This window comes from Primulina tabacum, chromosome 6, assembly GCF_025594145.1.
Source record: "Primulina tabacum isolate GXHZ01 chromosome 6, ASM2559414v2, whole genome shotgun sequence".
In the NCBI taxonomy this organism is placed as follows: Eukaryota; Viridiplantae; Streptophyta; class Magnoliopsida; order Lamiales; family Gesneriaceae; genus Primulina; species Primulina tabacum.
The window spans coordinates 41,876,470-41,948,558 of NC_134555.1; the positions used below are offsets into that span (position 1 = coordinate 41,876,470).

The following is a 72,089-nucleotide window of genomic DNA, read 5'->3' on the forward strand; positions in this document are numbered from 1 at the left end:
CTGAAAATGAACAATATAGTGGTAGAATATAAATGTACAATAATTTATTTTTCATGTATTCATATAATAATGTCTTATTGTATAATTATGATATGTGTTATATTTAAATATGTATTGCCAGTAATTTTATTTCATTGCATATTTTTTTTGAAGTTCAAATATGGAAAATGCTATGAGCAAAGCTGAAGTTTGCATATCCGATAGTGGTACAACGCACACTATCTTCCGAGATAAAAGATATTTCTTGGAACTAAAACCAACAAAAACAACGGTGAATACAATATCAGGTCCTGTAGACTTGATTAAAGGATGTGGTAAAGCACAATTTTTGTTACCTAATGGTACAAAATTTTTTATCAATGATGCTTTATATTCACCACAATCGAAAAGAAATTTGTTGAGTTTTAATTATATATATTCCCATGGTTATGATACTCAAACAATGAATGAAGGAAATGAGAAGTATATGTGTCTTATCACATATAAATCAGGAAAGAAATATGTGATTGAAAAACTACCAATGCTCCCTACTGGATTGCATTATACACATATAAGTCCCATTGAATCAAACACGGTAGTTGATAATTCTTCAATATTAACCAATTAGTATGATCGATTAGGACATCCTGGTTCAACAATGATGCGAAGAATTATAGAAAATACACATGGTCATCCGCTGAAAGACCAGAAGATCTTTCAGAATAATAAGTTTCAATGTAAAGCATGTTCTCTTGGAAAACTTATTATAAGACCATCGCCAGCCAAAATCCAAACTGAATCACCAATGTTTCTTGAACGTATTCGGGGTGATATTTGTGGACCAATCCATCCACCATGTGGACCATTCAGATATTTTATGGTATTGATTGATGCCTCCAGCAGATGGTCACATGTATGTTTATTGTCAACTCGAAATGTTGCATTTGCAAGATTATTTGCTCAAATAATAAAATTGAGGAATCAATTTCCCGATTATACAATCAAAAAAATTAGACTTGATAATGCTGGTGAATTTACTTCCCAAACTTTCAATGATTATTGTATGTCTATGGGAATCATTGTTGAGCATCATGTTGCTCATGTACATACACAAAATGGATTGGCTGAATCATTGATTAAACGTCTGCAAATGATTGCTAGACCAATGATTATGAAAACAAAGCTCCCTATTTCTATATGGGGACATGCAATTTTACATGCTGCTTCATTAATTCGCATCAGACCAAGTGCATATCATAAATACTCCCCATTGCAGCTTGCATTTGGTAAAGAACCAGACATTTTTCATCTGAGAATTTTTGGATGTATGGTGTATGTGCCTATTGCACCACCGCAACGAAAGAAAATGGGACCTCAAAGAAAGGTTGGAATTTATATCGGTTATGATAGTCCATCAATCATTCGATATCTTGAACCTCAGACAGGCGACGAGTTCACAGCACGTTTTGCTGATTGTCATTTTAATGAGGAAATCTTACCAATGTTAGGGGGAGAACAGAAACATACCGAAAAAGAAATTACATGGTATGTATCATCATTGTTACATCTGAATCCAAGAACAAAACAATGTGAAAAAGATGTACAGCAAATTGTGCATTTGCAAAGAATAGCAAATCAAATACCAGATGCATTTGCAGACACAAAAGGGGTAACTAAATCATATATACATGCTGCAAATGCCCCTGCTCGAATTGAAATTCCGAAGAAACAAATTGAAGATACTCATGATGTCATTAAACGCCTGAAGCGTGGAAGGCCAGTTGGTTCCAAGGATAAAAATCCTCGAAAAAGAAAATTCATAGAGAAACACGATGATTACAAAAGAGAAAATGATGTTCCTGAAGAAACACATGATAATCACAAAATAGAGAATGATGTTCCTGAAGAAACACATGATGATGAAAATGTTCTGTCAGAAACACAGACTGACGAGAATCGTGAAATATCTATGGAAAAATATGGAACCGAAAAGATATAAAAGAAATTGATGATATATTTTCTTATAATGTGGCAATCGACATCATAAATGATAATGAAGATCATGAACCAAAATCTTTTGGTGAATGTAAAAATCGGCAGGATTGGATAAAATGGAAAGAAGTCATCCAGGTTGAATCGGATTCGCTAAATAAACATAATGTTTTTGGACCTATAGTCCTTACACCCGAAGGTGTAAAACCTGTTGGATACAAATGGGTTTTTATTCGAAAGCGAAATGAGAAAAATGAAATAGTAAGATATAAAGCTCGACTTGTTGCACAAGGTTTTTCTCAAAGGCCTGAAATTGATTATGAAGAAACGTATTCTCCCGTGATGGATGCAATTACGTTTCGGTATTTGATTAGCTTGGCGGTATCTGAAAATTTAGAAATGCGTCTTATGGATGTTGTTACAGCTTACTTATATGGATCACTTGATAGTAATATATATATGAAAATCCTTGAAGGATTGAAGATGTTTGAAGCACAAAGTTCAAAACCCAGAGAATGTTATTCTGTGAAATTACAAAGATCATTATATGGGTTAAAGCAATCCGGTCGAATATGGTATAATCGACTAAGTGATCACTTGATGAAAAAGGGATATGTAAATAATTCAATATGCCCTTGTGTTTTCATTAAGAAAACAATATCCGGATGCGTAATTATTGCTGTATATGTTGATGATTTAAACATCATTGGAACGAATAAGAAAATTCAAGAAGTTGTGTCATACTTGAAGGAAGAATTTGAAATGAAAGATCTTGGAAAAACCAAGTATTGTCTGGGTTTACAAATTAAACAAAAAGAATGTGGAATGTTTGTTCACCAGACAAATTATACAGAAAAGATCCTTAAACGTTTTAATATGGATAAATCAAATATTTTAAGTACTCCAATGGTTGTTAGATCATTAAACATAGAAAAGGATCCATTTCGTCCATGTGAAGATAATGAAGATATTCTTGGTCCAGAAGTACCATATCTAAGTGCTATCGGTGCCCTTATGTATCTTACAAATTGTACAAGGCCTGATATATCTTTTGCCGTAAATTTGTTGGCAAGATTTAGCACATATCCAACAAAGAGTCACTGGAACGGAATTAAATATATATTCCGTTATCTACGAGGAGCGACAGACTTGGGACTTTTGTATTCAAAAGATGCTAATCCAAGTATAATTGGTTATGCCGATGCTGGATACTTATCTGATCAACACAAGGCACGTTCCCAAATTGGATATGTATTTACTCGTGGAGGCACTGCAATTTCTTGGCGTTCACAGAAACAAACGCTCGTAACAACTTCATCAAATCATGCCGAGATTATTGCACTACATGAAGCAAGTCGTGAATGTGTGTGGTTAAAATCAATGACCCAACATATCCAAATCTCATGCGGATTAACATTCGACGAGAAGCCTGTGATACTATATGAAGATAATGCTGCATGTGTTGCTCAAACGAAAGAAGGATACATAGAAAGAGACAGAACTAAACATATTCCTCCTAAGTTCTTTGCATTCACCAAGGAGCTTGAGAAGAATAAATGTATTGATGTTCGTCACATTCAATCAAGTGAAAACTCATCAGATCTCTTCACAAAGGCACTTCCTACGACAATATTCAGAAAGCACATATATAATATTGGGATGCGCAATCTACGAAATTTGTGAAGAATTGTTCATGTCAACATGAGGGGGAGTTTACGTGACTGCACTCTTTTTCCCTTACTATGGTTTTTATCCCAATGGGTTTTTACTATTAAGCTTTTTAACGAGACAGTATAAAAACACGTAATGAATACAATCATTATGATCATCATCACAAGGGGGAGTGTTGAAAAATAATATTTAAAATGTGTGTATTGAATTTTGAATGTTGAATATTTGAATGTTGAAAATAAGAGTTGTAAATATTGAAAATTAGTGTGTGATGATGTAGGTAATGATGTATTTTATTTTTGGATTATTTGTAAAGAAATTCTATAAATAGCCTCACCATTTGTGAAGAAATTCACAATTGAGTAGAGAGAAAAATATTATAAAGTGTGTAGTTTGGTAAATTTTGAGAGTTTGAGATTTTTATTTTTTACCATAATTTTTTACTTTTCACAACATGTACAAAATTTTGTGCTTTTTCAAAATGTATAAATTTTTATTCTTTGTCACGCTGCACCGCTCCTGAAAGAGGCGGGACAACCAAAAATACATGTTTTAATAATTTTCCATATTTTAATAATTTGCACCCCCTCGCCTGTACAAGAGGCGGGGGAGTGGAAATTAAGAAATTATAACTCTCCCAGTCTCTTGTAAAGACGGGGGAGTGTAAACTATATATAATTTATATATGAATTAACATGTATATATATATTAAATAGGTAATTTAGAACAAAAAAATTTCAATAGTATATTAAAATAAAAAAAAATCAAACATCTCTTATATATGTAAATACACGTGTATTTATAAATAGGTAATTGAAAACAAAAAAATTTCAATAGTATATTAAAATAAAAGAAAAAAAAATCAAACATCTCTTGATACATGGATGAATTCAAATTTGAGCGGATGAAAATTATTAATTTTCAAATATTAATTCAAACTATAATTTATTCAAAAAAAATTAAATTCAAACTCAATCATTAAATCAAAATGAAATTTTAAGATATTAAATTTATTTAATCTATTAAATTTATTTGGCTCAAGTCCCGACAAATATCTTCATTTATATCACTATCCCAGAATAAAAAGATTGCTTTAGCATCCTACAAAGTCTGATGAAAGTAACAGTTACTACAAAATGATGCTCAGCGGTAACTACTCAACGAAGTGGGATTCAAAGTTGCACAAGCAAAAAGAACATTAATTGTCTGCTGAAGAACATTTAATGTTGTTGTAGCTGATAGTGACACATCACTCCAACGTTACATGTTTACGTTACACATCTTTTCCGACCGTTGGGATGAAAGCCTATAAAAGAAGAAGTGAAGATTACTGAAGATACATATCGATCAACTAAGCTTTTCAACCGCGCAATTGCTATATCATTAAGATTGTATATTTGAAGATTCTGAGTGCACCTAAAGTTCACATATTTCATCGCTTTTCATCGCTCATCAAGCACGCACTCAACAGAAATATATCTGATCATTCAAGGATTCTCTTCGTGCTACTAAAAGCATACTGTTTTTTTTTACATCAGTAACATTTAGTTATTTGATTGATTGTGTTGTCTGGTGAACCGATGGTTCTTAAAATCCAGAAGTATAAAGTGATCACTAAAAGTTCCAAAACATGCAGTGTGATGTGATAAATCCTGATGGGAGTGGGCTGTTACAATAAGTTTGTAAAGACAAAGCCTTTTAATGGAATCCTTTTTAAAGTGGAAGAAGCATCCATAAAAATTTTGTATCTTTACTTTCCGCGAGTATTTACATTTCAAACCGTTTCTTGTTAACAAGCCAGTCAACCGGCTGAAGATATCATTAGAAATTTTGAACTGTTTTTCGCACTATTCAAGTGGTTCATATTTTTAACCGTTCGAGAAACATTTTCAACCGCCTAAAAAATGTTTGAAAACAAATTTTAAAATCAAAGATTTTGAATGAGTTTGTTATATGTATATATGTGTGTGTATGTAAATTTTTTTTCCCTTCAATTAGGATCAAATCTCTTATTTCTAATCAAATATATCGAGGACAAAAAGAAATTAAGAATGATTTGTATGAAAAAGATATAGTTACTTGTAATTTAACAAAATTAATTCATAATATATGTTCCAAAAATATTTATAATCATTATTTAAATTTATATATATATATTTTGTTTGCTTAACGTTAGACTCCATTATAGAAAAAAAATCAAAATTTTATTTAATTATTTATCTATATGATATTTCTAAATTTTAATTAAAAATATTAAATTTATAAAGTCATCTTAATTAATAAAAAACTCACTGCTTGCTCATCTAATTTTTTTATGTTAAACATTTTATTCTCATGTTATATAGAATTTAAATAAATTTAATAGATTAAATTTTATTTAAATTCTATAGATTAAATCTAATAAAAAACCCGTGATTTGAGCATAAAAAAAAATAATTTACACACACATATATATTTGGATAGACTTATCTATATGTATAACTATTAGATTAGATATCCAAGTTTTTTTTTTTAAAAAAAGATTTATATAAATGCAAAATGAAATATCCATAAATACGATTGATTACCAAATTTATGAATACACATATTTATGATAATGTTGTATATCTTATTAAGATTTTGATGTTTTTAATCAATATGAATATTTTGTATCTTTGCATGAACGTATTTTTGTTGTGCTATTACCTAAAACTATTAGAAATTTATACTGTAGTGTCTAGAAATGTAAATGAATCGAAAAATTTAAAACTCGAATAAAAAATATTCAAGCTCGATATTAAGTTTGATCCAAAGCTCCAATAATTTCATTTTTTTTTTGCTCAAATTCAGTTCAAATTAAACGAACCAGAATCAACTTTCGAGAATTTCAAAAACCAATCAAAATATTACTTAAATCCATTTAAAAAAAACTCACAAACTGACTCAACTTATTATCACCTAATCATATCCATAGCACCGTATCAAGCTTTAATATGCTATGATTGAGAGTACATCTATTTTTTCTTGCGAGAAGCGATTTTTCTCCAAAAAAATAACAAAAGATGGGATTTATTATTTAAATTTTAAAAATAATATTTGGAAGCAAACATCCATAAATTAAAATGAGGTCCTAAGTTGATAAGTTCAAATGATGAGGATATCAACCCTTTCGAAATGCAATAGATGTGCATATATCATCTCTTATTTTATTCACTGTCTGTTCACTTTGTGGAGATAAACTTACTAACTTCAGTTGCTTTATTAGAGTGAATGAATAAAATGAACTAAGCATCCAAAAAGGAAATCACGCGGTTCAGTGCACTATTTTAATGAAGTTTTTAAATTTCAAAATAGCATAAGTTTTACACAGATATAAAAGTTATCTCCAATCTATTTCAAATATTTTAATGTGGTTTTTAAATTTCAAAATAGCACAAATTTTTACACAATAATAAAATTTAACTCCAATATATCAACTCTAAAAATAATATTCTTGATGTAATTTATTAATATAATTAGTTCGATTAAATTTATAGAAGATTAGATTAATTAAATTATTAAACAATACATACTTTAGTAAAAATAATATAAATTAATTAAAAACAATATTTAATGCAACTCTATCTTTACCAATATTAATATATCATCCTCAGCTGTCCCATCCCCACTCGTCTGAATCCCTATTTCTCTTCCCCTCTTTCCCCAAAATCCCGACAGCCACCTTTAGCCGTCAAATCGCCGCCACCGTCACCAGAAAAAAATGAAGTGAGGTTAGTTTTGGATAGCTCTCGTTGCAAGCTACGCGTTGATACCCTTATTTCAAGGAAAGGGGGTACGACCTGAAGCTCCCTGTCGCGGCCCTCTTCTGCGTGCAGCTGTCTCCGGCCGAATTCTTGGTAGTTTCGGTGTTTTCTGACCGAGGAAAGGTAGTAGTCGAGTTTAGGAACAAATTTCGCTAAAAACCAGACCTTATCTCTAAATTTTCTGGACGTTGCAGCTGTTGCCGCCGCATCTTTGACGCGAGCAGCTGCTCTTCGGACATACTCAATTTTTGATTTGGTTTTGGAGGAGTTTTAAGCCCGTTTTCAGCTCTTTTCAGGTTTGACTTCCAGCCTTTTCATTGTCCATAACAGGCTGCCGGAAATGGAGTTTTACCCACTTCGATTTATTTTGTTTTCGTCGATTATATTGCACCGTTGTTATTTATAAATTGTTGTAGTTTCGATAATTGGAAGTCAAGTTGGTATGTTTCGACAAGCGTATAATTTAAAATCGAATTATTTGTTCCATGTGTTTTGAGGGGATTATCTCCGTGTCTTGCCGAAGTTTATCATGAACCTTGTTTTATGTTTAGACTTTTACTCTTACATTTGAACTTAGTAATTATGGATGTTACTTTGGTTTTATTAGCTACCGAATGTTGTTTCCATGTCTTTTAAATCCCTTCATATTGTAGGCATTTTTAGTCAAGAATTTGATCCTGGAAATTCAGGTGAAAATGAATCAAACAATTCGCCAGTATAGAAACCACCATCCAGTGGCAAGTGAGGAAGAGAAGCATGCGAAAATATCCATCTGGTGGGATATTGAGAACTGCTCAGTCCCGAGAACGTGCACTCCTCTCTGGGTTATAAATAACATAATGCAGGCATTGCGACGATCAGATTTCATGGGAGAAATTTTCATATTTATATTTGGAGACTCCTCTCAAATCAACAGTGCAGTGGAAGCGCAGTTAAATCGAGCTGGTTTGACAATTAATCATGTTCCTGGTGGTGGTATATATCTTTTTTAGTTCGATTTGATGATAAATTTATGTATGTAGTATGTTTGAATATATTTTTTTATTCATTAGGTGGGAATGATGCAGCCACTAGAAAAATGATTGTCCAAATGTTGTTATGGGCTTATGACAATCCATCTCCAGGTAATATATTACTGATATCTGGAGATGTTGATTTTTGGCATACCCTGAAAGGACTGAAACGTTTGAGTTACAACATTATGTTGGCACACCAAAGGCCTGATCCTATGAGGGATCCTCCAACGGATATCATATGGGAATGGAGGAGTTTATTGTCTGGAGATCTGCCTCAGCCTATTTTGGCCGTGCCAGCACAAGAACCTGTTCGACAAACATGGGTAGTGCGAAGAAGCAATCAGGGAGGATAGTTTGTCCAATTTTAAATTTGACTATCAAAAGTTTAAAATGTTGCACTTTGGAAATTTGGAATGGTGTAGTATGCCATTATGATAAATCATGTAATTTAATGGCTTGATGTACTTATTTGATGTCTTTAACTCAATTGCTTAAATCGGGTTGTTTAAAGGCCTGTTATGTTATTGCCGCAAGTCAGTATATCGAAAATTATGGTATAATAAAATATATACGAATACCGTATAAAAAATTTTGGTACCGTGTATAATGATAGTATACTGATTATATTAAATTTTGCAGTAAATCTTCGATGTTGTATATACTGTTTTATAACGAAAAAACTTTATATATTTTTTAATTTATTATTTTATTATTTAAAAATATTATATATTTTTAAATTTACTGAAAGTTTTCAAATTTCATATCGTTATAGTATCGAAAATTTCGTTTTCATTATTATATCGTATCGAAAATTTTGATAAATTCGATATCTTTCGGTTCATTAATTTTGATATACCGAAAATTTTGATATTTTTTCTCATCCTTAGTTTTGATAAAAAAATATTAACTAGTTTTTTTATATATTATATATTAACTAAATTTTAGTAGTTAAGAAGTTTAACTATCTTTTCTTATTCAACATATAGCCAATCAATTCAAATATTTGGCAAAAAGTTTGCCCAGAGTGATAGTGACCGAAGATTTTGGTTCTGATAAAATTAGTAAGCGCTCTGCGTTTATATTATTATTTGATTACAAAGACATTAATTATTTAATTTAATCTAAGATAAATCAATGAAATGATAATTCTGATTATTTAATATGTTTAAATTGAAATAAACAAAACTAAAATAAATTTTGCAACTAATTAAATTGAATTAAGGATCAAACTTAGGGTAGAATCAGATTTCAAGCAAATAATTAAGATACACATTAGTACCAAACTATCATTTATTGTCACATGATGAATTTAATTAAATAAATTTTATTCAAAGTTACGGTGATATTCCATCTTAATTATTAATATATTTAATATATTTACCACACTGAAACCTAATATCATTTATAATTGATTCAATAATGTATTAATTGATATTTTTGAAGCTATTCAATCTTCTTGATAAGTGAGACTTTTGCGCTTAAATTGTCCAAGGATTTAACATGGATTATGCTAATTGTTGAGTGAATTTATGCATTTTGGTAGTAGTATATGTCATTTGTAGGAATCAAGCCATATCATGTAACTTGCATCGAAATGGAGTGAAATGAAATGGAAACGATGAGTCGAGGAAAAGAAACCAAGTCCAAGCTTTAAGAATGAAGATGCATGATAGCAACAAGCGTGCATTGCGCAATATCCTTGCGCAACCCCGCGCCCGAGCTCCCAAGATGAAGCAGAACACAACGCGCAACCGCGAGGGTTTGAGTCGCAGCCGCTCGCACACGATGTAACAACACATCACAGGAAGAGCCGTGCACCAGCCCGCCATAATCGCAGCCGCGCGTTCTAGGAAGAAATGCAAACAGCAAAACAGAATCAGGCGCGTAGCTGCGCGTTCTCCATGCGCACGTGAGACGCAGACATGCAGAACCAATGTTGGAATATTTTAGTTTGGGTGATTGTAATCAAACTGAATTCTAGAGGTAAACTGAACTCGGAAATCTAACTGGTTAATAACCTAACTGATAAATCCGTATGAAGGATACCGTGAGCCAAACTGATTATGGGCCGACTGATTTAGATCTTCCAAATATATCTATCAATTGAGATAAAATCTTTTCACTTTCAAGTAAATCAGTCTGATCGGTGTTTAAGGATCAGAGTCAACTGTTTAAACTTTCCATCTTTCACCGATAAGTGATTAAGGTTCAGAGCTGCAGTCAGAATTCTGAACATATCAGAAGGGAGGAACGACCTGGCAACAAGTACATCCACAATCATGAACGGATATATTTGGAAACATGTCACTGTAAATTCCTCACCTGGCAACAAGTACATCCACAGTCATGTCGATACATTTAGAGAAGTGTGTGCATATACATCTTCAGGTCCAACTCCGAGCAATCATTTAACCGAGCACGTAAATTCTAGAGGCAATGTCTTGAACCAACCAATCAAATCCTTCAAGGAGTCCTTCCCCAGTATATGCGCTACATCCCACAATTCTCCAATGTCTGGCTTTATCCATTGCTTCCAATTTGAGCACCTGAATGAAGGATACGTAGTCTTGATTGAAATTTATTTCATCCAAAAAAACTTGAAGAATTTCATATAGTGCAGTAAAATATTTGTTTCCACCGTGCAACAGGAAAAACCAGGGAAGTTGAAGAAAAGGTCAACAGCCACAAGATCAGTATATCGGAAATAGAAATATCTTTCCATTATTTAATTTCTGTCGCACAAGGGCATTAAAGTGAGACTACACTTCATAAAAAAAAATAAGTTTCATCGACACACCATGTATGTGATAAATAAATCCACATTTTAAACAAATAAATAAATAACATACAATTAACTTAAATTTCCATTACATCATCTCATTACCTTAGCTATCTCATCTGGTGACAGAGAACCTTGTATATCTTGCTTATTAGCAAAAATCAACAATGATGCTCCTGATAGCCTCTGTAAATAACAGAAAATCAGGTGTTGCAGAAAAGAAGCAGTGGAAATGTGAAAGATGGAAATGCACTATAAAGGTAAGTTTATCTTTAGTATTTATTAACCGTACATATTCATAGGATGTAAAATTAATGGACCACTGATGAATAAACACAATCTGGAGAAATGATGCAATCCAAAATATTTGCACAATCTAGAGAAATGACGTAATCTAAAATATTTGCTTGCTTCCGTACTTCAGCCATATTTTTTCATACAAATCACTGTCATGTGCCAAAGGTAGCTATTTATCAAATCAAGCATGCCTGCTATTGCATCCTGAGAACGTATTCCAATAGTTGTACAGCACTAGAAGGCAACATGTGGCAATAGGTGTAATCCAACATCAGCAACACCAAAGTGCAAGCAAGAATATTGTAGTAGACCTAATAGCATGAATTAATCTCAAAGTAAAATAATCCCATTTGTTGGGTACATATTTGAAGAAATGCATATTCCCACAACTTTATGGACTTGATCTACAAAAGCAAGGGAGAAAACTAAAAAATGCAGGCACCAAACAAATTATAAAACTCAATTTTTCATCAGGACTAAAAGATTCTGTACACCCATTGAGAAATGGAAGAAACAATGCACGGGATAGAGGGAGCATGCCTCTTCTTTCAGAAGATTATCCAACTCATATTTGCAATCGTTCAGCCTTCTGATATCTGAACTATCGACCACCCAAATCAACCCATCAGTTTGCTCAAAATAGTTCCTCCAATAGGACCTTATGGTTTTCTGTCCACCAACATCCCATATAATCAAAGTGTACCTACAATCAATACCCCGTTCGTCCATAAGTACACTAAATTTCAATAAACCCTTGTCATTTTCCTGGGGAACTAGCTTCAAATGTAAGCAAAAATCAAAATAATGCAATCAATCTAACATAAATTTTCAATAATTAACAGCTTACGATAAGAACATACTTCTGGTAATTGATGGTTTTAATGTTGAAGCCAAGTGTTGGACTGATAACACTGGTGTCTTCACCATTGATTTTTAACACTATTGTTGTCTTTCTTGAATTGTCAAGACCCCTTCAGCAAGTGAACAAACATAGAAACTAATTAACAGGCGTTAAGATCAGAAGATGCATAAAATAAACCTATGATTTCCGAATAACGGATAAAAAAAATGAAAACACAGGCAGCAGGTTCAGAATTCATACACCATGAGAATACACATCTCCTTCTCCTTATGCTTGATTTTGCGGATGATACTGAGTAGACCCATTATTGGTTATCAAGTAGGAGAAATGACACCGAGCTGAACTCTGAATCAGAGCTGTTTCATGGATCATTCCATGTGCACAACTTCAGAAGGATCCAAGATAATTATAATTAGATCACAAAATTAAGTTATGGTAGGACTAACACAAATCGGCCAATTAACGGACTGGCAGAGTAATTTCATTTCTTTTCGTCTAGTTCACCCCTACCCCTGCACCTGACCTACGCCCAATCTCTCCCAGGAAGTTAATTGGAAAACTAGACCCTAAAATTAGATGCACTAGTACCAAATGGTTACATTTATGGGAACCCAAATTTCTCGGTAAACTAGGGCTAAACAAAAATGCAATACTACTAATTTATAATGAGAACTCATCCACAAAAATAAATCAGGAAAAATCGATGAAAGCAACAACATAATTTAAAAGCTCAAAGCTATCTGCATTGAAGCATGATAAAAATTATGGAAAAGTTTGTGACTTTACCAAAAAATTGCTCGATTGAAGCATGATAAAAATTATGGAAAATTTTGTAACTTCATCGAAAAATTGCTCGATTAGTTAACAATCTGATCTCCGAGTCCAAGAAACTACCCCGCCTGCTGATGTTGTCTGAATTTTGCTTCCTTTGAGGAAACCTCGTCTTCTTGCTTCGAAAAAATGGGGATGACCCATTAAGGTGTGTGTCGGAGCTTAATTTTGTAACCCGGGCCGTTAATCCCGATTGTCATATTGGGCTTTTCTAAACGTTAGGCTACTAGACTCGTTTATTTGCTTATTAACTCGGATTTTTCCCAATTAATTAATATTCGCATAAATTGAATCATCCTAAAAAGAAAAAAGAAAGAACTGATTGAATCCGATTTTCTTTTAAATTTTTTTATAGGAAAATTGCAATAATTGGTATTTTTTTCTCTTTACAATTTTGGTTCTCTATACTTAAAAACTAAATCATAATCTCATATATTTTAATTTTAGTCATTTTTTCATTAGATTCCTAACACGATGACAAACACATTAATATCATGTCAACGTTATGAAACTGTTGTCTTATCCAATGTCATGTCATCAAATTAAGCAAATAGCTGGAAATAAATAAAAAAACTAGAGCAAAATGACCAATGTTTGATTAATTGGTGGACTAAAAAAAGAGACAAATTAAAGAAGCAAAAAAGTTATCTTTCTTTTTGTTTTGTTTATTTGTTTCTAAGTAGAAGACTATTGCATTAAGCCACTAACAACCCTGAGAACAAGTTCTACAAAAGAGTCCATACAAAGAAAAAGCAGCTCAGGTACTCTATTCATGTAGTGCCTCCTTGGCTAGAGTATGTGCCACTGTGTTGGCCTCCTGATGATCTTAACTAAGATTTTCACCCTTTGATACATGTTTTGTAATTAAAATTCGAGTCTGGATTCCCGTTAGCAAGATTCGAGGGATTCTTCCAATGAAGCAATAGTAACTAATATGAACTTCTTGCAATTTTGAACAAGTATCACGGATTTTAGCAATAGTAGGAGCCTCCACAGGCATAGCTTGAAAAATTTTGACTTTGGCTGAATTATCCAATAAACAATATAAAAAAAATCAATTAAATATTTAAAAATTTAAATATAATAAAAGACTAATTTATAACAATGAACACTTACAAAATATTTAATATTTATTAAAAATATTACATAGTGACACGAACTAAATATAATCTACTGAAGACGTGTCATATGATTTTACATTGAATATAAATCATCAACTATTGGATCAATGTCTATTCTTGCAGTAAACTCTCTTTTAATGTAAAAAATCATAGAATCTGTCAAAAATCTTCTTCCATCTTATTCCAGAGAGGTGTTGAGAAGTTTCATCGCTGAAAATGATTTTTTTGGTTCTTGAAGTAGAAATAGAAAACGTTAAAACAAGACAAATCAATCTGTCAAAATGATAATGATGTGCCTTGAACAATTTAAAGTTGTTCTCAAATAATGTAATACTTGTATATTGAAATCATTAAGATAGAATCTCTCTGCAAGATTGTAAATATCATCATCATTGAACAATTTAAAGTTGTCTCAAGGCTCCAAAGTAAAACTAAGTCTAAGAATTTCTATAGCCTCATCATCGAATATGTTATTGAGCTCTTCCACTTGCAAATCTATTGCAGCATGAAATACATCAAAATAGTAATTGATGTTCAATTGTAATAGAACCCCTTTGCTAGCACGAACGTCATATAATAGATCTATAACAAGTATTTATATTTGATATCTTAATATCATTATTTTCACAAACTATTGCACGATCATTAGAAGAATATCATAACTTTATTTATGCTCTCAAGTATAAAGTAAAGCTTTGGTAGTTGAGACAAAATCTATTGCATTTAAAATGACTAAAAAATTTTCTTACTAGGATCGACAAAGCAAATATGTGATCCCCGAGATTATGCATTAAATATAAGGTAAAAATGATATCAATGCAATCAAAGAACATGTAGCTTCCTCTGTACATAATTCGAATTTTTTCTTCACCATGTGCTCAAGCACGATAATCACAGAGTTGTACATATCTATCATATTGCAAATCGACTCAAAATGAGAACTCCAACGTGTCTTGCTAGTTTGTTGCAAAGTACGTATCAATCTGATTAAGGCCAGTATCTATGTCGTAAACCAATGAGAAATGAAATAATTAATGAGAAATCAAATTAGAATTCACAGTAGAGATCTTTTAACGAAGCAGATGAAACATGGAGAACGCCAAGTACATCAAAATAAAGACAACATGTCATCGATGCTGCGAATGTTGGGTTATAATGGGTCGATTTCCATTGTTGCTTAAGGATTCACCGAAAAAATTTCGGATTGGGTCCATAGAAGCTCGATTTGCCAAAACATAAATTTTGTAAATATTCCTAGCTGTGAGTTGGATATACTTAAACTGGAGATTCATATTTCTATGTCTTTACTTTAAATTTGATTTTTTTGTGATAGGTAGTAAGATACCACCGTCAAAAATATTATTAACAACATGTTAATTTGGAGAGTAAACAATAGAGTTCCAGTGACCCATCTCTTGATCGCTCAGAACGATGATTATGCAGATTCTTTGTATGAAGTCAAATAAAACTCCAATACCCGTCCTTCCTACTCACAGTAGAGATCTTTTAATGAAGCAGATGAAACATGGAGAAGGCCCAAACCCCCCCCCCCCCCCCCCCCCCAGCTACCCATCTCTTGATCGCTCAGAACGATGATTATGCCGATGCATTGTATGATGTCAAATAATATTCCAATACCCGTCCTTCCTACTCACATTAGAGATCTTTTTTAAAAAATGTTTTTTATTAGGAAAGGATTTGACACTACTTTAGTTCGGTTTGACAAAAAATTGAGAAGCCAAGATATTTTTTTTAAAAAAAAATCGATTTGTTCGATTTTAGTGGTGAAATTTGGTCGGTTTGGTGGTGAGGGAAAAAATTTTGGTTTTGCTGATTTCGGTTCGATCTTAACTGGTTGCTCACCCCTAATTTTTGCTCCTCATTCCTCCCAGCGAAGATCGACCATGAATGTTATTATGATGTTTCAGAGAAACGCGCCCTATGAGTTTCAAAAAAAAAAACTTTGTATCTGGTGAGACATGGTGGATTGCCCACTCAATGCCATTAAATTGTTCGAATTACATCAGAATAAAGATAACATGACATCGGTGCTGCGAATGTTGGGTTACAATGGGTCGATTTCCATTGTTGCTTACAGATTCACCGAAAAAATTCCGGATTGGGTCCATAGAATCTTGATTTGCCAAAACATAAATTTTTAAATATTCCTAGTTGTGAGTTGGATATACTTAAACTGGATATTCATATTTCTATGTGTTTACTTTAATTTTGATTTTTTGTGATAGGTATTAAAGACACCACCGTCAAAAATATTATTACCGACATGTTAATTTGGAGAGTGAACTATAGAGTTCCAGCTACCCATCTCTTGATCGCTCAGAACGACGATTATGCCGATGCTTTGTATGAAGTCAAATAATATTCCAATACACGCCCTTTCTACTAACAGTAGAGATCTTTTAACGAAGCCGATGAAACATGGAGAACGCCCAAACCCTCTCCCCCCAGCTACCCATCTCTTGATTGCTCAGAACGATGATTATGCCGATGCTTTGTATGAAGTCAAATAATATTCCAATACCCGTCCTTACTACTCACACTAGAGATCTTTTAACGAAGCAGATGAAACATTGAGAATGCCCAACACCCCCCCAGCTACCAATCTTTTGATCGCTCAGAATGATGATTATGTCGATGTTTTGTATGATGTCAAATAATATTCCAAAACCGCTCTTCTTACTCACAACAAAAATTTTTTTGTTAGGAAATGATTTGACACTACTTTTGTTCGGTTTTGACAAAAAATTGAGAATCCAAGATATTTTTTATATTAAAAAAATCAATTTGTTCGGTTTTAGTGGTGAAATTTGGTCGGTTTGGTTGGAGGGAAAAAAATTTGGTTTTGCTGATTTCGGTTCGATCTTAACCGATTGCTCACCCCTATTTTTTGCTCCTCATTCCTCCCAGCTAAGGTCGACCATGAATGTTATTCCGAGGTTTCAGAGAAACGCACCCTATGAGTTTCAAGGAAAAAACTTTGTATATGGTGAGACATGGTGGATTGCCCACTCAATCACCTCAAATTGTTCGAAATACATCAGAACAAAGACAACATGGTATCGGTGCTGCGAAGGTTGGGTTACAATGGGTCGATTTCCATTGTTGCTTATTGATTCACCGAAAAAATTCCGGATTGGGTCTATAGAAGCTTTATTTGCCAAAACATAAATTTTTTAAATATTCCTAGTTATGAGTTGGATATACTTAAACTGGATATTCATATTTATATGTGTTTACTTTAATTTGATTTCTTTTGTGATAGGTAGTAAAGACATCACCGTCAAAAATATTATTACCGACAGAATGCCCAAACCCCCTCCCCCCCCAGCTACCCATCTCTTGATCGCTCAGAACGATGATTATGTCGATGCTTTGTATGATGTCAAATAATATTCCAATACCCGCCCTTCCTACTCACAGTAGAGATCTTTTAACAAAAATGTTTTTCGTTAGGAAATGATTTGACACTACTTTAGTTCGGTTTTGACAAAAAATTGTGAATCCAAGATATTTTTTATTTTAAAAAGATCGGTTTGTTCGGTTTTAGTGGTGAAATTCGGTCGGTTTGGTTGGAGGGAAAAAATTTTGGTTTTGCTGATTTCGGTTCGATCTTAACCGATTTTTCATCCCTACTTTTTGCTCATCATTCTTCTCAGCTAAGGTCGACCATGAATGTTATTCCGAGGTTTCAGAAAAATGCGCCCTATGAGTTTCAAGGAAAAAAACTTTGTATCTGGTGGGACATGGTGAATTGCCCACTCAATCCCCTCAAATTGTTCGAAGTACATCAGAATAAAGACAACATGACATCGGTGATGCGAAGGTTCGGTGAGTCGATTTCCATTGTTGCTTACAGATTCACCGACAAAATTCCGGATTGGGCCATAGAAGCTTGATTTGCCAAAACATAAATTTTGTAAATATTCCTAGTTGTGAGTTGGATATACTTAAACTGGAGATTCATATTTATATGTGTTTACTTTAATTTTGATTTCTTTTGTGATAGGTAGCAAAGACACCACTATCAAAAATATTATTACCGACATGTTAATTTGGAGAGTGAGCAATAGAGTTCCAGCTACCAATCTCTTGATCGCTCAGAACGATGATTATGTCGATGCTTTGTATGATGTCAAATAATATTTCAATACCCGCCATTCCTACTCACAGTAGAGATCTTTTAACAAAAATGTTTTTCGTTAGGAAATGATTTGACACTACTTTAGTTCGGTTTCGACAAAAAATTGAGAATCCAAGATATTTTTTATTTAAACAAAATCGGTTTTTTCGGTTTTAGTGGTGAAATTTGGTCGGTTTGGTTGGAGGGAAAAAAATTTGGTTTTGCTGATTTCGATTCGATCTTAACCGATTTCTCACCCATAATTTTTGCTCCTCATTCCTCCCAGCCAAGGTCGACCATGAATGTCATTCCGAGGTTTCAGAAAAACACGTCCTATGAATTTCAAAGAAAAAAAACTTTGTATCTGGTGGGACATGGTGGATTGCCCACTCAATCCCCTCAAATTGTTCGAAGTACATCAGAATAAAGACAACATGACATCGGTGCTGCGAAAGTTGGGTTACAATGGGTCGATTTCCATTGTTGCTTACGGATTCACCGAAAAAATTCCGGATTGGGTCCATAGAAGCTTGATTTGCCAAAACATAAATTTTGTAAATATTCCTAGTTGTGAGTTGGATCTACTTAAACTTGAAATTCATATTATTATGTGTTTACTTTAGTTTTGATTTTTTTTTTTTGTGATAGGTAGTAAAGACACCACCGTCAAAAATATTATTACCGAGATGTTAATTTGGAGAGTGAACAATAGAGTTCCAGCTACCCATCTCTTGATTGCTCAGAACGATGGTTATGCCGATGCTTTGTATGAAGTCTAATAATATTCCAATACCCGCCCTTCCTACTCACAGTAGAGATATTTTAACGAAGCAGATGGAACATGGAGAACAAACAAAACCCCCTCCCCCCAGCTACCCATCTCTTGATCGCTCAGAACGATTTTAATGCCGTTAATTTGTATTAAGTCAAATAATATTCCAATACCCGCCCTTTCTACTAACAGTAGAGATATTTTAACGAAGTAGATGAAATATGGAGAACGCCCAAACCCCCCTCCCACCCACAGCTACCCATCTCTTGATCGCTCATAACGATGATTATGTCGATGCTTTGTATGATGTCCGTCTTCCAACAACTCACCCTTCCGCTCGTAAACCACCACATTGGTTACGACGTTATTGCCCATTGCTTCGATGTCTTCCCTATCCCTGCAGAAGAAACTAAAGTATTTATCACTGGATTTCATCGTAGTTTTTTGAATTTCCCATGTCGATGACGGTCCTTGTTTTTTTTTGCAGCCTATACTCGATGGGATAACTGATAATTTTTTGGAAATCGCCACCAACCCGAGCGGAATCTGCCTTCTCAGGCAAATCCTCGTCTCAAAAGTCTTTCTACTGGAAAGCTTACCGACTATTCTCTCAGAAATAATAGTAAATGTATATCAGCTGTCCCAAGATCCATTCGGGTACGTATACATAGACGCGTGCACACACACATGTGCGTATCCTTTTCATATACCACTTGCAAATTTGCATTTAAATCCAAATCCCAACATTTTTCAAGTTCCAGGTTTCAGGTTGTTGAGCATGTAATACACCGCGGTACTCAGGATGTGATAAGAGATATAGTAGCTAAACTGAGAAGGGATTTGACTGCCCTGTCAATGGACAAATATGCAAGGAATGTAGTAATAGCATTGATGGTGAAATGTAAAGAAAAATACGCACATCAAATCATGGATGATCTAATTATCAATCCTAATTTCTGGACAGTCCATCTAGAGCCTTTTGTCAATTTTGTTCCCCGATGCGTTGAGGAATACTCTATGGTACCAATAACAATGCTCATCTTTATTTCTTTGTTTACAATCTAGCTAGCTAACTCGAATCAAACAAAATTTAAGGTTGGTACGACGTCACAATCTTGCAGGGAACCCTTTCGGAGGCTTTGAATTCTCTGGATGTCCCAGACTCTGATCACCAGCAGAGCCATCACAATGGAAAGAATGTTCTGCCTGGAAAGAGAAGGAGGGATCATGTCTGATTATCGAGAAATATAGCTCCGTCCCTGATAGTTATCATTTATTAGTTTGTTTTTGTGCATTCTATGATGTTTGATATTTGTGTTTTTGGGTACGGTTTTGAAGATTGAATGAATGATTTTATCGGTACTTATGTTTACTTCTGTCATTGTAGTTCCATCCCATCTCAAGATGAATTTCCTATCTTGATGTTTTGAATTTTTTAAATTTTATTTCCTTCATATGGATTGAATTTCTGAGGTGCATCTAATTAATAATCTTAAAGTGCTTCTCAATTATGATAATATATTAATTTTTAAAAAAATTCCGTGGGAAAATATGGAACCAATTTTGGTAACTGGAGTGAAATTGTGTAACATTTTGGAATTCTGTAAACACCCCAATCTCAATTAACTGAAAACCCAAGCAGCTGATTTCAATCATTAATAAGTTCATAAAGCAGAGGGTTGTGCTGTAGTTTTCACAATCAGTTATCCTAGCTTCCCATTCACAGAATCACGCTATCACACCATCGACTCTAGTTCTTGTTGTGCATCATTTTTTCCCCTCTGCATTTAATAGATTTCAGAGACCAATTTGAAGTCAATTTTCTCTTCCCCAATGTCATCTTAAGCATCTACTTAACTCAAATTTTTGGTCCACTGCTGATGATTTATTTAATCTTGAGATACAGTTTGTGTCAATCTGTCCTCGTAATCTAGACATTATTAATCAAATTCTACTCTTGTTTGGTGTTTTCTTATCGTGTTGGGAGAGGGTAGAATTCAATTTTGGGAAGTTTACTCAAACATACCCACTTGCACACATTAATATAAGACATGGCCTCGTATACATGGATATAGATAGAAACATAAATAAATAACTCATGTTGGTGTTTGCGGGTGAATTGTCATGACCCCGTGGGTGCATATCTCGCCTTTTAAATCACAAAATTGGTACCTCCTTAGTAGATACAAATCATTGTTCTAAAAGGCTTCGTCTAGGATCGCTTAGGCGCTTGGCGTTGGCTCACCGCTCCGATTTTTAGAACCGTCTAGACGGTCGCCTAATTTAATATATAGAATTTTTTAAATTTTAATTTTCTTAAAAAATATTGTTTAACATATTTTTCAATCAATTTGTATCAATAAAGAAGAGTAATATGTCATTGTTTTTGAGTTTGAATCCGATATAGAAGAACTAATGGAGAAATACGTAGATGAACAAGAAAAATTAGATATTTAAGTAAAAAAAAAAAAAAAACCGCCTAGGTGGCGTGGCGGTGGGTGGTTGTCGCCTACAGTCTATCGTTTTTTAGAATACTGATAAAAGGAGTTTTAACTCTAAGCGCATCATGTTTGTGGGTATTGTCAGTCAATTTTTAGTTAAACTAGAATTGGATTATTTTTTATAAATTTGATATCCACAACATTATGTACACTAGTTTTTAGTAGATAGTAGTTGAAAGTATGTCTGTTTTAAAGTAATGGTGTTATAGAAGCCAAAGAGGGGGATCCACACAGGCATACTTGCGGTGATGACCCTAGGTGGACCATTGGAACTTTCTGCTGTGTTGTTCGGAAATATCTTCACTGGACAGCCAGTTAACTCGCAGGTGGCTCAGCGAGTTATGTTAGTTCTGGTAACTTTGGCAGCAATCACTGAAGAATCGGATATTTTGGTGTGCATATTTTCTTTCATATTTTGGAATTCATAATCATATTCTAAGTTCACATTGCTCCTGGCCCTGTTGGCATTTATTTATTGAATATTTTTCTAGTGAGATCTATCTTAGCATTATATGAGTGCATGCCATGGGTAAGATTCATCTGCATTGATATTTTATTGCAATTTCTGTTGGATTATATGCGAGACTTTTTGCATAAATCGCTGCTGAAGAGATTGCCGAGAAACATATCCTCTTCAAGTTTTTGAGCACAGATGTTTCTACTTGTTGCTTTGAGTTTTCCGAAACTATGTTCTACTCTAATTGTTGCCTTAAATTACCTACGAAAAAATCAATGGTAATTTGGTCTGAAATATACAAATGGTATTTAGAAATCCATTTCTTATTCGGAAAAAATAAGAATTGAATTTGAAAATTTAAAATTTTACTAACATTAATAATCTTTTACATAAATCATTTTTTCAAACATATTATTCACATTATTAAAAAACCAAAAAAATAAATTAATCTTATCATATTTTTTCATATACAATTTCAATTATATATTTGTGTTATACAAATTATATAAATTTTTATATAATTAATTAACTATTGTCGGTGAACACAAAATAAATTATTAAAATAAAATAATCAAACATTAAATCTAAATATTCAAATTTAAATTCTACGAAATAAATTATTTCAAAATTAAATATTTAACAACATCTTAATTTTATAAACATAAAAATAAAATATTATTGAATAAAAAATCGTTCAATATTCATGACAATTACGAGAGAAGATCTCTAGAATCAAATATGAAAAATAGAAAATAAATAAATCTGTCATTGAATCTTACAAAGCTATATAAAGATGATAGAAAAATAAAAATAAAAAATATTTATTATGGGTGATATTCGATATCATTGGATACGTGAAGTTACGGATCGAAAACTGTTGAGACTAGTTAAGATTCATACGAAGGAGAATCCAGCAGATATGTTGACAAAAGTGGTAACGCGAGAAAAGTTAGAGCTATGCAGAGACATAGCTGGAATGCTTGTTTTGGATATGGCTGGAGGGGGAGAATTGAAGAACTCAAATTGGAAATCTCCAGCCACCATCTAGAAGGTCCACGGTAGGTGCAGCCATTGTTGATTCTCCAATGGCTGCCATCGTCCATTCACACCAATTAACATGTGCAGAATATCCTCTATAAATAGAGGCTTCAGCTCGTTGTTTAAATCATCCCATTCCCAGTTGAGGAATCCTAATCCCAAGTAGAGGAGATTGAGAGTGCTGTGATATCTGAGAGTTTTTATTTCTTTCTGTAAATTAAATCTATGAATTGAATAGATTGATTTTTCTCTCAAATTAGTTTGATCTTTGATAGTTTAATTCCCAACAAGTGGTATCAGAGCCTGGTTAGAGGTATTATCCATCAAAGGAGAGCTCTCTGTGAAAAATTCGATTTCGTGAAAGTGTCTGAAATCTTGTTTTGATTATACCACGACGTAGCTCTCGTTCCCACGAGTCTACTGGTATTTTCAGATCGAAAATCGGACATCAAACGAATTTTCTGTGATTTTTCAAAAGTTCTTTACGAAGAAGATGATGAACAGTCAGCGCCACGTCATTGCCACGTAAGCGTCCAGTCAGTGCCACGTCATCAGCACTATTCAATTTTCTGAAAATTGCATTTTGGTCCTTATATTTTCTGCTCGTTTCAAAATGGTCCTTTATCTTTCCTAAAGTACAGAATGGCCCCTGAACTTTTGGTAATGACTTAGAGACCCCTGAACTATCAGAAAGTTATATAGTGATCCCAAAATTTTCAGCAATAGAATTTCTGACCCCGAAGTGCTTATTCCACCATTTTCGGCCGTTCCGGACACAACGGTGCACTCCGTTTTACGAGATTCAGCTCCTATTTTGATAAATAAATATTGAAGATGACCACAGAAGAGTCAACATCATATTCTGGAGCTATGATTATGCTCACGGCAACCAACTACACGCTGTGGAAACCTCGGATGGAAGATCTCCTCAGCTGTAAAGATTTGTTCGATCCCGTAGAATTGAAAGGTGAAAATCCTGATCCAACCAAAGCGTCAGAGTGGAGGAAATTAAACCAAAAATCTATTGGTCAAATCCGACAATGGATTGATCATAGTGTCTTCCACCATGTTGCACAGGAGACAGACGCATATGCTCTCTGGAAGAAGCTGGAGGACATGTACCAGGCCAAGACCGCTCAGAATAAAGCCCTGTTGATGAGGCGGTTAGTCAATATGAAGTTCAAAAGTGGAACTTCTGTTGCCGAGCATACCAGTGAGTACCAGAGTCTGGTAAATCAATTATCGTCTGTAGAGATGCCGCTTGGAGATGAGATGCAGGCACTCCTACTTCTCAGTTCGCTTCCTAATAGCTGGGAAACACTTGTAGTTTCTCTCAGCAACTCGGCTCCAGATGGCAAACAAACCATGTCCATGGTTAAGGATGCCCTGTTCAACGAGGAGGCCAGGAGAAAGGATATGAGCACAGACCAGACTCATGCCCTTGTCACAGAGCCCCGAGGAAGACAACAAGAGAAACAACAAAGGGGTAAAGGCAAATGGAGAAGCAGAAGCAAAAGCAGAGGCAGATCCACCGATGGCAGAAAACCTTCGTATAAATGTCATCACTGTGGAATAGAGGGTCATATGAAGAAGAATTGCTACAAATGGCTAGAGGAGCAAGGCCAGAGCAGTTCCCAGTCGAAGAACAAGGGTGGAGAAACGCTAGTCATCATTCCTGGAGATGTAGCGTTCTGTTCGACCCATAATGAGACATGCCTTCACGTTTCAAAAGAAGACACAGAATGGGTGGTAGATACTGCAGCTTCCTACCACGTGACTTCGCACAAGGAATACTTCATGACATACAAAGCTGGTGACTTTGGAGCAGTGAAGATGGGAAATTCCAGTTCCTCTGGGATTGTAGGAATTGGAGATATCCAAATAAAGACAAGTGTTGGAAGTACAATCACTTTGAAGGATGTCAGACATGTGCCAGATCTTCGGCTCAATCTTCTTTCTGGAATAGCCCTTGACAACCAGGGCTATGATAATCATTTCAGCAATGGCACATGGAAGATGTCAAAGGGTGCTTTGATAGTCGCTCGAGGACACATTTGTGGCATACTGTACAAGACTCACATGAAGATATGTACAGACACCCTCAACGTAGCTGAGAAGAAGGGTTCTCAAAATTTGTGGCACCAGAGACTCGGCCATATGAGTGAGAAAGGGTTGTCTACCCTAATAAAGAAAGAGCTTATCATCGTTGACAAAAATGCTGCGCCAGATCCTTGCATTCATTGTCTATTTGGTAAGCAGCACAGAGTCTCATTCAGTTCCTATTCAACGAGAAGATCAGAGTTGCTCAGTCTGTTACACTCTGACGTTTGCGGTCCCTTGGAGGATGAATCACTAGGCGGAAATAAATATTTTCTGACTTTCATTGATGATGCTTCTCGAAAGGTGTGGGTCTATTTCCTGAAAACGAAGGACTTGGTATTCGAATACTTCAAAATGTTTCATGTCATGGTAGAACGTGAGACTGGGAAGATATTGGAAGTGTCTCCGGTCAGATAATGGAGGCGAATACACTTCCAAGGTGTTCGATGCATATTGCAAAACATACGGCATTCGACATGAGAAGACGGTCCCTCGCACCCCTCAACACAACGGTGTAGCCGAAAGAATGAACCGGACAATCATGGAACGTGTTCGGAGTATGCTCAGTATGGCTAAACTGCCAAAGTCATTCTGGGGAGAAGCAGTCAGAACCGCCTGTTACCTGATCAACAGATCACCATCAGTACCACTGAATTTTGAAGTTCCAGAGAAACTGTGGTCTGGAAAGGATCCATCATACTCACACTTAAGAGTATTTGGATGTTTGGCGTACGCACATGTATCCAAGGAGCTCAGACAAAAGCTTGATGCAAGGACCACTCCATGCATTTTCATTGGCTATGGAGATGAAGAATTTGGATACAGACTATGGGATCCAAAGAAAAAAAAGGTGATCAGAAGCAGGGACATTGTGTTCCATGAAAGCCAGACAATAGAAGACATTGAAAAACCTACAATGTCTCAGAAGTCAAATGTTGGTGCTCTAAATTCAGATGCAGCACTAAACCCGTTCGATATAGTGACAGAATACATGCCAGAAGCAGAAGCTGAGGAAGAAAGGGGTGTTGAGCAGGGGGAGCCACAACCCACTCCACCAGATGTTCCAGGATCATCACAAGGCCCAGATGATGGTGAATCTTCTCAGACTATTCCAGAAGTTCGTAGGTCTGAACTAGGACAGATTCCATCTAGAAGATATACGGAATCCGAGTACCTTCTGCTTACTGAAGATGGAGAACCAGAGAGTTTCCAAGAAGCAATATCTCATAAGGACAAAGAAACATGGTTGTCAGCAATGCAAGATGAGATGGAATCTCTGCAGAAGAATCACACTTATGAGATCGTAGAACTTCCAAAATGGAAGAAGGCACTAAGAAACAAATGGGTGTTCAAGATGAAGAAAGATGGCAGCGGACAAGTGGTGAAATACAAAGCACGATTGGTAGTCAAAGGATTCCAACAGAAGAAAGGAATTGACTTTGATGAGATATTTTCACCAGTAGTCAAGATGACGTCAATCCGAGTTATACTTGGCTTGGTAGCAAGTATGAACTTGGAGCTTGAACAGATGGACGTGAAGACAGCTTTTCTTCACGGAGATTTAAAAGAAGAAATCTATATGGAGCAGCCAGAAGGTTTTGAGGTTTCAGGTGATAACCTCGTTTGCAAGCTTAAGAAAAGCTTGTACGGTCTAAAGCAGGCACCAAGGCAGTGGTACAAGAAGTTTGACTCATGCATGGCAAGTCAAGGCTATAAGAAAACTGCTGCAGATGAGTGTGTTTACATTCAGAAATTTTCAGACGGGAGTTTCGTTGCTCTTCTACTTTATGTAGACGATATTATGATCGTGGGAAAGGATGCAACGAAGATTAGTCAGTTGAAGAATGAACTCTCTAAGTTTTTTGAAATGAAGGACTTAGGACCAGCTCAACAGATTTTGGGAATGCAGATTGTTCGAGACAGAAACAACCAACGGTTATGGTTATCTCAGGAGAAGTACATTGAACGTGTGCTCGAGAGGTTCAACATGAACAACGCCAAACCAGTCAGCATTCCAATTGCCAATCATTTCAAGATGAGCAAGAGTGCATGTCCTTTATCCAAGAAAGAGATCGGGGAAATGTCATCAATACCATATTCTTCAGTTGTTGGAAGTTTGATGTATGCAATGGTATGCACAAGGCCAGATATTGCTCATGCAGTGGGAAAGGTGAGTCGTTTTCTCTCCAACCCTGGGAAGCAGCATTGGGAGGCAGTAAAGTGGATTCTCAGGTATCTAAAGGGTACTACTAAATTATGTCTTTGTTACGGGGGAGCTGATCCAATATTGGAGGGCTATACGGATGCAGATATGGCCGGAGATATTGATAGTAGCAAATCTACTTCACGATATATCTACACTTTCGCGGGGGGAGCTGTCTCATGGCAGTCACGACTGCAGAAGTGTGTTGCTTTATCCACAACAGAAGCAGAATATATTGTTGTCGCTGAAGCTGGGAAAGAAATGTTGTGGCTAAAGCGATATCTTCAAGAACTTGGAATCAAGCAGAAAGAGTACAAGGTACATTGTGACAGTCAAAGTGCTCTCGACTTAAGCAAGAACTCCATGTACCATTCCCGTACAAAGCATGTTGATATTCGATATCATTGGATACGTGAAGTTACGGATCGAAAACTGTTGAGACTAGTTAAGATTCATACGAAGGAGAATCCAGCAGATATGTTGACAAAAGTGGTAACGCGAGAAAAGTTAGAGATATGCAGAGACATAGCTGGAATGCTTGTTTTGGATATGGCTGGAGGGGGAGAATTGAAGAACTCAAATTGGAAATCTCCAGCCACCATCTAGAAGGTCCACGGTAGGTGCAGCCATTGTTGATTCTCCAATGGCTGTCATCGTCCATTCACACCAATTAACATGTGCAGAATATCCTCTATAAATAGAGGCTTCAGCTCGTTGTTTAAATCATCCCATTCCCAGTTGAGGAATCCTAATCCCAAGTAGAGGAGATTGAGAGTGCTGTGATATCTGAGAGTTTTTATTTCTTTCTGTAAATTAAATCTATGAATTGAATATATTGATTTTTCTCTCAAATTAGTTTGATCTTTGATAGTTTAATTCCCAACAATGGGAATTTTACCAAATCCCATCAAAATCTTTTTGTGAAGATTCATTCGTTCTTTTGTTTATACGCGCGATGAAATCCAGCCAAATCACGTGAAAACTTCCCTCTCCATCCGGAAATCGATCCGTCCGGTGTTCATAGGTTTCCGATGGGTGACGATAACACTTCGGCCCTAGGAGACAGGCCAACCAATGGTCCACCATCTGTTTCTTCTTTAGAAGATTTGAAGGGCAAGCTGCTTTCGGAAGCAATGGATCCATACGGTTGCGAGTTCTTGCATCAGAAGCTCCGAGAAAGGAAACTGGAAGACATCCATATTATCTTTTCAGAGGTGAAAGATCACATATGTGTGTTGATGTTAAGTCCATTAGGTAGCGATTTCCTTCAAAAACTTTACGAAGTCTTGGACAAAGAACAGATGGCACAGTTGGTTTCTTCTGCCACTGCTGATGTCCGTTTACTCGTGGATGTCTGTCTCGACTCTCAAGGGTATGAATTTTCGTGTTTCTGTAACCTTGAACACCTCCTTGAAGTTGAGTGTAATAACTTGATTTCAGGAATTTCGTGTTTCTTTCCAGATCTGAGTCTATGCAGGAATTTATCGGTCTCATGACACCGAAGCAAATATTTCACATGATATGGTTCTTCACTTACTTCATGGTTCCGCTCGTAAACCACCAGTTTGGTTCTCGCGTTATTGGCCGTTGCTTCAATATCTTCCCTGCCCCCGCAGACGAAACTGAAGTATTTGCTACTAAATTTCATCCCATATTTTTGAATTCGCCATATCTATAACAATACTTTCGCTTTTCGCAGCCAATAGTCAATGTGATAGCTGATAATTGTTTGGAAATAGCCAAAGACAAATATGGATCCTGCCTTCTGCAAGTCATCATATAAAAAGTCTCTATACCAAATAGCCACGGCCGATAGCGAATTCTCTCAGCAATAACGATAGAAGCAGCCAAACTGTCTATGGACCAGTTCGGGTACAGATACACGCACATTTCATTTTACATCCCACTTACAATTTTCCATATAAAATCCAAAATCCAACATTTTTCTGGTTTCAGGAATCGTGTACTGCAGCATGTAATAGAATTGGAGATCCTTATGGCTACTCTGTTATTCAAAATCCAACATCTCAAATCGCCAACCGTATTATCAAGGGTCCTAATTTCTTGAGCGTCCTAGTAGATCCTTATGGCTACTCTGTTATTCAATCCGCCAAGACATACTCTGACGTACCAATTCAACGCTCATCTTTATTTCTTTATTTACAGTCTAGCTAGCTCGCATAAACAGAATTTAAGGTTGATACAACGTTATAACGATCTTGCAGGAAATCGTTCGCAAGACTTTGGATCGTCTGATTTGCCGGTACTCTGATCTGCTAGATGATTATAAAAAGTTCAATCATGTCTGATTGGCGAGAAATATGGCTTCCTTTCTGCTCGGAGACCCTGTCCCTGCTATGCATATGACCTCGTTTGTCTGTTTTTTTTTTTTTTTTGTGTTCTATGATGTTTGATACTTACATTTTTCCCTTACTATGCTACTGAATTAAATTACAGTCTTGCAGGTATTAGAAAACAAAGTTTTATGGCTATGGAAGATAAATATGATATATCATAATGATTGATTTGGATAGATCAGCTAGCTTTTATTGATTTTTTAAATTATTATATTCCATCAGATAAGATAATATTGTACATTTGTTTCCTTCATTTATAATATTAAAGAGTTTGAACATGACTACTTAAAGATTAAATTCATTGTTTTTGTCGTTAATTATGATAGATTTCATATATAAGAACGAAGGAACCTAATATAATATTCTAAAAAATATTTAACCTTTTTTTTAAAAAAAAATTCTGAGCCATTCAAAATTGCATGAACAAACCACATAAAAAAAATTCTGAGCCATTCAAAATTGCATGAACAAACCACATATATGGTCTAATCTTTTACATCCGAAAACCTCTTTCCTTAAACGACAAAACCTCTTCAAGTTGTTGAGTTTCACTGCGCAATATAAGCGGACGATTCTCAGCGCCCCAAATGATTTTTATCTCCCACGTTTTTGCTCAAATTAAGTGGGATATATTCGATCTATAGTTTTAATGATTTTTTTTAAATAATAGATTTTTTGTATCTGACATATTATTATTGACTTTTATAGAATCTCACATAATTTCAAACAAATTTATTTTGATTCTTATAGATTTTTTTGCAAGATTTTTTAAACAAATAATTAATTAACATAGATAACATATTCAGTTTGAAATAGTTTTTTGAAATTTATATTATTTAAAAATTTTACTTATTTAAAAGTTAAATAATTTAATAATTACATGTATATGTGTATATATCAGTGCTATAAAAGGCGCAGTATAGGACCGCCTAAGAGGCGTCTAGGCGCTGAGTGGTCACCAATCGTCTTGATTTTTAGATCTGCCTAGGCGGCTGCCAAATATAATATATAGAATTTTTTTAATTTTTTTGAAATTGTTTCATATTTTTCAATCAATTTGTTTCGGATAAAGAGGAGAATATGTCATTAATTTTGAGTTAGAATCTATAGATAAATTATTGAAAAAAATAGAGATAAACAAGAAAATTTAAATATTTAGTTAAAAAGATAAAAATCGCCTAAGCAACGTCTTGACAACCGCCTAAGGACCTAGGCGCTTGGCAGTGAGTGGCTGCCAAAGTACCGCTTACCGTTTTTTAGAACACTGGTATATATGTGTGTTTGTATTTATGTTTGTAAATTTTTAAAAATGCGTAACTGTATTAATTTGTAACCTTCTTTTTAAAGTGATAACATATATATATTTTTGTCAAAAAGTTAATAAAATTTTAATTTTAATTATTAAAAAATTGCTATTACTTTCCGTTCTATGAGCAAGTAAAATTTTATGATTTTCTTATATCTAGTGTAATAATTTTATTTAAAAAATTCATAATTATAATTACAAACCTTGTAGAATTTCAAGAATAGAAGTCACAAAATTTTTTTTAAAAAAAATTAAACAACAAAATAAACAAATTATTTTATCAATTACGTAATAAAATTTCTTTATAAATTATAGCTTAAAATCTTAATTTTTATTTTATTTTTTTATCATATTTGTTGTGATAATATTTAACTATTAAGAATTAAACCGCATTATTTTTTAGGATCATATTTTATTATTATCGAATATTACATTTATTTGTATAAATCATAAATTAAAAATCAGTCAATCAATTATAGAATTCAAAATTTTCTATGATATTAAAATAAAAAAATATTAAATGAGCAATCAACCTAAAAAATGAAAAATCTAAAAAGAAAAATGAAAATGTATATAGAGATATATTTTGAAAATTAAAGAGAGCGGTAAAGATATATTAGAGGAGAGAAGACAAGAAGAGAAGATAGGTTCTGTGAGGTTAGAGAGAAAAGGAAATATATATTGTATGAGTTAGAAGTTTTAAAAATTCATCTAAATATTTGGGTTGAATTAAAGGTAATTTTTAGTTGTACTTTGTTTGTATGCTAATGAACTACATCGAGTTATTAAAATTCTATTGAAATTTTGAATACATCTAGACTTTTATATAGTTTTTAAAAGTCAATGTTGAACACCATTTTACTTTTTAAAACTCTATACCATAGGAAATAAAATACCCCAGAACCTATAGGACATAAAGAAACAAATACCCAATTAAAAGAAATAACTCAATACGCAAATGGAAAAGTCAAACTCTCATTTAACAGAAATAAATTCTTACGGATTTAATTTCTATAAACACATACCCCCTGGCTCTGATACCATAGGAAATAAAACGGAATGATGCGGAAATGATACCAGAAAAATAATTCAGAATATAAAATAACTTAGAACAACTATGGTTCCATAGTGAAGGAAAACCACGAATATAGGAATTTATATATGCAATAAAGTAAACTAAGATGGTTCCTTTATTAAAGAGATCTACAAATTGCAGAAATTAAAATTCTTTAAGGCCGTGGTTCCTCCAGTTTCTGATGCATATAAACCTTTAAGGGATCTATATACAGAGCATACTTTTGCAAAGAACTCCATGAATCATTAAAGAAATATGCGGTTTAACCAGCCGTAGATACAATATAATATATATATATATATATATATATCTTAAGAATACCAGAATTTAAAAAAGATTTTATTACTAACCTTCGGAATCAAATAACTTTACATAAATGGAAGATACAAATCAAAAAGGGTTTCGGATTTCTGGGTAATGGTTAAAGGAATTTGGATCTGGAAATGAGGAGAGAGAGAGAGAGTGAAGGATAGAGAGAGGTATGGGTAGAGGGTGGTAAAGTTTTTTCGGTGCCTCAATACTGAGGTTATATCCCCTTTTATATACTTTTTTGGGGGTATTTTCGGAATTTTTTTTAACACATGAAAATGTACATAACAATAAAAATACAAATACAATAATACAAATACAAATACAATGTCATACAATCTAATACAAATATTTATACACCACTATTTCCAAATATTGGTCCTTGGTCGTCTGGTCCAAGGAGATCATCTTCTTCCAGGTTAAGCGAATCATCAGAGGATTTTGACTTACTTGAAGGTCCAGGTGAGAATTTCATTAGTATAGCTTGCATTTCTTCAGGAGTTTTGGCCGCTGCAAGCATTGCCGTCATTTGGGATTTTTGTGCCAGGAATTCTGTCTGTTGTCTTGGTGGAATCCTATAAAGCGGTTTTTGAGTTGGGACTCTTGTATTTTTGTCATTGGTAATCCAAGCTTGAACATTGGTGGCTGTAAGGCTTGGAGGAATCTTAAATTTGTCCCACCATTTGACCTTAAATCTTCTCTTAATTTGTAAAAATTTTTCGTCTGAAAATTCAACAATCCAGGAAAGGACCCAAGGAAGATAAAATTTCATGCAAAAAAGGGCAAGAGGATGGAATTGTTTTTCTTCTGCAGTCGGGGCACATTGGGTTCTAAAAAGATTAAAGGAATTTTGGACAGGGTGTTTGAGGATCTCATAGGAGGAGCCAAAATATTCCCACCATGTGTACCACCAGGTTGGAAATTTTTTGGTATTGCAAATCTTGGTATCAAAATAGAATAACCAGGTATGCTTGTGTTTCTGGTTTTGAATTAAGAAAGAATTGTACCAAGCCTGTTGATAGTCTCAGTAATTAAAAGATATCTCAAAAAATGATGCTTATTTATATTTTTCTGGAAATAGTATAGGTTTTGAAAAATCATAGCCCCAGTCAATTGGAGCAATGACTTTTAGGATTTTGCAGGTGGAACAAGCAGGATCATCATGGCTTTGGTCCAAGAAGAAGTTTTTAAACAATGCGGAGTCAGTAGTTTCCAAAATTGTTTGGTAGAAATAAGGGGTCTTATTTTTATCCCAAGGTTTATAATATCGTCCATTTCCAAAGTATTTTTGAAGTGTTTCAAAGGGATCTTTTTCATGGGATCCTAGTTCAACATGTATTATATTTTGCCAATTAATTTTCTCAAAGTAATCAGAAGGCGGGTTTAATGGTGGTTGTGTGAGAACAAGCTGGGAATTTATGGTGTGATAAGAAGAATTATCGGAAAATGAAACAGTTTGGAAGGAATTTTTGGTAAGAATTTCTTTAGGGGTTTTCTTGTCGGAGCTTTCACTTGCCTGGGTTTTGGCAAAGACATTTTTATTTTCAGGTGTTTGGAGAAAGGATTCAAGGAATTTGAGTCTTTTCTCCAAATCATCACTTACCTGCGGCTTTGATTGTGCAGTATCTTTAAGTTCCTCTTCTTCTTCCTTTGTAACGATGTCATACCAGGTTTTGGTTTTTGCTGGTTCGGTAGAAGTTTGAACAGGCTTTTTATCCTTTTTTCTCTAAATCTTGAATTTCTTTTTTACAATGTTCTTCTAATTTAAAATTCATTTGGATTGGTCTAGCTTTAGTTGGTATTTGTCTATCATTGAAATCTTCTTCGTAGGGAAGATCAACAATATGTTGTTTTCTATTCCAAAAAGCATTAGGAATTTCTGAACAGACTTCTGTTTCTAATATTTTTTGGAATTTTTGAATTTTATTTTGAATTTCTTTTGTTTCTATTTGGTTTTGTATTCTTTTTAAAGAAATATCTTTTTTTAAGATTTTCTAATTGAAAAGTCTTCCCTTGTATTATGGTATTAATATTATTTTCATAAATTGAACATGCTTTTATTAAGTTAAGGTTTCTAGTCCGAGGTTTTTCTAGAAATTCAAATTTTAATTTTTTATGATTGAATCTAAAAGAAATAGAGTCATTGTTAACTTTATATGGGGTAATTAAACTTATAAAAGGAGTTCCTAATATTACAGTGTGATGAATATCATTAACTAAAACAAAAGTGGTTTTTATGAAAATATCATTATTTATTATTGATGTGTCTGTTTTTGAATTTACATTTAATCTTGAATTATTAGCAGCTGAAAGTTTTCTTGTGTTTTTTGTTGGAATTCAGTAGGTACTATTTCTGATTTGATACAGTTTAAGTCTGCATCAGTATCAAATAAGGCTATCGTATTCATTTTGAAATTTTCTGAAAATACTATATTTATTTTTAAGATGTATTTTCTAGAAGTTATTTCTCTTAAAAAAAAAAGAAAATCTTCAGGAATTTTTTCAATATTTTCAACCTTTTGGGTTTCATCATTTTCTGTTTCTGAAGAACTTTCAATGTTATATTTTGTAGGATTAGTTTTATTGCTTCAGAATTTTGAATCTGTTTTTCTTTTAATTCTCTTATTTCTAATTTTATTTCTTTTATATCTTTTTGTAAGTCTTGGATTGTGATCCCCTTTTCTTTTTTTCTTTTTTCTAATATTTTAGTTAAATCGTATGTGTTTTTTGATGTACTTGGAAATTTTTTATTTTCTTCTTTATCATTTAAAGATTTTAGAATTTTTTCTAGATATTCTTTTTGAATTGTTGGATCATTAATATTTTTCAATATATCTAAAAGAAGTGATTGATCTTTAGTGAGCATATTAATTTGTTTTTCAGATTCACTACTAGTTATGATTTGTTCATCTACTAATGATTCGTCAGTTTTGGTAGAGTTTTCAGTTTCTGAATTTCCTTCAGAAGAATCAATTAAGAGGTTAGAAATTTTATTTAATATTTCTTCTTCTAATTCTAATTCATTTAATTTCCTATTTAACCTACAATAATTTGATGTATGTCCTTTCTTATGGCATCTATAACATTCAATATCTTTGAAGGATTTTTTGAATTTTGGCTTGTTATTTTTAAATTTCCTAAATGATTTTCTTCTTGGTTTTTTGTAAAAATATTCTTTCGGGTTAAAATTATCTTTTTGATTTCTTCTAAAGTTTTTCTTATAGGGTTTTTTTTATGTATTTTTTGACAATTTTATGTGCTTTTTGATGAGGATGATTTTTTAGTATTTATATCAAATTGATTACAAAAAGTTCCCAATTCTTGCTTTGTTCTTTTCATTTTCATTTTAAATGTTTTTGCAACTTTAAATCTTGGCATATTTTTAATCCTTCTTGTTGGGTTAGACTAATTAATTGACCATAAGTGTATTCATTATAGGCTATAATTTGTTTTCCACTGTTTTCTCTACTTTTATTTCTTACCTTATCTCCTAGAAGAGTTGGTAATCCTGCAAGGAATTTTTCTTTCCAAAAAAGTTGATTAGAATCTTCTCTAAGCATTATCTAGTTAAAAAAATGTTTTTATACCATTGAAAATTACTTAATTTTTTACATTTTAGATTTGATAGGAGTTCTGCATTTTTATCTTTTAAATGTGAAGGATCTCCAATAAAATGTAAGGAAATTGTTAATATTAAAGTTGCTACAGCATCTTGTTGTGGATTACCATTTTCATCTAGAATTGGTATTCCTTCTTCATCTGTTTTTATAGAGTTTAAAATATCTTCTTGTTGTTGATTTGTGAGATAGTAATCCCACCACCTTTTATTTGACCTGAGAATCCTGCTATGAGGAGTTCAGCAATAGTTTTATCATGAGTCCCAATTTGGGTTTTATAGGCATTTGCAGCCATAGTAATTTGTTGTAATAAATTTAAGATGTTATATTCTGTCATTCCGTCTATATTCCAATTGTAGACTGAAGATGCCTTAAAACTTGGTTGGGTTATTGGTTTTACTACTCCTAAATCAGGAGCAGGGATAATTTGTAGGGATTGGTCCCAACTTATTTTATTGATATTTGTAGAATTTTGGAATTGTTCTATGGTTTCACTAGTATCAGATTCTTGACTTAAAGTATTTATTCTAGAGATGGAAGAAGGTGTATCCGGAGCAGTCTGATTCATGGTTTCATTAGAACTATTAGTTGTTGCCATTATTCTACTTAATTGATCTTGAATATTTTTTATAAATTCAGACTTATTGTCTTGAATATTTTTTACACTAGGTTTAGATATTTGGTAAGGCTTAAAGACGGGATTTTTAAGTTTATTATCAATGTTTTCAATGTTTATTATTGGTTGTTTTTGTAAATGTTTTTCTAATTTATCTAATTGCTTTCCTATGGTATTTAAATTAACATTCGTGAAATTATTTTGTGTTATAATATTTTTTATGTTGACCTTATCATTTTCTGGAATAGCTTCGATTTGTTGATTTTGTATATTTATTTTAATTCCTTGTAAAGGAGGATGATTAGATTGGATTATCCTAGTATCAGTAATTGTTTGACATTCTTGTGTTTTATTTCTTATCGTAATATGATTTACTCTTTTGGAAAAGGGATAATTTAATGAATTTTGAGAAGCATATATTTCAAACCAGTCAAAAAATAGAATATGTATTTTATTTGTTTCTACAAATTCATAGAATTTTTCTTGAATATATTTTCTAGAATCTATAAATTGTTGAAAAAACCATAATCTTTTTCCCAGGTTATGTTTGGCATAAAAATCATCATGCAAATTTTTTTTATTTATTTAAAAGTCTTTTTCTATAACATTTAATTCATTAGTAATGTTTTCTGTGATAGCAGAGAATGTTGGACTAGTTGGTTCTTGATAAGATTATGAAGTATGAAATTGTTTTTGAGAGCTTTCTTCTTTTATTTTCGTATAGACTGGTCTAGGAATTTCAGAGGCGTAGTCTACATTTCTTAAAACTGAATTGGGTAAATCTGAGGTAGAATATCTAGGTTGTGTTTTATAAGGAATGTTTATGACTGAAGGGATTTGTGATATTCTTCCTAAATCTATGGTATCAGTAATAGAAGAATCATCATATCTACTGCTACTACCAGATTTTCTATTAAATGAGAGTTTGACTTTTTCATTTGCGTATTGAGTTATTTCTTTTAATTGGGTATTTGTTTCTTTATGTCCTATAGGTTCTGGGTTAACAGCACCTTCTAAGATCCATTCTTCAGAAAGTGTTATATCTTTCCATTGAATTGGTTTCGGAATAACAGTATTGGATTTTCCTAAATCTGTTTATAGTAAAAGGGTTTCACCTTTCTTACTATGATATTTAACTTTTGTAGCAAAGGCAGAATTCATAGCCTTGTAATGAATTCTAAAAATAACAGCAACCGGTATTGATCCTTTAAGCATATTATAATTATGAGTTTTTTTATTTGTAAAACTAAGGATTTTAAAATGTTTTTATCGTTTAGGTATACTGAGAAGTTTGGATAACAATCAAAAGAGATTGGTCCAGTACATAGACTGGATTCAACAGAATTTAATAATGAATCTTCGAAATTTGTGAATCTGGCATCTCTTAAAACAGTAAGAATAGAAGTATTCAATCCTTCTTTAGTTAAGGGTTTTATTCCTACTTGAACTAATCCTATATGGATGTATTTATAATTTTTATCCATGTGTTTTCGTAATGAATTTTGAGATAAAAGATTGATTGTTTCAAAAGGCTTTGTAAGTTGTATATCTCTTTCTTCTGTTTTAATTGTGAAATCAGATTTAAATATTTGAAATCTGGAGTATTTGTAAATTTGATCCTTATTTATCTTAGGCATTTCCCAGTTATCAATGTATTTATCAAAATTTTCTATTATTATTTCTTCGGTGTTAATTATTTTATTATTATCATAAGAAGATTTAGCATTAGAGTTTAGAGAGAAAGATCTAGAGAAAATTGAATCCATAATTAAAATTTTTATTCTTGAAATTTATTTTCTCTCTACAATCCTAAGCAATTCTTAGGGGTTACGGCCTTAAAGGACTTACTACCCAGATTTACTTAGGCAAAAACACTCAAGAGAACCTAAATTTTTAGACTTAAAATTTTTTTCTTACAGATTTAATTTCTATAAACACATACCCCTGGCTCTGATACCATAGGAAATAAAGCACAAGAATGGAAACAATTACTGATACCATAGGATGTATTTATAATTTTTATCCATGTGTTTTCGTAATGAATTTTGAGATAAAAGATTGATTGTTTCAAAAGGCTTTGTAAGTTGTATATCTCTTTCTTCTGTTTTAATTGTGAAATCAGATTTAAATATCGGGAATCTGGAGTATTTGTAAATTTGATCCTTATTTATCTTAGGAATTTCCCAGTTATCAATGTATTTATCAAAATTTTCTATTATTATTTCTTCGGTGTTAATTATTTTATTATTATCATAAAAAGATTTAGCATTAGAGTTTAGAGAGAAAGATCTAGAGAAAATTGAATCCATAATTAAAATTTTTATTCTTGAAATTTATTTTCTCTCTACAATCCTAAGCAATTCTTAGGGGTTACGGCCTTAAAGGACTTACTACCCAGATTTACTTAGGCAAAAACACTCAAGAGAACCTAAATTTTTAGACTTAAAAATTTTTTCTTACAGATTTAATTTCTATAAACACATACCCCTTGGCTCTGATACCATAGGAAATAAAGCACAAGAATGGCAAACAATTACTGATACCATATGATGTATCTATAATTTTTATCCATGTGTTTTCGTAATGAATTTTGAGATAAAAGATTGATTGTTTCGAAAGGCTTTGTAAGTTGTATATCTCTTTCTTCTGTTTTAATTGTGAAATCAGATTTAAATATTTGGAATCTGGAGTATTTGTAAATTTGATCCTTATTTATCTTAGGCATTTCCCAGTTATCAATGTATTTATCAAAATTTTCTAGTATATTTTAAATATCACTTGACTTTTATAGAGCATGCTTAAGTTTGAACACAAAAACTCTTGTAAAACAGTCTCACGGATCAATTTCGTGAGACAGATCTCTTATTTGGGTCATCCATGAAAAAATATTATTTTTTATGCTAAGAGTATTACTTTTTATTGCGAATATCGATAGGGTTGACCCGTCTCACAGATAAAGATTCGTGAGACCGTTTCAGAAGAGACCTATTCAAGTTTGAATACCTCTAAACTTTAAAATTTACAAAATCATTAATAATCATTAAGTTGGGTATATTCAATCAAGAGTTTTAATGATATTTTTAAGACAAAAATTTGTGTGAGACGGTCTCACGGGTCGTATTTGTGAGACGGATCTCTTATTTGGGTCATAAATGAAAAAATATTATTTTTTATGCTAACAGTATTACTTTTTATTGTGAATATCGGTAGGGTTGACCAATCTCACAGATTAGGATCCGTGAGATGGTCTCACATGAGACTCACTCCATTTTTAAATGATAGATTTTTGTGGATTTCATAAATCTTTACTGACTTTTACAGAATCTCAAAGATTACAAACAGATTTCTGTGAATTTTTGTAGACTTTTTTATAAGATTTTTTAGACTTTTGTAAACTTTCTATAAAGTTCTATAGATTTTGTATATAATTACAACATATTATTTTTTAATAATTTTTTTGAACTAATAATTAATTGACATATTTAACATATTCAGTTTAAAATATTTTTTAAACTTTTATATTAGTAAATAAATTTACTTATTTAAAAGTTAAATTATTTAATCTTTATGTGTATATATATGTGTGAGTTTGTATGTATATTTGTAAATTTTTAAAAATATTTCATTATATTAATCTGTAACATGTGGATATAATGATAAAAATATATGATAATTTAAGGATTAATTGAAAATGATAAAAGGAATTAAAAAAATCAATTTTTAGTCAAAATTTTAATAAAAAAATTAAATTTTATTTATTAAAAATTATTATTACTTCCAATTTTATGAGCCAATAAAATTTTATGATTTTATTATATCTAGTGTAATAATTTTATTAAAATATTGATAATTCTAATTTTATAAACTTGTAGAATTTCAAGATTAAAAGTCATAAAATAAAGAAATAAATGTAATTTTTAAACAACAAAAGAAACAAATTATTTTATCAATTATATCATAAATTTTATTCATGAATTATAGCTTAAAATCTTAATTTCTATTTTTTATGATGTTTGTTGTGAGATTATTCAACTATTAAGAATCAAACGTTGTTATTTTTTTTTGAATAATCTTTTATTATTATTGAATATTATATTCATTTTTATAAATCATAAATTAAAAATCACAAAATCAATTCTAGAATACAAAATTTCATATGATTCTAAAACAAAAAAATTATTAAATGAACAATCGGTCAAAAAAATAAAAAATCTGAAAATACATTTTCAAAATTAAAGAAAATGATAGAGATAGATGAAAGGATAGAAGATAAGAAGAGAAGAGACGCGATGAGCGGAGAGAGAAAGAAAGAACTTATGTATGAGTTAAAAGTTTTAACAATCTATCCAAATTTTTGGGTTGAACCAAAGACAATTTTTGACGATTTATAGTTTTACCTTATGCTTTAATGTTTGTATGTTAATTCATTTCATGGAGTTATTAAAAGTCTATTGAAAATTTGAATACATTTAAAATTTTATAGAGTTTTTAAAGTCAATGTTGAATAAATGAAAGTCTATTTCGAATAAAACTAGACTTTTATAGAGTATTCAAAAGTATTGATCGAACACTTCTAAAATTTTAAAATATACGAAAAGTCATTAAAAATTATTAAATTTCCTACATTGATTGAATACACCTCTAAATCAATACACCCGAGCCGCCGCATTCTTGCGTAATCTCACCTCCATGTTGTACGACGTGTCAAATTCGAGTTGTGAATCCCCCCGTCACCCTATTTTCCATTGACTAATCGAAACAAACGTGAATGGGTACTTCTCCTGCGAACTGATTTAGGATTCAATTTCACATGTTCAATAAAAGTATTGGTTTCGTGACACCCACGAGAGCAGCCTAGTTCTATTCAGAGGTAATTCGTGATTGATTGATGTTAAAGTCGTTTCCTGGTTTGTTTCTCTAATGAATTTCTCTGAAAATTTCTGACAGGGATTTTAGGTGGAAACACGCATGTTTCTAGATTATACTAATCAAATCATTTCTAATTCGTTGATTTTTCTTTCTTTCTTTTTTTTTTTAAAATTTCTCATGTTGAGTAATCTAAATCGTTGTTTCTTCAAATGTATTTTACTGTTTTTGGCCAACTTAGTGTATATTGATTCCAATCTCTGCCTATATTGCTTATATTTCAAGAAGTATATATGTTTCGTAAATATATGTTTCTTCTCTTCGGATAATACCATCTTTTATTATTTGGATTTTGTAAATCCAAGTCAATTTTGGAAAAATTTCAGAGGAAGGGTTCCTTTCAATTCAAGAAATCTTGTCGCAATTCTATGGAATTGTACAAGGATTGAGTCGGATATTGCTGTTGTTTTCTAGGAAAAAAAGACGTGAAAAACAAGAAATACATCGAATCCTTATCTCAATATTTCAGGTTTCTCTAGCTCAAAAAAAAAAAAAAAAGATTTCACGTTTCTCCATCTATATATTTGGCTAGAACAACGTTAATTGACACTTCTAACTTTCATCAATTTGACAAGTTTCTACGGTGTTTGATTGCCCAAAAAGTTATCTTGTGAAGATGGACATTAGTTACAAACCAAGCATTCATCCTGAATTCGAAGAACTCATGGAAAGAATACATCCACCGAGGTTATTGTAGCTTGCATTATATTCTGAATGTATTTGCATGTGGGACGATATTACAAGATTTGTTTATACAATGTTCTGGCTTTGTGCTTTTCAGGGTTTGTATTGACAATGACACTTTTCCAGGCTTAACTCTTGTGAAGGTTAGTATTGCTAGTAACTTGAGACCTGGTTTCCAGGCTATTTTTAGTTGATCTGTTCCTTCTTTATTGTCACAGGTTGACAGTACTAATAAGCACGGGATGCTGCTGGAGATCGTCCAAGTTTTGACGGATCTTGATCTTGTTATTTCGAAATCGTACATCTCGTCTGATGGTGGCTGGCTCATGGATGGTAAGTTAGATTGATCCACTCATTAATGTTTTCTTTTGTGAAAATCTAAACGGTTGTGAATCAGGGATGCATAAATTTTTGTTTGCATTGATGTTGTGCCTTTCCAGTCTTCCACGTAACCGACCAGAAGGGGGGGAAAATCACGGACCAAAGTGTCAGATATCGCATCCATGAGGTTGGTTTTCGATTACTATACATCAGCTCAATATTAGTAGATAGGGCAGAACCAAAGAATGATGATTTTATAGGGCATCTGCGCTAGTAGGAGAGTTTCCAGGCCCCAGCAACTACGGATAGGACAAACAGCGCTTGAGATGACTGGGATAGATAGGCCAGGTTTGATGTCCGAGATGTCAGCTGCGCTGGCCGAGCTAGGATGCGACGTCTCCTCAGCCATGGCATGGACTCACAACAACCGAGCAGCGTGCATTATTTATGTAGACGATAAAGGTGGGCCTATCACGGACCCTAGTCGAGTGGCCCAAGTGCAGGCGCAACTTGAGAATGTCGTCGAAGCCCATCACTACAATAACGAGAGACGTAGCGTGAGATTGACTGTCCCGGCTATGTGTCAAACCCACACAGAGAGACGGCTTCACCAGCTGATGGCAGCTGATAGAGACTACGAGGAATGTTGTTCATGTTGTCGAAGTGGTAATGATGATGATGATGATGATGTTGATCAAGTCTACCAGTATGAAGGAAAGACGAAGAAGGAATGTGAAGGCACGCATGTGAAAATTGACAAGTGTAAAGAAAATGGATATTCCGCTGTGACGATAAGGTGCAGAGATCGGCCTAAGTTGTTATACGACACACTTTGTACTTTGACAGATCTGCACTATGTAGTCTTCCATGCAACGATGAGTTCCAACGAAGCTATTGCTTTCCAGGTAAAAACGTGTAAGATTTTATACCTTATTGGTTTTAATAGGGGAATCATTAGGGGATAAAACTTGAAGTTCTTGCAGGAGTACTATATAAGACATGAGAATGGATGTACTTTAGATTCTGAAGCTGAGAGGCTAAGGGTTACTCAGTGTTTGGTTGCTGCCACAGAAAGGAGAAATTCCCATGTATGTCGTCCAAAAAATCTTTTGATATCGCATTTTCTACCACGTACATTCTTTAGATGTTTACTGACATATATATATGGATTACACGAAAAGTTTTTTTAATTATTACATGTATACGAAGCATCAAGATGTTAACCAAAACCTGAAATGCGATCCTTACGTATTACGTACTTTGCCTCCCAAAATTATTAATCAACTCCACAATCACACATGGAATTGATATGGCCGGAAATCAAGAAGACAATTCCCACCTTAGTCCGCTTTGAACGATTGATACTCACCTATCATTGACCAGTGTATATTCAATCGTAATGTGAAAATGAATTACATTACTCATACTAACTCAATGGTTGTTTATTCCAGATCATCTCTTTCGAATTCAAAGAAGAACTCAAACCTCAAAATGTGAACTATTAGACGAAATTATCACTCAAACTTATTAGCCATGCATTCTCTTAAGTGGTAGCCGAACCTATGTTGAATCGTTTTCTATATGCTAACAATTATTTTGCTCGATATAACTGTTCAGGGATTAAGACTGGATATTTGCGTGAGAAACAGAACGGGATGGCTATCGGACGTCACTCGAGTTTTCCGGGAGAGTGGATTATCAATAACTAGAGCCGAGATTGGCACTCGTGGCGAAAACGCGGTCGGAACGTTCTACGTGAAAGACATATCGGGGCAAAAAGTAAATCCAGAAACCCTGGAAATGGTGACTCAAGAAATCGGGGGCTCCATTGTTGTTTCAAATACATCTTCTGAATCATCCCCCGAAGCCACATCCCCAGAAACGACTAGAAGCAATACCGGAAGAACACAACAATTTTCACTCGGAAACTTTCTGCGGGAACAGCTGGAGCGGCTTTCAAGCAACTTTAGACCCATAAAAGGTGAGCATTCACCAGTTAATGATCGGCAGTTGCCATGCAAAAATGGACAGTCCAAGGTTTATTTCTGAGGACAATTTTTGTACCAGAATCAAGTCTTAATTTGTTCTCAAATCGCAATATACTGTATCTATTTTTAAAAATAAGCAATCCGCATTATTTGTCATTATAAAACATTTTTTGTCATTTTAATAAAATACAAAGTTGGTATTTGGCTTGGTATGACATGAATAGACCTCAGCCACTAATCCTGCTACTGAATTCGGTCGAATTGCTGATGAAGCTATTCAGTTTGGTGATTTCTTGTGGTGTATATTTTGATATTAATGGAATGTTAATTGACAAGCCTTTGTTCATAGGCAAGACATTTTTTAAAATTCGTCTGGTAAATTGGTTGATTTTAGCATTGGTTTGTAACTTTTAAAAATTTCATCTTGATCCGACAAATTAGTTATTTTTTTTGCTATTTTTATAGTCTTTTTTCTAGGATGTAATGACATGATATAGAACATTGATGATCTTATCACAAAGACATCAATGACATAGCGGATATCTTATTACATGTTAAAAGATACCATTGCCACAGCTAGAAAAATGAATAAAAGTTATAATGAAATTACTTTATTGGAGTAAGAATAAAATTTAATGATTTATCGAATGAAAGAAAAAATATAACAAACTTACAAAATTTGATGAACTAATAAAATTAATATCCCTCGAAATTCTTAGATAATTTCTCTTTTTCATGTCATCTAGATATGTTCCATAATTTTGTCAATGGGTAAGGTAAGATATTTGGAATCATATAAAGAAAGTTAATATTAAATAAAGTTTCCCTCTCAACAAATTTTTTAATAAAGTTTAAAAATCTAGGCCAATGTGTAAATTGAAAGTAATTGTATGTTTAGAAATCAAAATATGTTTTTGTAATTTTGGATATTTACAAGCAATAATAGGGCAACATAGCATAAACGAACATCATGGAATTTGAAAGGAGCTTTATGTTGGTTATTTTATTCCGCATTATTTGCCGATGGCTTTTTGTACATGTCCGACAAAATAGACATCATCTATGTGAAAGCTGTATCTTTGGAAAGCAGAAGAATGTGAGCTTTTCAAAAGGCGGTAGAGAACCGAAAGCAGCAAAGTTGGAGCTGGTTCATACTGATGTATGGGGACCACCTCCTGTGACATCCCTTGGAGGCTCGAGAGACTATGTAACATTCATTAACGATTCGAGTAGAAAAGTTTGGGTTTATTTTTTGAAAAATAAATATGATGTTTACGAGACCTTTAAAAGGTGGAAATGCATGGTGGAAAATGAGGCCAACTTGAAGGTGAAGTGCTTACGGTCTGACAATGGTGGAGAATACTGAAGATGATGAGTTCAAAAAATATTGTGCACAGAACGGAATCAAGATGGAGAAAACCATCCCCTGGTACACCTCAACAGAATGGTGTAGCTGACAAGGATGAACAGGACCCTGAATGAACGCGCAAGGAGCATGAGATTGCATTCTGGATTGCCAAAATCATTCTGGGCTGATGCTGTTAACACTGCAGCATATTTGATCAGCAGAGGACCTTTGATACCGCTTGACTGCAAACGAAAAGGTTTGGAGCGACAAAGAAGTAAATCTTTCTTTCTTGAAAGTGTTTGGATGTCTATCTTATATTCATATTGATTCAGCAAGTAGAACAAAACTTGATCCAAAATCAAAGAAGTGCTTCTTTATTGGTTATGGAGATAATGAGTTTAGTTATCGTTTCTGGGATGACCAAAATCGGAAGATCATTAGGAGCATAGATGTAATTTTTAATGAGCAACTTCTGTACAAGGACAAATCAGACATTGGAGCTAGAGATGAATGTCCTGAAGTCAAGAAGACTGATGAAGTCAGAAGTTTAAAATTTTTATTTTCCATTATATTAAATTAATTTTGGCTCATAAATTAATTTTTTTGTTAGAATATAAACATTATGTGATTCATATTATTACTTTTTTACGTCAGTATATCAAGTTCTATTTTACATCTCGGGAAAAAAAATTTGGCTCTATATATTTATCTTTTTGCGATTTTAATTCTCTATTTACCAAATTTCAGTTTTAGTCAGTTATTTTTGTTTTTTTTCGTTTTGTTTTTTTGTTGCAATTTTAGGCATTTTTTTGACATGACAACAATGTGGAATTGATGTGGTGGCGACATGATGCTGATGTTTTCTGAGTCACATGAGCATCCGTGGTGAAAAAAAACTAAAATTACCAATAAATTAAAGATACAAAACTAAAACTGAAAATTGACATCATAGAATATCAGAATTTATATATTTTTTTATACATGTTGCAATTTTGGCAATATTTAATTTTTTCGCGAGAATACTGATGTGACAGACATCAATAGAATATGTTGTCGCACAACACCACATCAATATCGCGTCAAAAAAGCATTAAAATTGCACAAAAAACAAAGATATTGGTTAATACTTAAATTTAACTACAAAAATACCAAAATCATAAAAACATATATAAATATATAATACCAAATCACCAAATATTCCAAAAAATGTGTTATAAGTTAATATAGATAGTCTTGGTCCACTAATCAGTTAAGATCAAATCTTAGTATAATAAATTGGTTTATTTCACATTTAATCCGATTTTGACAAATTGAAAAACCCAAAATCTATGTACATCAACTTGTAGGGTCTATTTTGGAATTTTTTTCAAAGATAACCACACTCGATAGCTACATAAAATGCATTCCCCAACTGATAGTAACACTTGCACTTGAATAACTTCTATCCCCACCACATCTGGGCAATGAAATAAATAGTTATAACAAATGCGTATTATATATATATATATATATATTATAATATATAAAGAGGAATCAAGAAACCTAATTATAGAACTGAATTTGGATCCACAGAAGAAATGGTTGTTGGGCTGAAAATAAAAGATGAACACCAAGCAAGGGAGGCGGGTGACAAGCTAAACCCAAGCGGGCTAAGATCCCCATAAGTAGTATCAAATGATCTCCGTTGAGTTTCTTCATACAATGGCCTCATGGCCAGACGATGAGCATGTGGCGGAGAGAGGTTGAGAGGTGGTGGCGCCACCTCTTGCGGCCGCGTTGGCTGGAACTCCTGTGCACTTGTCAGCTTCTGAACAACATCCTTAAAGGAAAGGGGATCAACCTTGTAGATTTTTGGTGGGGTTGGCGGCAGTGGTGCGATGGGTTTCTTCATCATGATATTCTTGGATGGGTGCTTACGAACCGAATGAAGCGACGAACGGAAACCCACCGGGATTTTTCCCGTCTTTTTTCCTGGTTCTTGATATCGAGGGTTAAGTTGGACTGAAGAATTCGATGAATAAGAATCATACGAAGAAGAAGACGACGAGTCCATTGTTATTCAGATAATTTCTGATGAAAATTTCCAGGTATTTCGGAGAGCTATATATAGATATAGTGCATGGATACATTATTAAATTCAAGTATTTAAATTCAAATACATAGGGAAAGAAAAATGAAACACCTTGAAATTGTATAAATCCAAAATGGGCTCGGATTCTATTATTAATTTGTCGTAAGCGTCGGCGATTGGATTGCAAAATTTGACCAAGTAAAGGAATTAGCTCACCCCTATTATTGTATCATTCATTGCTGTGGTTGACATTAGGTTTGTTGACAATTTCTTGATTCTATGCTTCAGTACTACATCGTGCATTAAATTCTTATATTAATTATGGATACTTCAGATCCAAATTATGTTGCTTCTAGAGCTAATATTCTCACTTCCACAAAACTATATTGTTGAGGAATTAATTAAGATGTATGATGGGTTTTCTACAAAATTTGTAAACTAAATTGATCTGATTAATCATTTAGCTTAAATTATATTTTCAATTCAATGAAGTTACTTGGTTTCTTTTGCAATTTTTTGGTCTTTTCTCCCTGAAATAAGGATAAATATAATACTGAATATTCAGGCTACCGTTTCTGATATGACACTGAATATTTCTGCTCTCCATTAACAATAAAAAAAAGTTAAAAGTGAAAAAAAAACTAAATTATTGTATTAATGTCTATCATCGATTATTATAAGACCATCATCGATTATTATAAGACCAAAATCTAATTTAATCAACTTCAAGTGTTTATTTCCCAAAGAAAAGTCCAAAAATAATTAAAAAAAAAATAGTGCCTTTGGATAGAGGCAAGCTTTTGTAATTTAGTGTAGCATCAATAGCGGATTTGAAGTGAATTTTTTATATTCAATTAGACAGTCTCCTAAACTGGTCTCCAACATTTATTGCGAGCTGCCATCTACAATATATAGGTCTAAATTTAGGTTCATGAGATCTTATCTACGTGAGCATTATCCTCACTTCATTTCAACGGGTAAGATCTTGTCACACATACAATTTCAAAAAAAAAAAAAGTGGGTCCTATATATGCATGGGCAAATCTTGGTCATCCATCCTATCATGGGGACAATGCCAACATGGGTATGATGAAATAAAACCTAAATTTATTGATGAGTTCAGCTAACTTAAGAGTAATATCTTAATTTTAAATCTAATTATTCATGTTTTGTCACATAAGTACTATTAACTCTTAGATACGTTATTAGGGTACTATCCTACCCTTAGGGTGGCATCTCTTTTCCAATTATCTAGAAAGCCCAGCTGCCTGACGTTAGAGGCGTGTTTGGATTGATGTATTTTAAGCTATAGATTTCAAAATTCGTAATTATAAATCTATTTGATTTTTAGATGAATATATGTTAGGTGAATTGAATTATAAATCCACCATTCTATTAATTTATATCGATGTAATGATAATTCTTATGGATTTGAAATACATTCAAAATGGATGTCATTTTAAATCTATTTTTCAAACCCTTGCTCAAATTAAATACTTTCATCCAAACAAAACCTAAAAGAAAAAGTCGACAACCATTAATGAGTAACGATGTGAGATAAGTGGATCCAAATTTTTCTTTCTTTAAACAAAATGATGTAAATTCCATCTACCGGACATCTTCTCATAATAATATGTTCTTAATAACAAATAGATAATATGTCCGCTTCTTCCACTATATATGTAGTTCATTTTAAAGTAAAAAACATCCATGGTAGATATTATATTATTGGAAATGATAGTATATTTGTTTTGATTATGATAAAATGTTAATTAAATGGATGGGAATGTAACTTCTTTCCCCATCAACTTTTCCTAGTTTGAGTTTTAGTCTTAATTTTTCCAAGTGTGGTTTTGGTGCATGAATTTCAACATTTTTTTGTTTTCAATCTTACTTCGTTAGAGTGCTGATGTGTCATCAAAAAACAATGACGTGACATCAAAAATTATTAACTTATCTCATGTCACATAAGTAATTAGGCCAAAATAGCTAAAAATTAGAAGTTGGTATATGAAAATCAAACTTGAATAACTTAGTAGATCAAAACCCAATAAGAAAAGTTTTTTTCTTCAACAGATTAAAATACATTGAGATTTATAGGTTCTGACAAAAGAAAAGCCAACCGCCAATTATGGTAGTTCAGCATAGCTGCTTCAATTCTAGAAATATTAAAATACATCGAGATTTAAAATGACGATCATATCATAATTTGAAAAATAATAATGGACTAAACTGAATTTAAAATAATAAATTAAAAAAAGAAAACAAAAACAAAAACATAAAAACCAATTTTGCTACCTAGGATTGAACTGGGGACTTAAATGTCCAAACAAATACCATGTCTAATAAGATTCAAGTGTTTTGGATTAGAAACTTGACACTTTATTAAATGTTTAATTATACAGACGAACCATGATATCAAATCTTCTCACTCTATCAAGAAAAATACCTAATAAATAGTAATAAATTATCTTTATAATTCTTCCAAAAGTGTAAAAAAGAGAGAAAAGGATATCTTTAAAATCTTTGTATGATTTATATTATACACATTTGATGTTCACATGTGTTTATTTAGTAATCTTATCGAGCTCGAATATATTTTTAACTGTTTCATTTACGACGATTTCCTCTCCAACGTTGTCTCTCGATAGAACCACACTACATACTGTTCCGGATAACCACAACACATGTTCCCCAATTCTTGAATCCTAACGGTAGTCGGCATTTCCACTGCAATTAGATTTTTAAACCAAATGGAATATCTTGCTAAGCAACTAATATATATATATATATATATATATATATATATATATATATATATATATATATATTAATTATAATGGGAGGTTGAGATTTATCCAAATCTAACATAATTAACTAAACATCACATGATTTGAGGGATCCTGGACAGCAACTGATTTTTTAGTAAAACAAACCTGATTAAATAATCATCTGGGGGAATTCCTAACCGCCAACAGTTAAACCTGCAATATAATTTAGTCCTAAGTTCCAACACATTATTTGTTTCTTCCTTTATTTTCTTTATATTTTTAAAATAAAACTGCTATTCGTATACTATATGTCAAAGCAATAATTCAGATATTTGATAGATATATATGTACAGTACGTTTGTGATATATATATATATATATATATATAAGGATTTAAAGTTTAATTTTGATGCCATTTGTTTTTGGTCGTACAATTTTTATTATTAAATGGCGGCTGTGCAATCCATTTGACTCGGAAAAGTTGCAAGTGGGATTACCATTAATTTATTGATCATAAAATTTGTGAAATATTTCTTGCTTTTTTACTTTGAAGAAAATAATTCTCGATACTTAAATAAATAAATAAATAAAATCCTTAATTTTTAATCGTATTATCAGACACTAATAAATAGTCTTGGTTAACAATTTTTGATAAGTTTTGAATTGATAATTTGAAGCTAAAAATGGATTAGTTTGGATAAATTTATTTTACTATTTCTTTTAAATCCTTAACTGTTATGAATTTCAAATTAATTTCAATACAAATTAAACAATTTCAAATACTTAAACATGTAATATTTACGTGAGCTAAGAGTAACTTTTAGAGTTATGAAAAAAGCAATGACGATCGATATTCCAAATCAAATCAAATCATTTAATAGTCAAAAACTGTCGAAATTATTTGTTTATTTATATATTCGTTCGAGTCAGTGGTTATTGATGATCATCAAGAATTCAAACCAGAATTTTAGGGTTCTTTGATAGTGTATTAAGGAAATAAACAATGGTAATTTCTTCAATCATTAATACAAAAATTAAAATGTCATATTCAAGATTTTTAGAAATATAAATTTTATCTTCAGCATATACATTAGACATCTCATACCGACTCAATATTTGAGTTTGCTACTCTTTTTAAAAATAACATTTTAAAGGGAAAATTTTATATTTAGGATGTAACTTACATGTTTTTATTTCTTGATCGTGTTATTGGTTAATTTACAGTTTTAGCCCAATCATTTACACTTTGTCGATTTATGGTGCCAGAAATTGATTATGTATCACTGAAACTCAAAAATTTTAAATATTTTTTTACTCGAATATGATTTTAATTAAGGCTAGAATTTGAGTTCAAATCGAAAACGAACATTGTAGGTACGAACGCGTCGTTCTACCAAAAGTTATAGCTGATAGCAATGATGCAACTCTAATCTTTTAAACCGCAAGCAACTCAAGAGACATGGTTTAATCGTCCTACTCAGCATAAACAATTATAATACTTCAAAAATCTCTCTCTCAATAATTGCACTTTTGCAATAAATGAGAATCAAACTCATGACCTTGACTCTGATACCAATTGTTAGGATCAAGCTCTTACTACTAGGCCAAAGTTATAACTGTTAGCCAAGACATAACTTTATTTTCTTATATTTATAGCAGCGCAGAGTGCACTTGGGTGCTTATGGTTATGGTTGTTAAGCTCATGAGTCGGGAATGTGTGTGTCTATCTGTTGGTATTATCTCATATCTCTTAGAGACTAGTTTTATCATTTCTCTATTGCCGGTCATATCCCCAGCAGAGACAATATTACACCTTAAGATCTGGCGTAATTTTTTTACGGCTCAACCAACTAGATCAAGCAGCATAACTTCAGCAGTTTGACGTACGAGAACTTCTTAGGAGGTCATTCATCTCAGTACTACTCTATCTCATGCATGCTTAATTCAACATCTCCCCTCAAGAAGTATAGAAATATGCTTCTTGTGGGACTTGAACCAATGATCTCGCTATGGTTCGACCGTTCTACCTAGTAGAAACAATTATTGCACGTCAATAAACATTTTCGCGAGTTACTAAAAAATGAAGGCTCAAATTATATTTATTTAATATATTATAATATTATAGTAATAAAATATTAATGTTCGCAAGTGAATTGTAAACTTTCGAATAAAATAATTTGTACTCGAATTCACCTAGAAAAAAAAGCTTGAACATATTCAAAGCCCACAATATTTATTAGTTTATAAAACTCGACCATATATATTCTCAAATAATTAGATTACAAGATTGTAATTATCACATAAATGTCCTACACGTGTTTATAGGAAGACAAAAACTTGTGTGAGACGATCTCACGGGTCGTATTTTGTGATACGGATCTCTTATTTGGGTCATTCATGAAAAAATATTACTTTTTATGCTAAGAATATTACTTTTTATTGTGAATATCGGTAGGGTTGACCCGTCTCAAATATAAAGATTCGTGAGAACATCTCACAAGAGACCTACTCTTATAGAAAATTAAAATGCACACAAGTTCAAATTTCCTTCTCTTTATGATAACTAAAATAATTTGGGACCAGAGGTTAGGAGTGACGCACAATACGGAATCAAATACATAATGCAACGGAGGGGATCAGTTGACCCCTATTTGTATTCTATGCTCTACACGGCATGTCACAAGGATTGATGTTAAAGATATTGATAAGTATAGACTGTAGTGTTACATTTGACTGGGAAAATTTGGTGTGCTCTAAGTTAAGCTATTTTGGATTTTGATTTTTCTAAATAGTATAAATTTGTTTTTTTTCTCTTTAACAAATAAATTGGGTCTTAATCCTGTAAATTTTTTTATATACTTTTGATGTCGTTTTTCCATGGTGATAATGTGACATGTCTCCATTTTCTACTGTCATATTATAATTTTATAATCTTACGTTAGATTTTTCTAGTGTCACGTCTACATTTTAACATATCATCATCATGATGAAATATGACTAAAGTCGGGAAAACTTGAGTACAGGACCAAAACTCAATTTCGACTACTTTGGATGACAAAAATCCAAATAGAAAAACTTATATAGCACAATTTTGCTTATTTTTTCCTATTTTACTAAATTAAGTTCAATCGACTTAGAGTTATGTAACCATTAGATTGGCTTGCAAGTTGCAGCCCGGGTATTTTTAATTTAAAATGCAGAAACAATATTATATTTTATTATATATATATGATCATATAACTAGTAACATCCTACATTGGGCTACTTGATATCAAGTGTGTATTTATTTCGTTAGATATAAAGACTATATCTTATAATAATAATAATAATTAATAGCATTTTCCGAAATTTAATATTTGGAATGAGGATCAATATTCAACGAGAAAACATTATTACTATATAAAAACGAATTAAAAATATAAGTCGGTGTTCGTCAGATGGACATGTTGAAGGAATTCCTCACGACTTTCAGGTTAACGGTATCTAACCGTAGTTAACTATTTACGCGAATCATAATAATCAATTCAAAATAATGAGCTAATTCAAACACTGAATTTTGATATATGCACTGTACCCCAAACATCGGCAAATAGCGGGGATTGACAATTGACCAAATGAAACAACTTCTGGACCGACCAATAGTTTATCAGACATTGATGCATGTGTTGCAGTTGATCCGCCACATAGTTTAATGTGCAACTGGATGATTGGACAGTGAATCAATAAATAAACTGATATGGAACATTTATTAAATACACACAAAAATTATCAACCTTATATATATATATATATATATATATATATATATATACATTGAATGACTTTTCATTTCCACCATTTATCTTCTTTTTTTTTTTGGCATCACGCATGAATATATCACAAGGCCGTGGTACAAAAATTGTTCTCACGGATCGTAATTTAAGGCCGATTTTATGAATTTATTATTTTTTTTAACTTTGTCACAGGAAGCTTTGGACAAATTAAATGAATCATTTTAACTAGGAGCTCCGGATTACATCATTATTATCAGTAATTTTTTTTTTTTATAAATTGATAAGTTCTTGATATTACAATTGGTATAAGAACAAATTTTTGCATGTTTAATTTACATGGATTGTAACGAGTACAATTATTTCGAAAGATTTTTGTGATGCAAGGATTATCCTTATCACGAGAGAATCTGACACATGATACTTGTGCCACCGTATGTTAAAAAGATTTTTGTTTCACTTTTATCTTCAAATATAAATTTTTTGAAACATGTTATTTATTTGAATTTTGTATGAAGTTACGGTCAAAATCATATGCACATGGTCGGTCCACACAAGCATCTTGAATCTTGATAGTAATGATATAATATGATCAGTATAATATTATTCTTATTATTTTATGTTAAGAAGAAACACATATAATTATATAAATACCGTCTCCTCTCTCGGCTTCCCTCATCCAATTCAAACTACACAATCCACTCCTTAAATTCTAGACATTTAATCCGACGAAAATAATTATGGGCTTCAAGGGTCGGAGACAGAGCATGCTGATTCGATGCATGAAAGGGCCAATCAGAATTCTGGTCCGAGCCCGTGACTTGTACTTTCAAAACATGTCCAGCAACAGCGTGCATGTGTTCACCGGCAGTGCCATGAGCTGCCCAGCTCCTCAACTCGGAAGCCTCTCAAGAAACACCATTGTGAACTCGTCGAATTCCAGTCGCAGTCGGAGCTCAAGTGGGAACTCCAGAAGGTCAAGTCCGATGATCAGACGAGCACCGGTGGCGCCTGTACCTCGCATCCATTCTGTTCCCATCGGCCGGATTGATGAAGACAAGTGTTGTCATTTTGGAGTAGACGACGAGCCGGAGGTGGTTTATCCGAAAAGTAAAACTTATGCGGCTACCAGAAGAAGCATTATGGCGTATTGACGATTTTAAGATGGATGCTAATTAAATATCTCAAGATTTGATGGTGGTGTTTGAAATTCTTGAGTTCGTGTAGCTTCCATCATTGTTAAAAGATGTACATGCTGAGGAATATATAGTTAGATCATGATGTTTTGTGATACTTCGTACTTTTTAAAACTATTATAGTTTGTTAGTTAAGTTCATTTCCAATCGGTGTACACAGATTGTTACAATCACAATCTGTGTTATTACTACCTTCAAATTTATCATATGCATTTAATATGACAAGTTAAAAGAAGTCAAGATTCATTAACAAAAAATTTTTATATTGCAGCTCATATGATGGAAAAAGTTATAGAGATACACAAATTTAGTCTCCAAATGTTACAAGTAGTCTATATTGATAATTAAGACTATTCAATAGTTTGCACTTTCTTTTCAAAATTTTATTCATTTTTATTACAACATTGAAGTGACATTATATATGGTTGCAATTTCGGACGCCATGTCAGTAATTTTTTGTTCCACGACATCATTTTCCAGTACCACCATATCAGCACGCCATCAAAAAAGACTAAAATCGTAAATTGTCTGAAAACATAATCAAAAAATCGTGCAAGTTACGGAATCAGAAAAATTAATTAATTTTTATTGTTTAGCATCGTTTTTAGGAAAAATGAAAAGAGTGCACATACAATATGCTTATATATATTTAAAGTAATTATAGTTAAATATTTTGACAGTATTGACCAATTTGTTGGGTCTTTATCCAGGTGACACAATTGAGTTGGATGTACAAGTTAAGGCGCAATTGGATGGACAAATGATCAATAAAAAATCTTACATTGAACTCTTTATATTATTATATATAATATGTAAGCGTTACCCTCGCCATTTGCCGTCATTCGATGTTCATTCTGACTTTTCATTTCCACTCGCTGTTGTCTGTGCGGTATGCTGTGGTACAAATGTTGTTCCATAAATCGTAATTAAAGACTGATTTTATGATTTATCATTTTTATTTATTTTAATTTAATTTCTCACTTGAAGGTTCGGAGATATATAAATCATGATATTTTGGACCGACCAAAAAATTGAAATTGCTATTTAAAAAAGAAAAGAAAAGAAGGAAATGCCGACCGTATTGCTCTAGTTTTATGTGTTCTAGGCCAAAATGCAACTTAATAAATATGAGAACAATATTATTTATCCAAAAGATAAAAGTCCATGATCATGACACATAAATATATATAGTCTCCAATTTCTCTCATCCGTATTCCGATCGATTCAAACTACACAGTTCACTCCTTAAATTCTAAGTAAGATTAATCCGAAGAGAATAACTATGGGAACCAAGGGTCGGAAAGAGAGCAAGCTGATTCGAATCATCAAAGGGCCAATAAGAATTCTGGCACGAGTCCGTGACATGTACTTTCAACACATGTCCAGCGGCAGCGTGCATGTGTTCTCCGGCAGCGGCATGAGCTGCCCAACTCCTCAACTTGCGAGTCTGTCAAGAAACACTAGCGTGAGCTCGTCCAACTCGAGTCATAGTACGAGTTCAAATGGTTACTCCAGAAGGTCAAGTCCGATGAGCAGACGAGCCACGGCAGCGCCTATGCCTCGCAGCCACTCGGTTCCAATTGGTCGGATTGACGAAGACAAGAGTTGTGATTTCGGAGTAGACGACGAGCCGCTGGTGGTTTATCCGAAAAGTAGAAGTTGCGCAACTACCGGTTAATTAGAATTTGTTGATAGAAATACATGTTGGACCTATAGATATCCCATAGCATTATAAAGGTGTGAGTTTCTTGAAATCTTTCATGTTGTGCTTACTTTAGTTCAAAATTTGTGCAGTGATGATTCATGTAATGATATAAAACTCCCAAGTTATATGCCGTCTTATGAACCTGCATGAATTGCGCAAAAAAGTTGACTCAGAAATGAGACTTTGAACAAGTTCTAAGTTTTTGCCAAAAGATTGTATCTATACACTAATACACAGCAAGAAGATGAATCTACGCTGGAATCGATTAGCCTGAAGTTTCGATTCCGAATCACACCGCATTCTTGTGTAGTTGTGAGCTTGTGCTGAGTGACAGTGAGTTAATGTCATATGAGTCTTGTTCGTGAATATGGCACGAATTCACTTGTGTTGCAAAATATATAGTTTAGTTCGCAATTGGAATTGGAACAGCATATTCCAGAAATTATTACACGCGCACTTTAAATTTTATGTGAACATGAGAATTTTTTTCTGAAGAGCTGCACGTACGATTTCAATACTAAGAACATCGACGACGACAACTGATTGGTTCAGTAATCAACCGAACCGCTAAAATTAAATAAATGGAATTTTTTCCCTAATTGAATCGAACCGACTGAACTTTTTGTAACCGATTTAAAATCAATTATTTCGGTCAGTATTTGAATCAGGCAATTTTTTTTTTAAAAAAATAAGGAAATAAATTTACTGGTTTTGGTGGAGCTTTCTGTAAAGAGATTCATTTCACGAGAAAGAAGTATGCTTAAATTGGGTAAAAGTTTTTTGGAAAAAACAAAACCAACGGCCAAACCAATACTATTCAAATAGGACCCTGTCAATAAAATAAATTTTATTTTAGAAATAAATCGGTTCATTATTTGATAACTAAAACCAAACCATTGATAATATTAGAAATCATAATCGAATCGGGAGTTTAACCGAAATTTTGTTCACTCTAACCATGACTAGAGATGATCACGGTGTGTTTGGCTTTTTTTTTTGGGCTAAAATTCAAACTAATATTCTATATACGGTTTTCTTTGAAAGATTTCCTAAATTGCAGTTTTTTTAAGTAAAATCTAATGTACGGTTTCGGGAAGTATCAGGATGTTTTGGGCGGTTATGTGATTTAACTTTTTAAAAAAGAGAATGACAAATGAAAATAAAAAACAAGGAATACAATTTTTAACACAAAATTAAATAGTATGGCGTAAATAATAGCATGACATAAATAACAAATACGACATATTATAATTTATTCTAGTAAGTTAAAGATGTAAACTAATTTTTCAATCACGTTTTATTTTCTTAAGTATAACCGAAAAACCGTCGCTAAATGTCCAATTTCTTTGGGCGTTAAAATAATTCAAAACACGTGGGGCCCGCATGTCAACAAATCGGCGACGGTTTTTATAAAGCAGTCGCTAATAGCAACGGTTTTTGAAAAAACCGTCGCTAAGTATGCAATTTTTTTAAAAAATAAACTGACACAGGGGCGTTCATACATATGAACGCCCCACACTCTCTCTCATGTGAGTGGGCGTTATAACGCCCACTCACATTGGAGAGTGGGTGTTAAAGGGGTGTTATAACACCCCTTTAACACCCAATGTGGGTGCCCTTAGTGACGTTGTTCGTCCCAGAAATCGAAAATTTCTAATTATTGCTCTGAAAGGATTACTTCCCATAAACGTACAGAAACTGAACAGTTCAAAACTAGTTTGTCAGAATTCAGTGTTGTGTACGGTGTTGTCAACACAACACACAACACGGCAGCGGAAATTAAATATTAAGAGCAAACAATAGAACATAAAATAAATGAACACTTCGGTAAAATTATGCACAAGTAAGTACTAGTACTTGTGCAATGCCTCATGGCAAGAAATTCACTAGAAAATCTGTAAATCGTTTACACCAAAAATCAATACTAGTGAAACTTAACAAAACTAAATTCCATGACAATCCAAGGAATTAAATTGCATCACCAATTCAAAATAAACATCAGATGCAAGCAACGTATGGTTCAGACACAAAACCGAAAAACAAACACCCTTCAAACAACCACTCTGCGTCAGTGTTGTTCTTGGATGTAGGCAACACCACTTGGTAACACAGTCACGTGTTTGATGTAGTCACTTCAATTCCTTGTGCAACTCTCCACGATTGAATTGACTTCAGCGAAGCTTTAGAGGCCGTCGCTTAATTTTCACTTCTAATCGCCACTTTATTCAATCTTTGTCCCACTATTTATAGAGTAATTCTTTGACCTAGATCTCCAAGGATACTTCCACCAGTAAATAAGTTAACTAGAGTTTAACAAGTATCAAACTCTATTTTAAAACAAATACCTTATCTTATAGATAATTTTCCAACTTAAGTGGATAATTTCTAATAATAAGATTCACTAAATCAAAGAAAACATATCTATCAAATTAAATCTAGAAGCGCAAAATCAAAAGCTCAATCTTAATTAAATTAGGAATCAAATATTCCTTTCATGCTCAATATTTTAAACTTAATCATTGCCCAATTTGCTGAGTCTTCTTACACAGGATTCATAGTTATGAATTCATTTATGTATACAGGTGCCACAGTAGAGGCGGCTTGATAATTAATTGTACAATAAATAAAGTTGACATTTTCCTTTCCCCTCATTAAATTTAACAATTCTGATTTTTTCATTAATGTATAGCTGTTGTCTGAATAGCATGCTGTAGTAACACACACACATATACATATACATAACAAGTTTTTTTTTTTTTTAACTTTTTCAATATTAAAAATTATAGTAAAATCTAATATTGCTGTGTTCCTTAGTCTGACCACATGATCCAGGCCATAAATAAAAGGTAATATGAAAAAGAGAGTCAACCACTCAACTATAATATTCCCAACTCCCCAGAGGTGGAACGAGAACGACTCAACTGTAATGCCTTTGTAGATGGGTTGTTCTTGCTCCTTTTTCAATAAATATATCACTAGAAAATAATTAATGGTCCACACCGCCAAAGAACACACACCCCTTTGGCTCATACTCTGACTTGCCACTTGCAATGATTATATATATAATTATAAGTAAGACCCTATTAATTATATATGATAATATTACTATTATTTTAATGCATAGCACAAACGCATACAACACATATAAATAGCGTCTCCTCCTCTGGTTTCTCTCATTCACTTCATAATAAACAATTCACTCAATAAATTCCAATCACTTGATCCAGAAAAAGAATTATGGGCTTCAACAAAAAAAGCAAGCTGCTTCGATTCATGGAGGAGCCAATCAAGATTCTGGCCCGAGCCCTTGATTCGTACATCCGAAACATGTCCAGCAGCGGCGCGCATGTGTACTACGGCAGTGCCATAAGCTGCCCGACTCCTCAGCTTGGAAGCCTACCAAGAAACATCGGCGTGAGCTCGATCAATTCGGGTTACAGTACGATCGCGAGTTCAGACCCGTACTTCAGAAGGTCACGCCCTATGAGTAGACAAGACGTGGCAAAGCCGGCGCTTCTCAGCATGTCGGATCCGATTGGTCTGATTGACGAATATAAGTGCTGTGAATTCAGAGTAGACCACGTGCCGGAGGTGGTTCATCCAAAGGGTATACGCTCCGCGGCAACGAGGAGAAGAAAGATTGCTAGTGTTGACGATGATTTTACGATGAATGTTGAATACAAAAAGATATGATGAAGGGGTACTGTTTCATCTTTTTTGTTGCCAGTCAAACCATATTGATAGGCGATAGCAATTTGTCAACGTCCGCTAATGCCGTGATGGCGAGCATTTCTCTGGTGTAACACGATATATATTGTTGGGAAAAATTGCAATTCTCGTTCGATATATTTGTCGATCTCTTTGTAATTTTGGTACTCTGTATTAGGGAAAGTGAGTTTTCGTCATGTATATGTTAATATTTGGTAATTTTAATCTTATCGAATTTTCTTCTCCATTTGGTATCAGTAATTTTCACAGATGTAACCTTATAAGTATAAACAACATGTTGGTAAGATGTCTCGAAAGTTGACCTATCATGTTAATTGCCGCAAGTAATTGGATCTCCCGATTGATGGTAATAATCGAGATATGTTAAAATTAGTTAATTACTGTGGAATCAAATGAAGTGATATATGAAGACTTTTTGGAACTGAAAAGTGGACAGTTACTAACTGGAAAGTAGAGTGATCTGTTACTTTGATAACACATATATATGCGGAATAGATCAGGGAAGAGACGAGGCATTCATATACAATTAACATCAGAAAAATTCACTATAAAAAGAAGAAAGAAAGGGATACAAAGGAAACAAGAGAGAAATTGTGAGGTCAAGGGATTGAGTCTTGATTATAATTTCTCTTCTTGTTACATAGAGCTTGTATTGTAAGCTCTTGGTATATTGAATGATAAAAAAAGTAGCTGGTTTTCCTCCCGTGGACATATGGTGGCTTATAGCCGAACCACGTAAATATTCAAACAGACGTCAAGTAGAAGACACTAAGTGTCACCATTCTTTGCCTTAGAGGCAAGCCCCTCCTTGAAGTTTCAATGGAGAAATCGACAATATGCAGCAATATGGATAAAACTAGAAAAGGGAGTGACCGGTTGCTAATTTAATAACGCATATATATGTGGAATATATCAGAGAATAGGTGAGATATTCAGATACAATGAACACGGGAATAATTCACTATACAGAGAAGGGAGAAAGGGATACAAAGGGAAACAAAAGAGATTGTGAATTCAAGTGATTCTGACCAGAGATTGAATCTTGATTGCAATTTCCTGTTGTTACATAGAGCTTTTATTGTAAAATCTTGATATAGTGATTGATAAAAAAAAATGGTTGGTTTTCCTCCCGTGGACGTAGGCTGGTATATAATCGAACCATGTAAATATCTTTGTGCATTGATTGATTGTGTCACGCCCCGAAACTCGGGATTGACACCGGCGTTGTTTAACAATCACACAATCGAAACAACAAGCCTTTCGTAGCACAGTATAAACCGAACCAGTTTATATATCATAATTTCCACGAAATAAACATTGTCTTTACAATAACGAAATCCAACGAAATAGTAAATAATGCGGAAGCGTCTTTTAATTATTAAATCATAAATTCGAACATAACTACTACTGATCTCGTGAATCACCATCCCCAGAACTGTTCGGACTCCTCTTCCTCAACCTGTTCTTCGGACTTATCTGGGAAGGGTTGTAAGGGGGGTGAGTATTTTGGGAATACTCAGTAAATGGGGGACTTTGAACACAACATAACCAATTTAATAACATTTTCAAAACATATCATAAACGTAACGTAAATTTCATAACATAATAACATTGCGATTTTTCACCTTTAACGGTTTACTGACGTCAGTCCCTAAGTTTTAATCCTCTAAGTGGACGAGACCATAAAACAGTTCTATCCCACTGTTAAGGGCCATATGTTGGAATTCCACCCATTTTCAGGGAATCCTCACAGTGTCAAACATAAACGTAATAACTTTCGTAAAAACGTATAGACAAAACGACGGTACTCGACCGTATTTTTAAACCACAAAACCGAAATTTTCATGTGCATGAAACAAAATTTAAAACAGCCCACTTACAGTGTTTGGATGTACTTAAAAAAACGTGGAGTGAACGGCTTGGTTTGGATCACTTCGCGCTCCTCGTCCGGGTAGTGCTCCGGCTCGATTTCTTTGACGATTTTCGGGACGATTTTTGTGCAGTATTTTGGCTAGGGAGAGTTGCTGAATTTTCGAGTTTTTCAGCTCTAGGATTTCGAAATTATGTGTGTTGAATGAGTGGGGTTGATGCACTATTTATAGGAGAGGATGGTGGAGCTAAATTTGGCACTAAAATCATACCAAAAATTCATGTCAAATCTCCTAATATTGACTCCAAATATCCTTGCCATTGCTGATGATTTCTCTTCCTAATTCGTGAGATATAAATCCTTGATTTATATGAATATCCGAGATTTTCTTTATCTTGTTTCCTTGCATCTTGTATGATATACTAATTTGTAATATTTCCTACCCCAAAATTCGAAATTTGCTTGGCAATAAAGATTTCAACATGGCCATCTTATTCTAATACAATAAAAAGAATCTTATGCTAATAAAATTTCCTTCCAAATTTTAATTACATTATTGCAAGATTTTCGGTTCTCACATATTGGTTTGATGGTGTATTTTTGTTCTTGCATATCTTTCATTCTCAACTTGTTCAAAATAGTGGGTCTTGATAGTACATGTTTACAAGGAGAGTTCTAGACGTTCTATAAATGCAACAAGAATTAATTCATAATGGTTGTCCAAATAATAGATAAAATGATAGAAAAATTGTTTTTAAAATCGAACTAATCAGTTTGCGATCGATTGGTCGAACCGGCCATCGGTCTGGTTCGGAACAAGCTAATTATAAACAATTTTTATGGTCAAATCGATCACAACCGGTATGTCTAGTTCACCCATTTTTTATTTTAAAAAAATTTGTTTTTTATTTAATTTTAAATAAATTTCTTTCTTATATTTAAAATTTGAAATTTTATTTTTTTTTATTATTTATATTATTTTTTGGATTTTGAACTTTAGTAAAATTATTATTTTAGTAATATTACACTTTATTTTGATTTATTTATTTTAAAAAAATATAGATAAAATTATATTGGATTATATTATGATGTTTAGATTTTAAAAGTTGATAAATATATCTATTTTTAATTATTTTTATGCATATTAATTAATATCTTTTAAATTTAAAATATATTATTTACTATATTATATTATTTTTTATAATATAATGATTTTTCGTTTGTCGGTTCAACCGATTTGAACAATTGAATCTTTTTTCAAGGTAAATCAATTCGATGATCAGTTCGGTTATGAAAACATTCAATGAAAGTGTATTTGCATAAATTAAATTAGAAATATGTGAAATATTATAATTTAAAATAATTAAATAAATAATATGTATGAAGTACTTGTAAAAAAATTGTGGAAATGTAATAACCATTATTTACATTAATATAAAAAAATTGTTTTGATAAATAAATAGTAAAATAACGTAACATATATTACAATAAGACAAAAAAAATGACTAAATGATTACAGGACGTGAAATAGTGAGATATTGGAAAATTCAATTGGAGGGTAAATAAAATATTTTATCAGATGAAAATAATAAATAGAAGCAACACAAATTTATTTTTCTGTTTTGAAATGTTCATATTTATTGTGTTTTATAATTTTTATTGGAATGAATGAAGCATGAAAATTGCCTACGGAAAACTTGATTCAATCTCCACGGAATTAAAATTTTTAAATAAAAACGTAACGTCAGTGTGAATGATATTATAAGCAGTAGGGGCCCAAAGAATGAGTTTCAAGTATCGCCATAATTTCTCAGTGATATGACATTGAAAATATTAGTATTTTCAGAGTCACCTAATCATCAAATTTCGATGTTATTTAAATATTTTTCAATTTTACGTCAACATTTTAGCAACTGTAACACATAAATATTTTCAGACAAAAATTTGTGTGAGACGGTCTCACGGATCGTATTTTGTTAGACATATCTCTTATTTGTGTCATCCATGAAAAAGTATTATTTTTTATACTAAGAGTATTACTTTTTTCTTGTGAATATTGGGAGGATTGACTCGTCTCACAGATAAATATTATGAGACCGTCTCACATAGACCTACTCATATTCTCAATTTCACAATTTTCCATTTATTTCTTTAAAAAAAATTATATATTAGGTTTAAAACAAAAAATCCATCGTTTCAAATCAAGATCAAGCACAACCAAAGGTCAAGTTCGTTGTGTTTATTAAGGTATTATAATTTTGGTTTCATGAATTTCAAATCCTTTTATTTGATATTTTAAATCATTATTTTAATCGATATGATTATTTTATTTTTGAAAGTCGACACGATGAATTTTAATTTTAAGATTCTGAAAATTGAGGTGCTTTAAAATCTAAATTTTTAGTAATAATCTTAAATGCGTAGCTTGTAAATTGGGAGCTATGTCTCATATATATGGCGTCCATACGCTGCTCACAAAATAATTTTGATTTTGCAATATCATATATAAAGATCTCAATCATAAATGTATATATAAAATCGTAAATCATTAGTTTCAACTCTAATCTAATTTAAATTTTAAGCCAAATTTCAAACCTAATATTGTCTTATCATATATATGATCATCAATTTTAAATATTAATATATAATAATATTAAATATTGAAATTTTGGTGAAAAATATTAACACATAAATATATATAAAGGACAAAAAAATTGAATACTTTCAGGATAGCTCAGATAAATAACACTCCGTATTATTTAATATTTTCAATATTTTTTATTATATAAAAAATATAAAATAATAAAAAAATTATCCCAAAGTTTAGTAGGAGTACATAAAATTTCGTTAAGTTTTTTTTTTAAAAAAAAACAAAATATAAGTATTGGGATGTACAAAATTTTGTTAATCTTACATAAACATACAAAGATATATTTATCTTATATTATTATTCAAACATTATAACTACGTTTCTATAAATTTTATATTTTTAATTAAATTATGTTTTTAACACGTTTAAATATACAACACGTAAGTTTTTTGTCAATTAAAAAAATATATTCAAATTTGTTAGTATCAGACGTTTCCAATAAGACAAAAGCTATAATTGTTAATCAAGACGCAATTATTTCTTTATAGTTGTGGTAGTGCAAAGCCTCGTGCTAAGCGACACTTAGACATAAGAGACTGCATTGATACGGGTGTCAATGAGTTAGGTTGTTAGGTCCACGAATGTGAGATGGACATTGGGGCCGTGCCTCGTTGCTGGTACTATCTCAATCCCTCGAGATCAATATTATCCTCCTATGCCTCTATTGATGTCCCCGAAAATGATCCGGCGTCTTTCTTTTTTACGATTCAATTAACCAATCAGATCAAACAGCACAGCGTCAGTAGCAAGGCGTACAAGAGCATTTCTTAGGAGATCACTTATGAGAATACTTCTCTCATCCTTACACACTTAATCCAACAATCTCTCTCCAAAAAATATATAAATATGTCTTTTGAAAGGTACCAGTTGTTACGATTGAGTGCTTGACGCTTACAAAATATTGTAGATGGTGATAACAATGCAACTTTAATCTTTTAACCATACCGAAACTCAAACACCACATTTCGATCACTTTATCAAACAGACACAATTATTGCAACTAAGGATGAGTAATAATTCTGTTAAACCGAATTAATTGACCAAACCGAACTGATTCAGAAATCCGATTTTATTTTTCAAAAAATCGGTTAAATCGGTTCGGTTTTGATTTTTTAATTTTCCGAAATAAAAGGTTAACCAAATCAGATAACTAAATGCCCCTTAATGAGATCTCTCCTAAATATTTGCTAATGACTCTCCATAAGTTTAAGTGTCATTAATTAACAAAATATCCCTTGCAATTTATGCAAATCACAATCCCTCATATAATTAACCATAGTTAATTATCACATACTATTCTAAGAATGACAATCGCAATTAATAGCCAATTTAAGCAATACATCGTGCTATTGTATTGCAACCCATACAAGGGTTAGTTTCTGAAATCGATAATTATTAAACATATTTATGCATGTGAGTGTATGGTTGAGTCAGTTGGGTCGTTAATAGGGTTGACTATGAAACAATAAATATAATTAATCGATCGAATCCTTTATTATATCATTACAATTTGAAAAATTATCAAAATTCAGCGTTTTCAAATGTAAGAAAAAATATATGAAATCGTGAGATCTAAGTTATATTTAAATTTAGGAAAATACAATGAATAACGCATTCATATGTTATGTCTGTATTTATTTTTACTCTCGAATTATAGCATAAGGTGGATCTAATATTGATGGTTAAGACTTATATCTTATTATAATTATTTTAAAAAAAAAAGAAGTCAGATTTTTTTTTAAAGAAAACAATATTTTCAAAAGTCAACAACTATCATGCATTTAGCGATGGGTTGCTCCTTTGTTCAAACAAATATATATCTCTGGCTGGTACCTAAACATATGCACATGCAATGGGTTCACCCACCAAAGAAAACACCCCCCTTTGCCCCTTTTTTAGATTAAATTAATTCGATATCATTTGCGACTTGATTATATAATATAGTATGAATATTATAATCCAACGAACAAATTCCCATAACACATATAAAAACCATCTCCTCCTCTGGTTTCGATCATTCACTTCAAACTAATCTTAGTACTTAATCCAAAGGAAGAAAGAATTATGGGCGTAAAGATTCGCAAACAAAACTTATTGGTTCGATTCATGAAAGGGCCAATCAAGATTCTGGCCAAAGCCCGTGATTTGTACGTCCAAAACATGTCCACCAGCGGCATGCATGTGTTCTATGGCAGCGGCATGAGCTGCCCGACACCTCAACTCGGGAGCTTGCCCAGAAGCGTAAGCCTCGCCTCCTCGAATTCGAGTTACAGTACCAATTCAGACGAGTGCTCGAGAAGGCCTAGTCCAATGGCCAGAGCGCCTGTGCCTCGCAGCCAGTCGGTCACGATAAGTCGGATTGATGAAAACAAGTGCTGTGAATTCGGCGTCTACGAGGTGCAACCGAAGGGGGCGTATCCAAGGAGTAGAAGCTGTGCGGCTCCTAGAAGAAGTAAGATTGCGAGTGGTGATCATGATTTTGAGATGGATGTTAAATACAGACGACTTTGATCCATTCTGGAGGCGTAATGTGTTATTTTCTGTGCATGCTTAATCAGCAATATTATATGAATGAATGAAATAAGAATGGAAACGTTTGCGGTTTATTTAAGAATTTTGGCAGTAATTACCGGTGAATGAATTTATAATACAAATTACACGATATTCGGTTTATAGTATGCAAATATCTGGGAGCAGTGGCGGAGCCAGAAATATGGTTCTGCCCTAGCTGGAATTTTAAACTCTAGAATATTTTAATATTTTAAATTGATCTACCCAGGCTAATATCATATTATTCTAAAATTATACAAAATTTATATATACATTTTTAAAAAAAAATTGGGCCAACCCGGATAAACAAGCATGTGTCTCCGCCCCTGATTGGGAGAGATCTCCTTGTGGAAAGAAAACTCGAATTGTATTAACGAGATTATACGATTATCGGTCTAAATATATGATGTTCGTGTTCGACATATTTGAAACAATAATGGGTTATTACAACTACGTAGTACCTAAGATCATGACAGGATGAACTGAACCGGAGAATTCAGAATTACTTGACTTAATAATAAATTTGCAATATAAATTTCAAGAATCAATTGAAAGTTGACATGCAGATTCAGGAGGGTACGTATCTTTTTTTATTTTATTTTAATCAATGGTTGAATGAAATTATAAATAAAGTATGAAAAGTGCGCAAGTTTAAATATACTCAGTACTTATTTTGCAAGCAGAACCTACAGGGAATCGTAATTATTTAATAATACCTAGAAAGCCTAGCGGTTTTTGAGAACTCGAGAATGGGTTTTCAAAATAAATTTCGAATTTAATATAATATATTATGATTAAATTTTCAGAGTTTGAAAAAATCATTTATTAAATCTCATATTGTATTTAATTTTGTACACATCATAATTAAATAAAAAATTTTAAAACAAAATAGATTTTAAAAAAAAGTTGAATCTAAAAATACAAAATATGTTGAAATATATAAAAATTGAAAGGAAATGAAAGTGAAGAGATTGTATATGAGAATGTGACATATGATTGCTTTTGTTTTGGGATTATAAAATAAACATCACAATCTGAATTAAATAATAATAATAATAATAACCAGACATTTAAGTAATGGGCCAGTTGGGCTCGTAGATCATGGTGTGTCAAAAGCTGTTTGGGATAAGTTGATTAATGGGCTTTGAATAAGCCATTTAGGTTTATATATGGTGGATCCTAAGTTGTTTGGTTTGGACTAGATTTTAATGGTCTTTGTAGTGTGCCAATTGGGCTTCTACATATTGGTGTGTGGAAGACCAAAACCCTAAACCCCAGTCTCATATCTTCTGCTCCTCCGGTTCGTATATTGTCCTCATTTACGTTCGGGTTTTTCGACATGGCGGAAATCAAGCTTTCCGAGATGCGAGATTTGACCCGAATTGAAAGAATCGGAGCTCATTCCCATATCCGGGGCCTGGGCCTCGACTCCGCCCTTGAACCACGCTATTCCTCCGAGGGTATAGTCGGCCAGACCTCCGCCCGGAAAGCTGCCGGAGTAATCGTTAAGATGGTGCAAGAAGGAAAAATTGCCGGACGAGCGGTCCTCCTAGCTGGTCATCCCGGCACCGGGAAGACTGCTATCGCTATGGGCATGGCCAAATCCCTCGGCCAAGAAACCCCTTTTGCTATGCTTGCTGGAAGTGAGTTGTTTTCCCTCGAGATGTCGAAAACTGAGGCGTTGATGCAGGCCTTCAGGAAGGCTATCGGGGTTAGAATTAAGGAGGAAACTGAGGTGATTGAAGGTGAAGTGGTGGAGGTACAGATTGACCGGCCTGCGGTGGCGGGGGCCGCTTCGAAGACCGGGAAGCTGACTCTAAAGACGACAGAGATGGAGACAGTGTATGATTTAGGGGTGAAGATGATTGAGGCGTTGGGGAAGGAGAAAGTGGAGAGTGGGGACGTGATTGCCATTGACAAGGCATCTGGGAAAATCACGGGGTAGATCTTTCTCGAGTTCTCGGGATTATGATGCCATGGGGGCGCAGACCAAGTTCTTGCAGTGCCCGGACGGGGAGCTGCAAAAGAGGAAGGAGGTCGTGCATTGCGTTACCCTTCACGAGATAGATGTTATCAACAGCAGGTACTGAAAAACAAATATTTATGTGTTTAAGTTGGTGAAGTTACTGGCTAATTGCCTTGCTTGGTTGATATGTTTTCCCTCTATATAAATTGTTTCTAGCTGAGTAAACAAACTGAATGAAGTCAAATTTACTAAGGCTCGAATTCGTTCGAATTAAGTATATTCGAGATCAAGTTTGTTTGCTCAAGATCAGCTGGAAATGTTCGAACTTATTCGCTAGCTATTCAAATTATTGTTCGATCATTCACTTTGAGAATGAACGTTTGAAAACTTGAAGTGTATATATATTTAATATGTAAATATATTATACATTATGTAATAAAATATCAAATTCACCATGAAACAAAATAATTTCGGTTGGAGTTTGATAATTTCAACTACAAATCAAATATTTATCGAGCCATATTGAAAAGCTTGTGAACTGCTTCGAATCGTTTACAGCCCTAGTTCTAGTGTGTAAATTGGCTTTGTGTTCGAGCCACCAAAGTATGGCTGTGAAAAGAATACACTGGACCCTGAGAAATATCTTAGTGCAATTGTTCTAGCTTCATATCTGAGCTAAATGCTGAATTTAAGTTAAATAAATTGTATGAATTTACTTGTTACACTCACCAAACTAGTTTAGCCATACATATCCTTTCAACAAATGTAATGGAGTATAACAAATAGAAAATACATGGCTTTTTAGCAGATAATATATCATTACTAGTATTTAGTGAAAATTCAAGCTGTGTCGGGTCAGAAATTTGCTCTTGGTTTTGCCCAATTCGTGTGCTACTTTATGGCATATCCGTATGGACGAGCAGAATACATTGTTTGCGATTGTGAAGTCTTCATTAATCTACGTTTTGGCATCAGTACCACAACTGTTTTTTGCCTGATTTCTTGGGTTAACATCTGATTGTACCAGACAGCTTGTTAAAAGTAACTAGAAATGCGTAGTGAAGTCTATGAGTGATACATTTTCAAAAACTTTCTGCTAGAATTAAGTTTGTTGTCTAGTTTTAAAAATAATGGTCCTCTCTTGCTCTGCATCTCTACTGACAGTCCTCTCGTAATTCAGAACACAGGGATTTTTAGCTTTGTTCACTGGTGATACCGGTGAAATCCGTGCTGAAGTTAGGGAACAAATCGATACAAAGGTTGCTGAGTGGAGGGAGGAAGGAAAAGCGGAAATCGTACCAGGTGTACTTTTTATCGACGAAGTTCACATGCTTGACATTGAGTGCTTTTCTTTCTTGAACCGTGCATTGGAGAATGATATGGCACCTATAGTGGTTGTTGCCACCAACAGAGGAATTACTTCTATTCGAGGCACAAAATACAGATCCCCACATGGTATTCCAATTGATTTTCTTGATCGTCTGTTAATCATCTCTACACAACCGTATACACCAGATGATATTCGAAAAATCTTGGACATCCGATGCCAAGAGGAAGATGTAGAAATATCTGAAGATGCTAAGGTATTGTTGACGAAAATTGGAGAGAATACTTCTTTGAGATATGCCATAAACCTGATCACGTCTGCGGCTTTGGCCTGCCAAAAACGGAAGGGAAAGCTTGTGGGAATTGAAGACATTAGCAGAGTTTATGAGCTATTTT

General features: G+C 33.1%; 6 protein-coding genes and 1 long non-coding RNA gene across 13 annotated transcripts in view; 5 read left to right on the forward strand and 2 right to left on the reverse strand.

Moving 5' to 3' along the window:
- The first annotated feature begins 7,267 nt into the window (after positions 1–7,267).
- LOC142548256 (uncharacterized) lies at positions 7,268–8,913 on the forward strand. Of its 2 annotated transcripts, none has more exons than XR_012820946.1 (3): positions 7,268–7,720; positions 8,078–8,399; positions 8,477–8,913. It is a non-coding gene; the product is annotated as an uncharacterized LOC142548256 (long non-coding RNA). The 2 variants fall into 2 exon arrangements; XR_012820947.1 differs by having other exon boundaries at positions 8,114–8,399.
- Positions 8,914–10,471: 1,558 nt separating this feature from the next.
- Positions 10,472–13,367, reverse strand: LOC142549651 (ADP-ribosylation factor-like protein 2). 5 transcript variants are annotated; one of them, XR_012821237.1, is made up of 7 exons: positions 13,165–13,367; positions 12,619–12,734; positions 12,377–12,487; positions 12,057–12,219; positions 11,325–11,405; positions 10,763–10,986; positions 10,494–10,695 (listed from the first exon to the last, which is right to left on the reverse strand). XR_012821237.1 is itself a non-coding variant. In XM_075658708.1 (5 exons), exons 1-5 carry the CDS (start codon positions 12,681–12,683, stop codon positions 10,849–10,851), a joined length of 558 nt encoding a protein of 185 aa, XP_075514823.1. In that variant the 5' UTR covers positions 12,684–12,758; the 3' UTR covers positions 10,747–10,848. The 5 variants fall into 5 exon arrangements, 2 of the variants coding, with proteins under 2 accessions (XP_075514823.1, XP_075514824.1); XR_012821236.1 differs by lacking the exon at positions 13,165–13,367 and having other exon boundaries at positions 10,495–10,695; positions 12,619–12,758; XR_012821238.1 differs by lacking the exons at positions 12,619–12,734; positions 13,165–13,367 and having other exon boundaries at positions 10,472–10,695; positions 12,364–12,490.
- Positions 13,368–19,525: 6,158 nt separating this feature from the next.
- On the forward strand, positions 19,526–20,635 carry LOC142550288 (putative pumilio homolog 7, chloroplastic). Its single transcript, XM_075659516.1, has 4 exons — positions 19,526–19,657; positions 19,731–19,900; positions 20,005–20,263; positions 20,365–20,635. Exons 1-4 carry the CDS (start codon positions 19,526–19,528, stop codon positions 20,476–20,478), a joined length of 675 nt encoding a protein of 224 aa, XP_075515631.1. The 3' UTR covers positions 20,479–20,635.
- A 7,824-nt stretch (positions 20,636–28,459) lies between these two features.
- Positions 28,460–29,542, forward strand: LOC142548257 (pumilio homolog 12-like). Its single transcript, XM_075656573.1, has 4 exons — positions 28,460–28,914; positions 29,004–29,169; positions 29,242–29,414; positions 29,499–29,542. The coding sequence occupies exons 1-3, from the start codon at positions 28,574–28,576 to the stop codon at positions 29,323–29,325; spliced, it is 591 nt and encodes a 196-aa protein (XP_075512688.1). The 5' UTR covers positions 28,460–28,573; the 3' UTR covers positions 29,326–29,414; positions 29,499–29,542.
- Positions 29,543–41,464: 11,922 nt separating this feature from the next.
- LOC142549653 (ACT domain-containing protein ACR1-like) lies at positions 41,465–44,943 on the forward strand. 2 transcript variants are annotated; one of them, XM_075658710.1, is made up of 7 exons: positions 41,465–42,435; positions 42,530–42,575; positions 42,651–42,765; positions 42,873–42,940; positions 43,014–43,658; positions 43,728–43,841; positions 44,371–44,943. In XM_075658710.1, exons 1-7 carry the CDS (start codon positions 42,365–42,367, stop codon positions 44,800–44,802), a joined length of 1,491 nt encoding a protein of 496 aa, XP_075514825.1. In that variant the 5' UTR covers positions 41,465–42,364; the 3' UTR covers positions 44,803–44,943. The 2 variants fall into 2 exon arrangements, with proteins under 2 accessions (XP_075514825.1, XP_075514827.1); XM_075658712.1 differs by having other exon boundaries at positions 43,737–43,841.
- Positions 44,944–47,635: 2,692 nt separating this feature from the next.
- LOC142550290 (uncharacterized) lies at positions 47,636–48,142 on the reverse strand. Its single transcript, XM_075659517.1, has one exon. The coding sequence runs from the start codon at positions 48,140–48,142 to the stop codon at positions 47,636–47,638; it is 507 nt and encodes a 168-aa protein (XP_075515632.1).
- A 21,522-nt stretch (positions 48,143–69,664) lies between these two features.
- The window catches only part of LOC142549654 (uncharacterized), a 2,840-nt gene continuing 415 nt past the window's right edge, over positions 69,665–72,089 (forward strand). The window contains 3 exon segments of the mRNA XM_075658713.1: positions 69,665–70,339; positions 70,341–70,484; positions 71,548–72,089. The exon segment at positions 71,548–72,089 is cut by the window's right edge and continues 415 nt beyond it. Coding sequence (XP_075514828.1) covers positions 69,741–70,339; positions 70,341–70,484; positions 71,548–72,089 — 1,285 coding nt within the window. The 5' untranslated portion in view covers positions 69,665–69,740.

Excerpts from the sequence above, each read along its gene's own strand:
- LOC142550288 (XM_075659516.1), top strand. The coding sequence starts at position 19,526 with ATGATTATGTCGATGCTTTGTATGATGTCCGTCTTCCAACAACTCACC. Across the intron at positions 19,658-19,730 it reads TCCCTGCAGAAGAAACTAAA|CCTATACTCGATGGGATAAC; the intron begins GTATTTATCACT and ends TTTTTTTTGCAG. Across the intron at positions 19,901-20,004 it reads CTGTCCCAAGATCCATTCGG|GTTTCAGGTTGTTGAGCATG; the intron begins GTACGTATACAT and ends TTCAAGTTCCAG.
- LOC142549653 (XM_075658710.1), top strand. The coding sequence starts at position 42,365 with ATGGACATTAGTTACAAACCAAGCATTCATCCTGAATTCGAAGAACTC. Across the intron at positions 42,941-43,013 it reads TCAGATATCGCATCCATGAG|GGCATCTGCGCTAGTAGGAG; the intron begins GTTGGTTTTCGA and ends ATGATTTTATAG. Across the intron at positions 43,842-44,370 it reads CAGAAAGGAGAAATTCCCAT|GGATTAAGACTGGATATTTG; the intron begins GTATGTCGTCCA and ends ATAACTGTTCAG.
- LOC142549651 (XM_075658708.1), bottom strand. The coding sequence starts at position 12,683 with ATGGGTCTACTCAGTATCATCCGCAAAATCAAGCATAAGGAGAAGGAG. Across the intron at positions 12,488-12,618 it reads GAGATGTGTATTCTCATGGT|GGGTCTTGACAATTCAAGAA; the intron begins GTATGAATTCTG and ends CACTTGCTGAAG. Across the intron at positions 12,220-12,376 it reads AAAACCATCAATTACCAGAA|GTACACTTTGATTATATGGG; the intron begins GTATGTTCTTAT and ends TATTGATTGTAG.
- LOC142548257 (XM_075656573.1), top strand. The coding sequence starts at position 28,574 with ATGGGTGACGATAACACTTCGGCCCTAGGAGACAGGCCAACCAATGGT. Across the intron at positions 28,915-29,003 it reads GTCTGTCTCGACTCTCAAGG|ATCTGAGTCTATGCAGGAAT; the intron begins GTATGAATTTTC and ends GTTTCTTTCCAG. Across the intron at positions 29,170-29,241 it reads CCCCCGCAGACGAAACTGAA|CCAATAGTCAATGTGATAGC; the intron begins GTATTTGCTACT and ends CGCTTTTCGCAG.
- LOC142550290 (XM_075659517.1), bottom strand. The coding sequence starts at position 48,142 with ATGGACTCGTCGTCTTCTTCTTCGTATGATTCTTATTCATCGAATTCT.